A 72,089-nucleotide genomic window follows, 5' to 3' on the forward strand; every position below is an offset into this window, starting at 1 on the left:
TATGGTGCAATTATAGGTGTTCGTCTACTCTGTGCTATCAAGAGACATCTATATACTCTAGAAGTGCAGAGAGGAAAATGACATTCCAGAAGCTCACTATGGAAAGTGTAACCTGTGCTCTATAGTCCACTTTGTCTCCTTGTCAGCTTATTATGAGGCGCAGGATTATCAATTATATTAGAAAAATGTCAGAAGATGTAACAGAGCTCACATCTGGGACAATAAGAAAGTATTGGTAACATAGTAATTATGTCCTTTCTACTTGTGTGTCCCCTGCTAGAAAGAAAACGGTACTTGTTTCCTAGCACGGCCACACCGATTTACATCGGGGTGGTCGTGTCGGAAAAATCGGGTCGATCGCATCGCATGCAATTTGGTCGCATGCGATGCGATCGACGCGACCGACCCGATTTTTGACCCGATTTTTTGATTGAATGAAATGTAAATCGGGTCCCTGGGACCCGATTTTACATTGGATTCAATGTAAAATATTCCCTAGACCCCCAAATTTAACGACGTAAACCCCACCCCACGATAGACGCCAACCCGAAGCGTGGCGAGCACAGCGAGCCCGCGAGGGGCGGCGGTTCGCGTCCTCCGACCTTTTCATGCCCTACTATCCACGTCGGCGTGGAGTTGAGAATAGAATAGTGTGGCGAGCGCAGCGAGCCACCGAGCCCGAAGCGTGGCGAGCGCAGCCGGATACCTTCACAGGTAAACGCGTCCCCTCGCGGGCTTCCCAGGTGTTCATGGCGACGCGGACACCTGGGAAGCCCGCGAAGGGACGCGTTTACCTGTGAAGGTATCCGCGTCCCCTCGCGGGGCTCGCTGCGCTCGCCACGCTTCGGGCTCGGTGGCTCGCTGCGCTCGCCACACTATTCTATTCTCGACTCCACGCCGACGTGGATAGTAGGGGAATTAAAAGGTCGGAGGACGCGCACCGCCGCCCCTCGCGGGCTCGCTGCGCTCGCCACGCTTCGGGTTGGCGTCTATCGTGGAGTGACGACGGGGACATCTATAATGTGAAATGGGTCATATTGGCCCATTTCCCATTTTTCACATTTTTTAAAAGGTGAGATGGACTTAATCAAGTCCGTCTCATCTTGTGCCATTATAATGGCACAAGACCGACGCAATCCTCACGATTTCAATGTTAAAAAATATTTTAACATTGAAGCCTATGGGGAAATCGGGGGCATCGCGTCGGTCGCGTCGGGACCAATGTTAATGGTCCCGACCGACGCGATGCCCCCGATTTTGTACCTTTGCCGGCAAAATGGACCTGATTTCAAAGGAAATCGGGTCCATCGTGTGGATCGTGTACCTTAACTTAAAGGTACACGATCCACAAGATTGTGGCCGTGCTAGGAAACAAGTACCAAGAAAACTAAAAATGTGTCTTTGTCAGTGATTTTTATGTAATCCTGAGCACAAGAATAACTGTGTTAGGGAACTTTACACTGTTAAGGTCCCCATATGTTATGCGATTTGGGCCAGAGGATCCAGCAGATTGTCTCTGACATCCGATCGGATCCGATGCGCAGTCCCGTGCGCATCGGATCAGAGCTCGGACGGGCTGCACATAAAATACATCTTATGTGCAGCAGTCAGCAGGACATCCTGGGTGTGATGAACAGGGTGCGGCAGGTGGCAAGGAGAATTGAAAAATCCTATTCAAAAGACTGGGTGGCCACTATTTGGCTGAGAGATCTCTTTCAGCCAATCAGCAGCCACCTGATCTTTTGAATAGTATTTTTCAATTCATACACCCCCTGCCTGCATCTCTCCGAGATTATGTGTGATAAATCCCATGTAATTCATCTTAAGGCATATCTTAAGGAGTAGAGAAAAAAAGGGAAAAGTAAAAATCGGACAAAACATCGAATCGTACATCGGATCGCACAGAACATCGAACCGTGTGTACACACTCTAAGAAAAGGCCCATCATGTGCCAAATCTTATTGAGCTCTCTCAGGTAGGGTTAGGATTAAGGTCAGGGTTAGTCTGCAGAAGAGGACAGTTAGGGTTAGGCACTAGGGGGCAGTTAGGATTAAGGTCAGGGTCAGGCTGCAGAAGGGGAGAGTTAGGCTTAGACACTGGGGTGGATAGTTAGGGTTAGGCATTAGGGGGTGGAGTAGGGCTAAAATGACTAAAACTTGACAAATTGTCAGTTAAACGTTTCACCCTGTCTATCCTAGACACTGTCTAATTAGTGACCCTGTCAGCCTATTGCATGCTGACATAATGGCTGTCTATATAGACAGAGCCGATCCCTTAATCCACACCCCATGTATGTGTTTGGCACTTATACATTATCTGCTGACCAGCAATGAGTAGCTCATGGAAGTTCTGTTTTATACTTACAGGGAAGTATGGGGGCTCCATCCCAAGGGATTCCATGGCGACCCAGTCAATGTGCTGGAAGAAGGGGTGGTGGCGGATGCTGTCATTAACTCCTGGTTCTTGGCCCAGATGGTTATTGACAAGCTGAAAAAGGTATTTGGATGTAATTATACAGCACAGTTGCTCAATACAATCATTGTACAAACATTTCTGCTGCCGGCACAGAAGAATATAAAGGGATTTCTCCATGGCCACAGTATGTTACTACTGACATTCTATCTGGGATCTGTTGTGTGTCTCACATTACATTCCCCATTCCAAGAACATGTAACCATTCTGCCATTTCCTGTCATATGTGTCCTAAAGGTCCATACACACTGGGCTATTATGCCCAGTGTGTGTGGACAGCGATGATCGCTATCATCGCTGAGGGGGAAAGCTGCTCAGTGCATACACACTGGGCGGCTTTTCCCCCTGCCCGGCGGGGGAGGACGGCTTTGCATAGTGCAGAGCTATGCAAAGCCGTCCTCAAAGCCGCTCATCTGCTTGTAATAGCAGCAGATGAACGGCTTTCCTGGCGATGATGCGGGAGCGTGCAGCATCGATCATCGCCGGGGCACACACACTGGGCGGCTTTGAGCTGAAAGCCGCTCAAACCTGCTTTTTTGAGCGACTTTCAGCTTAAAGTCACCCCGTGTCTATGGGCCTTAATGCTGATGTGTCTGTGTAACAATGGCTGCTCAGGTCTTGCTTGGCAATTGTATAGACATTTGTAAATAAGACTACATGCATTACTTACACGCATTTTATAGATATACACAACATATCACATAGGCATGGGGCACTAAGTGACATCGGCCAGAACTTTCTATACCTGTTATCACTAGAAATATATGTATTGGTGTTTGATAGAAACATATCTGTACATTGTTATATTGTCACTATACAATAGTCTAACGTTACTTATCTGATTATTGTCTGTCTAACAGGAATGACTGCAGAGAAACCAGTGGGATGATGCAGGTGAGGGGCAAACACACGGGCGATTTATGCCCTATTTCTAAGCGATCTGTCTAGAACACTTAGAAATGAAGCTCGGATCGCTCCCTTTGTACACCCTATAGCTATTGTGGTTCGCAGCCCTGCACATCACTATCGCCCACAAATATAGACAGTGCATGCACGTTCTATCCTGCTTACATTACCAGTCCGCATAGGCAAACACTGCTCAGCACAGATTGCTCAGCGCATATAGCAGGTGAGTCCCATGTGTGCTGAGCCATCTGTGCTTAAGCAGCACAGGACTCAAGTCTCCCCGTGTACAGGGCTTTAGTTGAGTATGTACTCCATTGTGATGCTCTTTATATTTATTAATCCTATTTATGAAATGCAGAAAAGTCACCTCCCAATAAAAAAACACCCATGTAGATCTTTTACTTATCTGCCAATAGTTATAGCATAGCTAACAGCTGCGTCAGCCGTCGCCAGAGAAAAGATTCAGCTATTTTCCATAAAGCCACAATCTTTATTCACTGCTGCACAATGCGCGGCATAGCGGGGCATATGGTATGCGTACACTCCCGCTATGCATTCACTTATATAGGAGCTGGCTGGTGTGGGTACATGCACCCCGCTGCTTTATGGGAGCCTGCTGCGATGCGCTCACACTGCAATCCCACTACAGCAAGCTGCTATACGCAGCAAAGCTGTAGCAGGACACATCTGTAGTCAGTAATAGTGGCCGGCTGTCAGAGTGCAGAGTTTACTTGTAGCAGTAATTGGACAGTAGAGTAGATCAGATACTCTGGTTTTCAATAGAGATCAGAGGACTGAACAGATTGATCCTATAACACAGGAGGTTATTCTGGTTGGTGCGTACATTTCCGAAATCTTTCGGAGCGGGCCGCACGCCACGCTGTGCGGACATCGTCCGAAGAAACGCCCACCGGACCTCCGCATATGGACGGACTCACACTGGAAGAACAGGGCGTGTTTACGGACGACATCCAAACCTTGCGTGTGCGGTGGAAACACACATATTCTGCACGGTCTTACAGCGTTTGCACGGTCTTACCGCGTCAGAACGGACGGGAACCTGGCTGTACGCTCCAATGGGGTGTATTTATTTATTATTGAAGCAATGACAAGAGTGTAATTAATGAGTAATGAGTAAAGGAGTGGATTGTATTGTGTTCAGCTGACATTGGTTGAGGTGCGCCCGTACTGATTGGGCGTTCCGATTGCCTAGCGCATGACCGAGTGGTGTCCGCAAAGAAATACTTGCTTATGGACACCGCATATTTCTTGCCTTTTGGTTCGTGTGCATTCGGTGTGCTGTCCGAATGCACGCCTACCAGAATGAGTGCACTCCCTCGTGCACGCCCATGTTTACGCCAAGTTTAGCCCACTTTGAAACCACGCCCCTGTGTAGTTCCAAATGACGCCCATAAGCAATGTTCCCTCTAATTTTACGAAGGCTGTGTGCGGCAAAAGATTTTTGCTGTGCAACTTTGGAAGGAAATTTAAATTTTTGTGCGTCACTTATATATAACTGGAAAATGACGTTCAGCATTTGTGTTAACATCACTTCAAAATGATATTAAACGTTTAAACATTCAAACACAACACACAATGTAGTTAATGGGTGAAACACACATTAATTGAGTCCACAACTGCAACAAGGGACCACTGCTGCTTTGTGCGCTCTGTTGAAATGTGTGTGCGCACGCTCGCCGAGTTGTGTGCGCGTGCACGTGCGCACAGCTTAGAGGGAACACTGCCCATAAGACGCCCATATTTCACGAGTGAATGCGGTGCACATTTCTGTACGGTATTAGTGCGAACAAGTACGGAGACCATGTGTGGCACATGCGCATAGCGTTGCCCACGCATGTGCAAAAAAAAGAATTCGGGAAAGTACGCATCGACCACAATAAGGCCCACAGTGACTAATGCTTACTTACATCCAACATCTTATAAAGTTATATACAACCAATTACATCATTTATATTAATAATTTATAAATGCAATATCATATTTACCATGTTAATGAGGTCCATGGCAGCAGATTCTGTTGCGCAGAATCTTGAGTGAGCAGCATGACCTCCGGTTATCATTTCGTTCAGGATGACTCCAAATGAGAACCAGTCTTCGCCAATCATGTACTCCTTGCCGAAATACAGCTACCAGAAGAAAGCGATTGGTTACCAACATTTTAGCAATCACTTTATTTTTTAATTTTTGCTTTTCTTTTTAATTAACAAAATAGCGGTAAAGATAACCCCTACATGTTATAGTAACAGCAGCAATATTTTATATTGTTTATAAATAATAAGTACTTCGCTGTTTTTAGGTATATTCTGTCCCGAGTTATTGCTCTTTCACTTGTATATGCTAGTTCACGTACTATATATTCTTTACAGCAGCTGTCCTGCCAACACACGGCAACAGTCTCACGTCATCTTCCCCTGGTAAGAGTCGGACCGGAAGTCGCATGTACCCGATCCCATGGAGGACGCTATGGTGGAGGGTAGTCACTTAAGGTAATGCTGGTTACACACCAGAATGATTTTTCTCAGTCCCATCAATGTCGATAAAATTTAGTCCGATTTTATGTAAATTGGGCACGTTTTGGCATGTTTTAGATCCGATTCCGATCTGATGGTTACCCTTTGAGCGCTTATTGTATGTATGCACTATTTCCATCTTTATCACTCTTGGGATTATTACTTTGTGCATGATATGTTTGCAGCACTTTGGGTTCAGCTGCGCACTTTGGTCTGATTTGTATTTTTCAATCATGATCATTCCGGTGTGTACCCAACATAAGAGTCATATTGTTTACTGTTAATTCTGCACCAGACCCAGAAGTCCAATGCCAGAGCTGCATCGCAATTGACAGCTCTTATGGAAAGAGCTGTCCTCTGCATTAATAATCGCATATGTTAGTGCATGTGGGATTAGTAATAATGCGGTACCCGGGGAATGCTGGTGATGTGGTGGTGGTGGGGGGATGTTAGTGCATCTTCCACATGGAGAGAAATTGCCAACACTTGGCAGAATCAGAATTACCCAGAAATGTGCAACGATGCATGTGCGTGCTACAGTGAATGCCCTTTTTACCCAACTTGGCTATATGCCGTCACATACGGGGTTGGAATCAGGCCCCATGTACATAGTTAAATGAGGAAACAGTAGGAAACCCTTTGCATTTACCTCAGGAATAATGACTCCACACCTTCTAGCACAGCCAGTAACACCCTCGTCTCTAGGCGTGATCTCAAGGGCCAGACCGAAGTCGGCGATCTTGAGATGTCCTGTTGGAGTCACCAAGATGTTCTCTGGTTTTAGGTCGCTGTGAAGAAAATAAAATCTTTGTTTTCATACAAACAGGAATTATTTGGTACATAGATTATATTGCACGTTACATGTGTACATTCTAACTAATAGTAGTTTTATATGTTTGGGAGCAAGGACTAATGTAATCATATTTAGGTTAGTGTCCATGTGATTCCACCATGTCATGTACATCTGTATGTGTGCTGCAGAATTCTAGGTTATTTAATAGTGGAACCTTCCTCAGCCCAATAACCCCTGTGATACTAATATGTGTGGTTACAGCAGACTGTAAATAACTAGTGATATTGATGTCATAGGAAGCGGCAAATGGAGGCTGATGCTGGTCGTTCCCAGCTGGGGAAGGGGAGCAGCTTATAAATGGGGTCAGTTTATTCTTATTTGTAACCAGAAAATAAATAATAACAATACACTGACACGTGGGCCAGGCAGCACATTGTGCTTATTGTGCTGTTATTCCCTGAGTGCAGCCGCTGCAATTTATCATTGGGGATTGTAAGCTTTTAGGGGTAATGGGCCTTATTCAGATCTGAGCTCAGTACTAATTTGTTAGGAAAATGGGCAAAACCATGTGCACTGCAGGTGGGGCAGATGATACCTGTGCAGAGAGAGTTACATTTGGGTGGGATGTGCTGAAACTGAAATCTAAATTGCAGTGTAAAAATAATGCAGCCAGTATTTACCCTGCACAGAAACAAAATAACTCACACAAATCTAACTCTCGATACATGTTACATTTGCCCCACCTGCAGTGCACATGGTTTTGCCCATTTTCCAAACATATTTGTACTGAGCTCAGATCTGAATAAGGCCCAATGGGTGAGCTATTTACCTGTGTAGTGAGTGCCAGATACCTTTAGATTCATATAAATAGCAATTGGAGATGGAATTAAAGGAACCATATTAGGTGAAGTTATCCAACATGTGTCCATCCACCTCTTCCGCAATTATTTATTTTAGCTTTCCTTAATTTGTCATCTGTCACTCCTGCTCCTCTTACTTCCCTTACTACACCTCTTATAACCTCCGTCCTCCTCTTTTTTATTTACCTCCCACTCCTTCCAACTTATTACCCCGCACCTCCCACTCCATCCCTCCACCTCCTTTCCCTGCATGTCTACTCCCTCCTTGCTCCTCTGCGCCTCTCACTCCCTCCCTCCACCTGCTTCCCCTGCACCTCTTACTACCTACTTCCTCCTCCTTCCTCAGCACCTCCCCCTCCTTCCCCTGCACTTCTTACTCCATCCTTCCACCTCCTTCGCCTGCACCTCTCACTTCCTCCTCCTTGTTCTGCATCTCTCACTCCCTCTTTCCTCCTCTACACCTCCCACTTCCTTCCTCTACCTCCTTACCCTGCACTTCTTACTCCATCCTTCCACCTTCTTCCCCTGCACCTCTCCCTCCCTTCCTCCACCTCCCTCCCACCTCCTTCCCCTGCACCTCTCACTCCCTACTCAATACTCTCTTCAGCCATAATTGACAATAAAAGCATAAAACAATTGTGCAGAGACAGCCTCTGTGGCTACTGAGAGCTGTAGATAACGATTGTACATTACTATGTAAAGGAGGCATGTACCATGTAAGTGGGAAATATGTGCTAATTGGTAACATGTATAGCGTGTAGGAAGCAGACATGATCAGCATATTACATTCTGCATTATACACTCCATAGTAATATTGCTTTATTATACTATTATCATACTGTAACTATATAATTACCCATGGACTATTCCCTTGGAATGGAGGAATTGAATCCCGCATACTATCTCTGCTGCATAGAATCTGTTGGATAGAAAACAGGTTAATGTGACATTGTAGGATGTATAAATAATAGGTGTGGTATAGGGGTCCGACAGTCGGGGTCCAGACAGTCATTAGCCTGACATTGGGATCCCGACTGGCCGGAATCAGACAGCATGGTGAGCGCAACAAAGCCCCTTGCGGGCTCGCTGTGCTCGCCACGCTGTGGGCACGGAGGCTCGCTACGCTTGCCACCTATTGTATTCTTCTTCTATGGGGGTCGTGGACCCACACGAGGGAGAATAGCCGGTGGCCGTCGGGCACCCGGCTGTCTGTGTTTTGACAGTCGGGATCCCGTCGTCGGGTAAATGACTGTCGGGATCCTGACTGTCGGGACCCCGTCCGGCACCCATAAATAATGGCTGAGTGATTCCCAGATGGCGCTCCCCCATTCTCTGACAAAGGCCTCATTTAGTTTGTTTCACATTCACCAGCTGAGGTTTCCCATATGAGGTTAATATGAGGTTTCCCATATGAGGTTAATATGAGGTTTCCCATATGAGGTTAATATGAGGTTTCCCATATGAGGTTAATATGAGGTTTCCCATATGAGGTTAATATGAGGTTTCTGGTTTTGTGCATTGGTGCAATTCACTTCATATTGGGGGTTATTCTGGTTGATTCACAAAGCTACGAATTTGCAGCCTTGCGAATCCATGTAACCCCGCAGTGCGGATGGTGGTACACCATCCCACCATTCGCAAGGGCGATTCGCTGGCAGGGACTGCGAATGGATGTTACACAGTAGCATCCAATCGCTGCCTTGTGCAATCAGCCCATATAATTCCATGGTCACCGGCCATGGAACTATGGGGAAGGCGTACGCATATAACAGTGACTTATCCTACTAGCCGCTGTCATTCACTGCTACTAATAGGTTACACAGAGGGGATATGGTCATTGGCTCACCAGCATGTTGGTTGACAGTCATTAGGTCGACATGCATTTAGGTCGACAGGTTCATTAATTTGACAGCATCAAAAGGTCAACACGGGTTAGGTCTACAGTCAAAAAGTTTTCACATTTTTTTGTCCCAAATGTTGTACGCATGGTGGTGGGGGGTGGGGCATTTGCTCACCCAGCAGGTGGCGGTACAGGTACTGGTACTGAATTAGGCCCTGAGTCTCAAACCATGGAATAGTAAATGCAACAGTTTTCATCTGAAATTTACATCTGACGTGTGTCATTTCCCAAACCACATACACAGCTGCCCCTTAGTACACGGCCACCTTCATGTTGCTGCACACAGTGATGACAGCAGCTGTATAATCCTGTCACATCTGACGTGTGTCATTTCCCAAACCACATACACAGCTGCCCCTTAGTACACGGCCACCTTCATGTTGCTGCACACAGTGATGACAGCAGCTGTATAATCCTGCCACATCTGACGTGTGTCATTTCCCAAACCACATACACAGCTGCCCCTTAGTACACGGCCACCTTCATGTTGCTGCACATAGTGATGACAGCAGCTGTATAATCCTGTCACATGTGACGTGTGTCATTTCCCAAACCACATACACAGCTGCCCCTTAGTACACGGCCACCTTCATGTTGCTGCACACAGTGATGCCAGCAGCTGTATAATCCTGTCACATCTGACGTGTGTCATTTCCCAAACCACATACACAGCTGCCCCTTAGTACACGGCCACCTTCATGTTGCTGCACACAGTGATGCCAGCAGCTGTATAATCCTGTCACATGTGACGTGTGTCATTTCCCAAACCACATACACAGCTGCCCCTTAGTACACGGCCACCTTCATGTTGCTGCACATAGTGATGACAGCAGCTGTATAATCCTGTCACATCCCATACCTCCCAACTTTGTAGCTGCAGAATTCGCCGCGTGAGCGGCCAACGAGGGGTGGGGCTTATGTAAATGAGGGGCGCAGCTTATGCTAATGAGACACGTCCCCATTTTCGGCCGGGAATAGACGCTGTGCGCTTGCGCACTGCGTCTATTCTGTCAAATTGGGGGGCTGCCCCCCCCCCCCCCCGCAGCGGGACACCTCCGGCTGCGGGTGGGACAGCGGGACAGGACCCGGTAATCGGGACTGTCCCGATGAAATCGTGAGTGTTGGGAGGTATGTAATCCTGTCACAGCTGGAGTTTGTTACTACTAATAGTATTACTTTGCCCAATATAAGGTGACACATATAAGGCATGCTTTTCTATACTGTATTATATATTGATACATCAGAAACCTTCTGACTGAATACAAAATGTAAATGTATAATATATAATCTATCAGTAAGTCCTCCCTCTATCAGCGGCTGTAACAACACATTACTCTATATCCTCACCTTGCACTGGAGATGTCCATGGGCCCATTCCTCATCAGGAGACTACGGAAGTCTCCGCCACTGGCATACTCCATCCCAAAGAACACGTGATTCTGTGTATGGTAGAAACAATTGTGTTATTATAATATAATAACAGCAATAGCAAAGGTTAGCATGGCTTCTGTACCAATTACATAAATAACCGTACGTAACTGCTGCTGCAAATAAAATACAAGAACACTGTCCGTAAAGTAAGGACAAAATCTGTAGTGTAAAGTCGTGGCAGCCGAACTGTTGTGTAGAAGAGATTTTTACGCATGCGCTGTACTGTTTGGGAAAAGTGACATCTGGTGGTCAATGAGTGTAATTGCAGGTTACATTTACAAGATTACATTACATTTATAACGCAATCTATAACGGGACTATAGCGCAAGGAGCAGGCGCGATTCATGCGCGATTTGCATAGCGCACATTATGCGCAACGCAGCCACGATGTACTTGGCCACATCTGTACATGGCAGGACAGGCAGGAGGGACAGAGCTAGGGCGAGGGGAATGTCACCTTTGTCCGAAATAACTAAGTAAGGAGAAATACTATACATTACTCATTCACTTCTCAGGCCATCAATAGTGTAAAACTATGCAATGGGTGTCCATCGATAGTTTTACATATTGATGGTCATCTATTATGTAAAACAAATGGGCGGGGCTTCGCGGGTGTCGGGGGCAGAGCCATCTGGTTCTCCCCCATTGATCACAAAAGTATTCAATATCGGCCATAACCCATTGATGATTTTGAATCATCGATGGTCGATGGCCATCCATAGGACTGTCATGGGGAGGGGACGGGACCAGGGGGGCGGTGCCTAGGTTAACAGTACATAGGTGGACAGTCATTAGGCTAACCACTATAGGTCAATAGTCAATAGATCAACACATTAAATATATCGACCTGCATTAGGTGGACATGATGAAAAGGTTGACACAAGCATTAGGTCGACATGCAAAAGGTCAGAGGCAGTCACAGCCGTACCGTGCTCTGATGGGAGAAGTAGCCATGGATGAGGAATGGGCACCCAGATGCAAGGTCTAGCACTTTTCTTTCCATGAATGCATGTTCTACGCCGATCTCTAGGAGCCATCTCTTGCTCATGACCTTCACAGCCAACAACTGGCTGTGAGCTGAGTGTGAGGCCAGGAGAACCTAGAGGAAATATTACAGTGTTAACCTCATAACCACAGTGTCCTGGTGACGTCATACCTTGTGGGTCCCTAACACTAAGCTGAAAGGCCCCCATACAGTAATTCGATTTGGTCCAATTTCATCCGAATCTGATGGATAGGGCCGAGCCATGTGTATGACATGCCATCGGATTTAGTGCATGGTCCCCTATCATAACGGAGGCTAACGGATGGCATGCGATGTTGCCATCCGAGAAGATCCAAGGCTGCTCCCGGGGGGCGGTAGGGAGGGGGGGGTCGATGGCCATACACTTATGTGATACATCGCAATAGTGTATGGCCAGCTTTACATCTGGGACGCGGAATCCCCCCATGCCGGTAAAGCCCAGCCACCACCGGGCACCACCCTAGAAATATTCTTTTGTGTTACTGTTAATAAGAAAAACATGAGCTATGTGCTAAGGAGTGATACATAAGTGATGGACATAAATTAGACAGTGTTACACTGGTAAACAATAATAAAGTGCTACATCGAATGCTACCATGTGATGCCCCAAGCAGCCAGGCCGTACCCACTCTGGAGTATTATATAATACTTTTACTGCCAGAGATTTTGCACCTTGCAGGTTGCGTTTCAGTGAAGCAGCATCTTCTACACAATGTAAAGACGTTTCACACGTATATAAGTGCCACATGTAATACAGGCAACATTCCCTGATGTTCTAGCTGATGCTGCACTGATAATGTAAGAAAAGGGCCACTCTATAGCGGTAGGAGGTCACACATTACACAGTGCGTCAAATCCTTCCATGCTTCTATCACCCCACATACTGTAACCTTATTACAGTGACTACTAGAAGAGGTCGCCCTACCAGAACCATCGGACACTGTAGTGTTATATTATAGCGGGGGAATGTTACACATCGTGCAGTTATACTGTGTGCAATATCATTACATGGAATGGTGAATCACAACTGACATTGAATGATATTGCACTGCAGCCTTGTTCACCTAATAATATGGAGACATATAGTAATTCCCCTGTGACAAGTGAAACCTCATTGCTTACCTTCCCAAAACCACCTTGGCCTAACTGATGGGATAACGTCAGTCCCTGGATGATACGAGAGACTGCATCTCTGAGGCAGGATGATGGAGCACTGCTGGTTTCTAAGGGAGAGAGAAGCCAGAGGAAAACATTTCAACAGTGCCCATATATGAAAAACATAAATTAAGGTGACATTTATATTACCATGCCCCCCCAACTTTGGCAGATGAGGAAGAAGGACGCTTGTGTGCGCCCAAATTTCTGTGGGCGTGGCCTCATGCTCCATGGGTGTGACCTATGCTCATGGAACTGCTGCGATGCACGCCCCATCTATGCAGCTCTGGGGGCATGTCCAGCACTTATTGAGCTGCTGGCCATGCTCCCAGCCCCTCTGCCTGCCTGAATAGATGCAGTGCGCATGCACACAGCATTAAATTCCCGCTGAGCAGCGGCAGGCAGGGGGGATTCCCTGCTGCCCCACCAGCACTGAATGCTGCTGACCCTGGGTGGGATGCCAGACCGTTGGGAAGAATGTATAAACTCAACATTGGGTATCTTTATGCATACACTTTAACAAAACTCAACCTTTATCAACTTATAGCTTATAACCTTAACACTTAGAATAAGACACGGACACAAGTGCTGGCATTTCAAAAATGAATGTCAAATTTATTGATTGACAACTATGACCTGACTATATATGGTGGCGGCACTAAAGAACAGTCAGGGGAAAGGGGTAACATCACACGCGATTCACACACCGCTGGTGATCAACTCTCCCTTCATAACCCACCTGTGCAGGTGATGTAAGCCATCTCCCGTCCAGGAGCATGGGCTAATGACATATCACTGTCGGGAGAGCGCACCCACTATTTACATATTATTGCATATAAGGACCGTTCTTTACCACCACCGAGAATAGAAAAATAGGGATGGGAGGGAGGGGAAAGCTTCTCAAAGAGGCCGATCACCTGACTCCCTGTCCACTCATAGCCTGCCAACTCCTCCCCTGTACACCCATTGGCTATTCCCTACCTCATCAGATCTCAGCAAGTACAACATGCTACTTATAGTGACAGCATCAAAGAACCCTTCAGTGGTTTATGTCTTCTCAGTGCTTAATCAGCCATCGGTTCTCTTTACAGCAGAGAAACAGGGTAAAGTGACCAGAAAATCAGCCAAGTGACATGAAGATTTCCATTCAGTTATCCTACTGGGGAAAATGTTAGTCCAGTAGCATCAGGAGACTAATAAGCTATTTTGCTTCGAGATTTTCTTTTATGAAAACAGGACAGAGCGATGCACATTGTCATATGCACACGTGTGCGGGACGGGAGAAGTACATATCCAACTCCACCAACTGTATCTTGTCCCCATTGGGTAATGCTATCTTCAGATAGGGGGGAGTGTGCAACAAATAAGGTACTTATGTATTAGCAGGGCGCCCATTGCGTAGTGGTGTAATGAGAATACCAATACACCACTATGCTGGCTACGTAAACTACGTAATTTTCGTAACTGGAGCTGTGCTAATACATAATGGATCATATCCCCACTATCCACGTCATACCCCCATTATCCATGGGGGCGTGGAGTTAATTTTATAAAGTGTGGCGAGTGTAGCGTGCCAGCTGAGCCCGAAGCGTGGCGAGCCCAGCGAGGCGTCCCTTCGCGGGGCTCGCCACGCTTCGCTCGCCCATGTGGATAATGGAGGTATGACTTGGATAGTGGGGATATGATTGTGTTAGTGATTGTGTGTAGTTTGTGTTTGTGTGTAGTGCATCATACTTACCCCTCAACGATGTCCACAGCGCCTCCGGCAGTCGGATCCCCGCACAGGGCCTCAATGTACTCAATTAGCGTATTGCCGCTGGGGGAGCAGGGAAACGATGTGATGCTCCCCCAGTGGCATTTCAGTGAATTACATAAATTTCTCCGGCGGCCGCCATATCCCCCCCCCCCTTCCGGCCGCCCGCCCAAGTTCCGCCGCTGCCCGCCGGGATGTCCCCCTAAGCAGTAAGTCACATACAGTATTAGCCGGGCGCCCGTCAGTGGCTACGCTGACAATCTAGCATAAGCTACGTTGTCAGCGTAGCGTAGCCGGGTGCCCAGCTAATACATAAGTACCACAAATAATTACTGGCTGAGTAAGTTACATGGTCAGAGGAATTATTGTATGGTTGGATGGAGACCACATCTGGTGGACACTTCGTCCCTCCCTTATTGGTTGGGTAAAGGAGACGGATGCCAGCAGCTGTTTATGTTTAATCTGAGGAAGGGGCTGGAGGGGAGGAGCTTATGTACCGCTCTCATTAAGTGCTGACTACCTTTATCTACACCTCTATCTGCTTCTCTCACAGACAGTGATCAGCGCTGGGCCTTACCCACTTACACTACCTATAACGACTATTATAAAACTGACACTTGTTAATATTAAACATGATTTACAGAAATAATTTTTTAAACTGATGGGATAACTAGTCTGTTAAATTAATAAAAATAAACATAGGTCGAAAACAGCAGAAATAGCTCCTTTACTGTCAGCAAGAAAAGCGCTGCTGCTGGCGGAGAGAGGGAGTCACACTGCAGGGGGGGACAGATTATAGGAGAGAGTCACGCTGCAGTGGGGACAGATTATAGGAGGGAGTCACGTTGCTGGGGGATAGGCTGCAGGAGGGAGTCACGCTGCGGGGTGGACAGTCTATAGGAGGGAGTCACGCTGTGGGGGGTGACAGACTGCATGAGGGAGTCACGCTGCAGTGGGGACAGATTATAGGAGGGAGTCATGCTGCGGGGGGATAGACTGCAGGAGGGAGTCACACTGCAGGGGGGGTCAGAACGGTGCATGGGGGAGTCATGCTGAGGGGGGGGGGGCAGAAAGAGTGAGTTGCGGTGGTGAGACCAGTACGTGGAGTTGTCATGCTGGGAGGAGGGGGGGGGGGGGGACAGACTGCGGAAGCAGGTGATCCAGCACAACACAGTTATCTTGGTATACCTGTACTGCTAAATAAAAGTGTTACTGGATTTAACAATAAGGTACAGTAGATATCACTGAATTAGATTTGGATGCAAGTAACTGAGCATGTTGTACATAAATTCATGGAGATGTATTTTCTAATATAAGTAGTAGACACAGAGGCCTCAGCACCTAGCTCCCATACTACAGATACCAAACTACATTCAGTGCCTGTATAACCACCGTGTGTGTGTATGTATCACTTACTTCTTCGGTCTGCATCTGCTTGTGGGTCTTCTCTCTTCTTTCTTACCGCGCTGGTCTCCTCTGAGCAGGGTGATGTCCTCCTGCAGATCTTCTTTCTCCTTGTGGCCGCCTTCCTCCTCGTCGCCGTCCTTTTCTGCATGCCAAAACTCCACTTGGCCTTCCACCGCATGGCCAAACTCCACCTGGTCATCCTCCGCATCGCCATGCTCCACATCGCCGTCTTCGTAGCCGTCCTCTTCATCTCTTCTCTCTGCAAAGCCGTCCTCCTCCACGTAGCAATCTTGCCTGTAGCTCTCCTTCACATCTCTAGCTACCAACTGTCATCTGCCTACCAACTGCCACTTATGCAGCAGAGGGTGGAAAGTAAACAGCTTGGTTGCCATGACAACATTCAAAGCAGCAAGTGCTGTGCTGTGGCATTACCCAGTTATATCTGTGCACTACATACAAGTTGTATATGTTATATCAATTGGGGGGAATGTGTGATATTAGCATTGGATTTAATAGTGATTTCCTAAATTATGGTGGGGGGACATTTTTATAAGCAGACTGATTAGAATACAATTTATATATATTGAGGTACATATTTGGGGGACTTGTGTATTATCCACTAATACCACTAATTAAGGTATGCGATGGACACGATTTCAGACTTTTTCAGGGCTGAGTATTTTAAAATCGGGTCACATCGCATGCCATTACAATGGCGCATAATCAGCACTGACGGCATGGCACTCATACAGGAGGGGGGAGTGGGTTGTGGCGGCTTTGGGCCGTGGGAACGCCCAGCATTTCACGGACGTTCCCGGGGTTTCCGGTAGCAGGTGGCTGACATCACATGATGTTAAGGGTCCCATACATCAGCAATTAATTGTGACAATTTTTTAGATATGGAGATGATTGCCACAATTAATTTTAGATGTGTGGGCTCCCCCTTTTGGCAATCCCAATCAAAATCGCCAATCAATTGCTTAATCAGGTTTTTAAACATGTTTAATAATCTGGTATTATCTGCAGATCTTTTTTATATGTGTGGGCATTCCCAATTCGTCTTCTTTATCTATTTACATTATGAACAGCTGAAATGACAATCGATTGAGCAATTTCCAGATATGAAGATGCAATCTTTAGATGAAAAAATCTGCCGATCACTGAAATAAATCTGTAATGTGTGGGCAAGTCAGATAGATTGTAAAATCCATTAACTGTGATTGCTGATGTATGTGGCCCATTATTAGCCGCTCGCCCTGTCTTCAGCCGGAAGCCCTTAAATATAACTCAGTCTCCACTGACTATATATGTGAGCCCTGCAGAAATCATTCGATGGTCACCAACCATCGAATGATTTCTCCAGCAGCGGGACATGTAAGGGGATGTGTTTTCATACCATGGTTGCGAAAGGGATACGGCGGCGGCAGGTCAGCGATTCGTGGGGGCGGGCAAACTGGCACTCGATAAGCTGCGAGCTTTGCAATTTACTGAGTTAACCAGAATCAGGACCATAGTGTACTGATGTACTGCGGCGTATAGGGGGTATGTATTGTAGTGATGTAGTGTGGAGCATTGGGGATATATAGTGTAGTGATGTACTGCGGAGTATAGGGGGTATGTATTGTAGTGATGGACTGACTGCTGGCTGCACTGATGTCACGCAGCCGCAGCACCTCCGCTGCTAGCTGACCCTGCGCTCCCACAGACCTGGCACCCGCCACCGGCTAAATAATAATAAATGTGTTTGTACGGACCAGGGCCCCCCTGACAGGCACGGGCCCTGGTAAATTGTACCCGCTCCCCCCCCTCTTGGCGGCCGTGGTAGTAGGTAGTATAGGGGTATATAGTGTAGTGATGTACTGCAGAGAATAAGGGTTGTATAGTGTTGTTATGTAGTGGGAAGTATAGGGGGTATATAATATAGTTTAGTGATGTAGTGCGGAGTATGAGGGGTATATAGTGTATTGATGTTTTGAGGAGTATAGGGGTTATATAGAGTAGTGATGTAGTGTGAAGTATAGGGGGTATATAGTGTAGTGATGTAGTGTGAATTATAGGGAGTATATAATGTAGTGCAGAGTATATGGGGTATATAGTGTAGTGATGTAGTACGGAGTATAGGTTTTATATAGTTTAGTGATGTAGTATAGGGGTATATAGTGTAGTGATGTACTGCGGAGTATAAGGGTTGTATAGTGTAGTTATGTAGTGTGAAGTTTAGGGGGTATATATTATAGTTTAGTGATGTAGTGCGGAGTATGAGGGGTATATAGTGTATTGATGTTATGAGGAGTATAGGGGTTATATAGAGTAGTAATGTAGTGTGAAGTATAGGGGCATATAGTGTAGTGATGTACTGCGGAGTATGAGGGGTATATAGTGTATTGATGTTGTGAGTATATGGGTTATATAGAGTAGTGATGTAGTGTGAAGTATAGGGGCATATAGTGTAGTGATGTAGTGCGGATTATGAGGGGTATATAGTGTATTGATAATGTAAGGAGTATAGGGGTTATATAGAGTAGTGATGTAGTGTGAAGTACAGTATAGGGGATATATTGTGTAGTGATGTAGTGCGGAGTATGAGGGGTATATAGTATAGTGAGGTACTGTGGAGTATAGGGGTTATCTAGAGTAGTGATGTAGTGTGAAGTATATGGGGATATATAGTTTAGTGATGTAGTGCTAAGTATAGGGGGTATATAGTTCATTGATGTAGTACGAAGTATAGGGGTTATATAGTGTATTGATGTTATGAGGAGTATAGGGGTTATATAGAGTAGTAATGTAGTGTGAAGTATAGGGGCATATAGTGTAGTGATGTACTGCGGAGTATGAGGGGTATATAGTGTATTGATGTTGTGAGTATATGGGTTATATAGAGTAGTGATGTAGTGTGAAGTATAGGGGCATATAGTGTAGTGATGTAGTGCGGATTATGAGGGGTATATAGTGTATTGATAATGTGAGGAGTATAGGGGTTATATAGAGTAGTGATGTAGTGTGAAGTACAGTATAGGGGATATATTGTGTAGTGATGTAGTGCGGAGTATGAGGGGTATATAGTATAGTGAGGTACTGTGGAGTATAGGGTTATCTAGAGTAGTGATGTAGTGTGAAGTATATGGGGATATATAGTTTAGTGATGTAGTGCTAAGTATAGGGGGTATATAGTTCATTGATGTAGTACGAAGTATAGGGGTTATATAGTGTAGTGATGTAGTGCTAAGTATAGGGGGTATATAGTGTAGGGGTATAGGTCCATAATTGCTGACGCTGCAAATTTGTAGACCAAGCCTGAATCAGGCCCATAGTGTAGTGATTAGGTGCTGTATATATATATGGCGTATATGGGACCTTATTCTGGTCCACTTGCTCCCCCGCCAGCTGTGCGGGTGAATTTGTCGAACGAAGGGGCGGGGGGGGGGGGGTTAATCCACAGGTTATACAGGGCCAGATGGAGCTGCAGCTCCAGGCCTACAAATAAAGTAGGCCCATCATCATGGCACCATGATGATCACCAGCTGGGCACAGTGTGGGCCATAAATCATGTTTGTATTTTGATGTGTTTAGCAAGAAAAGAAACACAGAAGGCTGAATAAGCCTGAAGTGACATAAACCACTAAGGGTTCTCACAGGTTACACTCTGCTGTTGGTCACATGGCTATGGTAATGAGGATGGGCACAAGGCCTATCAGAGCAGGGGGAGGGTCTAAGCAGGGTAGGAATGATCACGAGTTTAGAGTGATCAACCCCTGTCCAAGAAGCCCCACCCACCCTTCCCTGTTTCTTTTCCTCTTCGGCGGCGGTAAAGAACGGTCATTCTTTAAGAACTCTGTATGTGTGTAGGTAGTGGGGTGCACTCTCCCTCGACAACGATTGTCATGGGCCACGCTTCTGCCCGGGGGATGGCCGTCACCACCAGGCCTGGTGGCTGACCAGGGAGAGTGGTCATCCAGCGTTGTATGTATGATTAAGTGATCTTTAACCCCACCTTTCCTATAATGACCGTTCTTTGGCGCCGCCACCATTCATAGTCTTAGTTTAATTGTCAAATAAATTTGACATTCTGTTTTGAAACGCCAGCACTTTGTGTAGTGTCTTTATTTTAGGTTAAGTTTAGATAAGGTTATATATAAGTTGTAGTTATATATAAGTTGTATTTAAGTGTATCAACGGACAAGTGGGGCCAGGGGGATACCCGATGGTGAGTTTAGTGGTTCTTATAGTGTATGGGTTCTACATTGCATTGGCCTCACTTCCTCCACTTCTCATAATAGGCCCTTGTACATTATCAGCAGAGCCGTGAGTAGAGTGGCCAATCCCAGGATCGGCGGGATCCCGGGATTTGGCCCCAATATTGCCCAATTTTTCGCGATTAGACTACTCTAATGCTGGGCAGCGTCTGAGCACTTGCTCAGACGCTGCCCAGCTGCTCCGAGTCCTGTGCCGGCTGTGCAGCTCAGATGCGCAGCGTGATGTGGTCAGAGGTCATGCTGGGCGTCACACGCCCCCGCACCGCCGCCGCTCTCTACAACTGGAGGCTCTTCGCTGAACGGAGGACTTTGGTGTTTATTTGTGTAATCCTGAATTGGATCTGGACTTCTTTTACCGACCGCAGAGAACTTTGGATGACCGATTCTGGACCATCATCCTTTGTATTTCAAGCGCTTTTGAGAACTGATTCAATTCAGATTCTCCATTCCATCCGGTACTTAGCCATTTTCTTTTCTTGTACTATCACATCACATGTTTGTCGTATATCAATAAAAGTGGTATTGCACCATACTGTATGTATCTTTTCTACATTTATTTTGGTGTCTCATCCGGACCGAGATAAATGATCTATGGTTGGGAGGATTGGTGTTCCACTATCCAAATAAGCAGTCGATTTGGGAGAAGAGGAGATGCTATTGGTGCAGGAGGAACGTATGGTTATATATATCTGTATATGCTAGCCAGTATTTGGAGAAGAGGACCGTTCCTATATATCTAGGGACGTATTTTAAATTCACAAGGGCGCCGGTGGAGGGAACATGCCATCTTTTGTCACTTTTTCCACTGTTTCTTGGGGGTCCAGGGTCACCCTTGTTGGATGTACCCACCATAGGCTGCCCAGGCGCACAGAACTTACTCTTTACCTTTCTTTCTTTGCTGAACTCGCCTGCCACTGTGACCAGGTTAGGCATGACTGTGTGCGGCCGGGAGAGGTCGGGCGGCAAGCGAGTTGTGACACCAAAGCTGTAGCGATGCGGCCTGCGCAGCGTGACCTATGGGTCACGCTGCACAGGCCGCAGCACTGAACCCGCTCGCCGTCCGACTTCTCCCGGCTGCACAGTCTAGTGACACACTGTCCTCCCTCCGGCATCACACTCGCAGCCTGCCTCCATTCCGCTGCCACCTGCCCCGCTTAAAGTAAGGCAACATGAGGGAGAGGGAGGTGGTTTTCTTTTAGGTAAACCAATCCCAGGAATCCCGGTATTGAGCATTTTTCAATCCCGATTTCCGGATCTAAAAAATGGCCCAGGATTGGCATCCCTACCCGTGAGGCCCTGAAACTGGCCCTGGTCCTATGAATAGCGGGTGTGAGATCTGTGTGTCACAGAGAGGGTTAATCTCTGCAGCTGTTGCTCCTAGTTACATTGTTGCAGAAGCTGAGCTGGGAGCTGTAACCATGGACCAGCTGCACTCATTTCTCCTGTATATAACACAGCATCAGGGCCAGACTAACAATGGGGAGGATGGAGCTGCAGCTCCAGGCCTCCACAAAAAATAGGCCCACCCTTGTGGCAGCATGATGATCACCAGGCAGAATAGCGCCGCCTCCTCCTACCTCTTGTACTTCCCGGTAAGACTCTAATGGCTATTTCACACTGTCCGGCTACTGCCGGACGGCGAAATCCCGCACGGCCAGGAAGCCGTGCACGGTAGTTGTTAATGGACACTATTGTGTCCATTCATACGGTACGGCCACGGCCCGGCCGTCCGGTTGCAGCCGTATCCCGCCACTGGAAGGGACGGCTGCCGGGCTGTGGCCTTCCCCTCCAGGATAAACTACTGTGTGCTGCACGGCTTTCTGGCCGTGCATGTTTTCGCCGCCGGGCAGGAGCCGGAGTGTGTGAAACCGCCCTAAGACAGTCAGAGGCTCTGCCTCCCAGACGAGGAGGGGCAGTCTCACTGACAGAATGGGGGTCACAGTAGGGGGACTCTGGGGGTGTGTGTCACTGGCCCTGACTACTTAAAAAGGATTCTTGCAGTGTAATTTGTCCCACGGAGAGACACAGGAATGAGAAGCTGCCAATACTGTCACTGTAAGTTATGAAGAACATTCAATGCTATTATGTCTGTGTAATTACACCATGTAGGCATCTGTATATGTGTTAGAGTATAGGTGTCTGTGTAATGGTAACGTGTATCTGTAACTCTGAATATATGTGTCTGTGACTACATGACGATGTAGAGTGGGGGGGTCGGTTCTGGCAGGCACTGTGACACTGTGTAATAGGGCAGGCACTCTCTGTAATAAGGCGGTCACTGTGACACTTTCTGTAATAATGCGGGCACTGCAATACTCTGTAAGAAGGCAGGCACTGCGACATTGTCTGAAAGAAGGCAGGCACTGTGACATTGTCTGAAAGAAGGCAGGCACTCTGACACTTTCTATAATAAGGCGGGCACTGCGTCACTCTCTGTAAGAAGGCGGGCACTGCGACACACTCTGTAAGAAGGCAGGCACTGCTTCACTACATAAAAAGGCAGGCACTGTGAAACTATTTATTTATTCATAAACAGTTTCTTATATAGCGCATACATATTGAGCATCACTTTGGCACTGTGATACTCTGTAATAAGGCAGGCACTGCGACACTCTCGGTAACACTGTGTAATAAGGCGAGCACTGCAAAATTCTCTGTAATAAGGTTGGCACTTTGACACTCTCTGTAATAAGGTGGGCACTGGGACACTCTCTGTAATAAGGTAGGCAATGCACCACTCTCGATGTAATAAGGAGGGCACTGTGACACTATTTAATAAGGAGGGCACTCTGACACTGTCAACACAAAAAGGTGGGCACTGCGACACTTTCTGTAATAATGCAGGCACTCTGACACTGTAATAAGGAGGGCACTGTGACACTCTTTAAGTATGCGGGCACTGAGACTCTTACTGTAATAATGCGGGAACTGCGACACTCTGTAATAATGCGGGCACTGCGACACTCTATGTAATAAGGTGGGCACTTCAACACTCTGTGTAGTAAGGCGGGTACTGCAACACTTTGTGTAATAAGGTGGACACTGCGACATTCTCTGTGTAATAAGGTGGGCACTGCAACACTCTCTGTGTAAGTAGGTGGGCACGGTACCACTCTGTGTAATAAGGAGGGCACTGTGACAATCTGTTTCAATTTGAGCTCTGCTACACTCTCTATGTAATAAGGTGGGCACTGGGACACTCTCTGTAATAAGGTGAGCACTGGGACACTGTCTATTAAGTAAGGCACTGCAACACGGTCAACATAAAAAGGCGGGCACTGCAAAACTTTCTGTAATAATGCGGGCACTGTGACACTCTGTGATAAGAAGGGCACTGTGACACTGTTTAAGTATGCGGGCACTGCGACACTTACTGTAATAATGCGGGCACTGCGACACTAATAAGGAGGGCACTGTGACACTGTTTAAGTATGCAGGCACTGTGACACTGTGTAATAAGGTGGGCACTTCAACACTATCTGTGTAATAAGACGGGTACTGCAACACTCTAATAAGGTGGGCACTGCGACATTCTCTGTGTAATAAGGTGGGCACTTTGACACTCTCTATGTAACAAGGTGGGCACTGTACCACTCTCTGTAGTAGTAGTAGTAGCACGCTTATTTATAAGGCGCCACAAAGTGTCCGCAGTGCCGTACATAGCAAACCAAAAACAAATTATAAGGTAACGTAAAGGGTGCGTTGATAAAATACAGCATAAATAGGGGTATAGCTGGTAGAACTAAAATCAGCATCAGTTCTGAATTAGGTGTCGAAATTGTCGAGAAGATGAAGTAGAGGAAAGGAAGAACCAGGCAGAAGCACAGGTGAGGTAAAGAGGTAGGGTGAGTACGTGAGGAAGGAGGGCCCTACTCATAAGAGTTAACATACTAAAAGGAGGTGGGTGGACGAACGAAAAACAATAGGATAAGTAGGAACGGATGGGAAGGAGGCAGGATTGGAGGATCAAAAGAGGTTAGGAGGAGGGATAGGCTAGTCGAAAAAAAATGGATTTTGAGGGAGCGCTTGAAGAAGGTAAGGGAATCAGAGAGCCTGATGGGTGGCAGGAGGTTGCTCCAGTGCAGGGGGGGGCAGCGCGAGAGAAGTTTTGGACACGGGAGTGGGAGGAGGTGATTAGGTGAGAGGTCAGTCGGCGGTCAGCGATGGAGCGAAGAGGACGGGAGGGAGTGTGCATAGAGATCAGTGAAGAGAGGTAAGGAGCGGTGGAGGAGGAGAGAGCCTTGTAGGTAGTGGTGAGGAGTTTAAAGAGAACTCGGAAAGGAATGGGGAGCCAGTGAAGAGATAGACAGAGGGGGCAGGTGGAGGTAGAGCGGAGGGAGAGGAAGATGAGCCTAGCAGCAGCGTTAAGAATGGATTGGAGAGGTGCAAGGAGAATTTTGGTTGCGCCAGTGGAGAGGAATGGTCTGATGCGCGAGATGTTGCGTAGGTGAAAGCGGCAAGACTGTGAGAGAGCACGAATGTGGGGGGTGAAAGAGCGGGAGGAGTCAATGATGACAACGAGGCAGCGTGTTTGGTCGATGGAGGTGATCTTGGTTTCACCAATGCTGATGGAGATAGTGGGAGAAGAGGGGATGTTCAGGGGATGGAAGATTTGAAGTTCAGTTTTAGCCATGTTTAGTTTCAAGAAGCGTTGGGTCATCCGGGCTGAGATGGCCGTGAGGCATTCGGAGACCTTGGACAGGAGTGATGGGGATAGGTCGGAGGAGGAGAGATAGATTAGGGTATCATCAGCATAAAGGTGGTAATGGAAACCATAAGAGCTAGGAGAGGAGGAGCTCGGAGTGGAGACGGAGAAGGAGCGATCGGAGAGGTATGAGGTGAACCAGGAGAAGACCGTGCCAGTGATGCCAAAGGAGGGGAGGGTGTTAAACAGGAGAGGGTGGTCAACATTGTCAAAGGTAGCCGATAGATCAAGATGGATGAGGATAGAGAAGAGGCCTTTGGATTTAGCCGATAGTAGATCGTTCGTGACTTTGGTCAGGGCAGTTTCAGTGGAATGTAAAGGGCGGAACCCAGATTGGAGGGGGTCTAGAATGGAGTTAGCAGTAAGGTGGCTTAGGAGACCATTATAGGTCAGACATTCTAGGAGCTTGGAGGCAAAAGGTAGGAGGGAGATGGGCCTGTAGTTGGATGGAGAGTTGGGGTCCAGATTATTTTTTTGAGAATTGGGGAGACAAGAACGTGTTTGAAGGAGGAAGGGAAGATCCCAGAGGATAGGGAAAGATTAAGAAAGAGATTAAGAAAGAGGTGAGCCAGGTGAGAGCAGACTGACGGACTGAGACGACGGATAATATTGGAGGGGATAGGATCGAGCGAGCAGGTGGAGGGAGAAGCGGATTGAAGGATAGAGTGGACTTCAGCGGCAGTGGTGGGGTAAAATGAGGACAGGGGATGGAAGGAGGGGAGTGGAGATGTAGGAGGGGAGGAGGGAGAGGGTGAGGTCATGGCAGCAGCGATGGCACTCCTGAGAGAGGAGATTTTGGTTGAAAAGTAGGTAGCAAAATCAGCGGCTACGATGGAGGATGGAAGAGCTGGAGGGGGGGGGGAGAGCAAGGAGTTGAAGGTGGCGAAGAGCCTGCGGGGGTTGGATGATTGGGAAAGGATGAGGGTCTTAAAGTAGGATTCCATGGACAGAGCAAGGGCAGAGCTGAAGGAGGAAAGAATGAATTTGAAATGGAGATAATCCGCGAGGGAGCGTGATTTCTTCCAGAAGCGCTCAGCACTTTTTAAGGAATCGGGTGATAGCCGAGTGCCACAGTTGGGGGTTGGAGCATCGAAGGGGGATAGAGGAGGGAGGGCAGGCAGAGTTCAATGCCGAAGATAGGGTGTCATTATAGAGGGAGGCGGCGAGGTTTGGGCAGGACATGACGGCGATTGGGGCGCGAAGACACAGCGTGTTTGAGAAGGCAGCAAGATCTAGTGTTTTGACGTTATGCCGTGAGACAATGTGGGCACTGCGACACTCTGTGTAATAAGGCGGGTACTGCAACACTCTGTGTGTAATAAGGCATGCACTGCGACATTCTCTGTGTAATAAGGTTGGCACTGCGACAGTCTCTGTGTAACAAGGCGGGCACTGCACCACTCTCTATGTAATAAGGAGGGCACTGCAACACTCTGTGTAATAAGGAGGGCACTACGACAATCTGTTATAATGTGGGCTCTGCGACAATCTCTATATAATAATGTTAGCACTGCGACACTCTCTATGTAAAAAGGTTGGCACTGCGACAGTCTCTGTGAAACAAGGCGGGCACTGCACCACTCTATGTAATAAGGAGGGCACTGCAACACTCTGTGTAATAAGGAGGGCACTACGACAATCTGTTATAATGTGGGCTCTGCAACACTCTATGTAATAATGTGGGCACTGCAACACTCTTTGTAATTATTCATTAACAGTTTCTTACTGTATATAGAACATACATATTCTGCATCGCTTTGGCACGGAGACACTTTGTAATAAGGTGGGCACTGCAACTCTCTCTGTAACACTGTGTAATAAGGCGGGCACTGCAATACTGTGTAATAATGTGGGCACTGCGACACTGTAATAAGGTGGGCATTGCCACACTCTCTGTAACGTGTTATAAGGTGGGCACTGCGACACTGTCATAAGGGGGGCACTGCAACACTCTGTGTAATAAGATGGGCACTGTGACACTCTCTGTGTAATAAGGTGGGCTCTTTGACACTCTGTAATAAGGTGGGCACTGTGACACTCTCTGTGTACTCTGTGTAATAAGGTGGGCTCTTTGACACTCTGTGTAATAAAGTGGGCACTGTGATACTCTGTAATAAGGTTGGCTCTGTGACACTCTCTGTGTAATAATGTGGGCACTTCAACACTCTCTGTGTAATAATGTGGGCACTGCGACACTGTGTAATTATGTGGGTTCTGCAACACTCTGTGTGTAATAAGGCAGGCACTGCGACGCTCTCTGTGTAACAAGGCGGGCACTGCACCACTCTAGGTAATAAGGAGGGCACTTTGACACTCTCTGTGTAACAAGGTGGGCACTGTACCACTCTCTGTGTAATAAGGAGGGCACTGTGACAATCTGATAATTTGGGCTCTGCGACACTATCTATGTAATAAGGTGGGCACTGGGATACTCTCTGTAATAAGGTGGGCACTGCGACAATCTGTGATAATTTGGGCTCTGCGACACTATGTAATAAGGTGGGCACTGGGACACTCTATGTAATAAGGTGGGCACTGGGACACTCTCTGTAATAAGGTGGACACTGGGACACTCTGTAATAAGAAGGGCACTGTGGCACTGTTTAAGTATGCGGGCACTGCAACACTCTGTGTAATAAGACGGGTACTGTAACACTCTGTAATAAGGCAGGCACTGCAACATTCTCTGTGTAATAAGGAGAGCACTGCGACGCTCTGTGTAATAAGGAGGGCACTACGACAATCTGTTATAATGTGGGCTCTGCGACACTCTCTATGTAATAATGTGGGCACTGCAAAACTCTCTATGTAATAAGGTGGGCACTGCGACACTTTATGTAAAAAAGCATGCACTGCAACACTCTTTGTAATTATTTATTCATAAACAGTTTCTTATATAGCGCATACATATTCTGCATCGCTTTGGCACTGAGACACTTTGTAATAAGGTGGGCATTGCAACACTCTCTGTAACACTGGGCCTTATTCTGGTCGGTGCGTACTTTCCCGAATTCTTACGGAGCGGTCCGCACGCCACGCTTTGCGGACATCGTCCGTAGAAACGCCCACCGAGCCTCCGCATTCGGACGGACTCACTGTTTAAGAAGAGGGCGTGTGTACGGACAACATACAAACCTTGCGTGTGCGGTGGAAACGAACAGATTCTGCACGGTCTTACCGCGTCAGAACGTATGGGAACCTTGCCGTACGCACCGATGCGGTGTATTTACGCTCAAATCACCACTATTCTCATAAGACCCAAATCTGTACCATGACCCGCTTATGCAATTAGGCAACCTCATTAAAAAGGGATTGTTTTTAATGGTTATCTATTATTTATCTAATTGATAATTTACCACTTTACTACCACTTTAGATTAACCCTTTCATCATGCTAAGTTCACAACATTCTTTCTTGCCCCTTTACGCCCATGTGTTATGTATGCATATGTATATACCTTTTGCACCTTACATAAATAAACAGCATTATTTATACTTATAGTTATACTTATACTGTAAAATAAAACAATTACACACAGACCACTTCGAACTTTTAACACAAAAATTTATAAACTCCACACAGACATAGGCATTCATCCACACTCACACCACTTATCTAAGAAATAAAGACGCGTACAACTGAATTGGGCTTAAAGGGGACGGCTTATTTATTTTGAGCAGGGGCGGCCTATTTGAATCTAACTAAAATTTATGTCCCTGCTCTAACTAAGGTGGCGGGCAAAGAACGGCATGCAAGATAAATAACATCGCTGGAAAAATAACAAAGTAATAAAAATAATAAACTCCGGATCTAAGGGCCTCCTGCCCTTAATTGCCTAGGACCGGCCACCTGCCAGCGTCCATGACAACGGCACAATTTCGAAGCGGACTTTTCAAAGGGGCCATTTGCCCTTAAGGTCAGGGGGTTGACCTTCTGCCTCTGCCCCTGACCTCGCATATCACTAAGGCAGAGCTCACCACTCTGCCCGAGTCAGAAAAAATTGGGCCACCTGCCCTAACCTACAAATGTCCGCAACAATTTACCTATCCAAAGTAAATGATTGTTAAGGTCCAGATGTGGGCCCACCTGGATCGGTGATGCCCACATCTCGACATCAACCACCAGCTAAATGTAAATACGGCTCTAATTTAAACTACCGTTCTTTCCGCCACAACAGTTCAACCTGAACTGACCCGCCACCAACCTAATGACAAAATCTCCCTCAACTAACCCTCTAATCTTCTCAAGGCGTCTATCAAGTTCTGAAAGAACAAATCCATGCCAACTATAGAGAGATGCACCCCATCCGGCCTATAGAGGGTCTCGTTTCTAAAGGTTATGGCCTCGTGCCTGACGAACACTCCGCCATCCACTACTATAGCCCTGCCGACAACTGAATTGATCCGCCTCCGTACCAAATCAATGGCACCCGGATTGAGTGCATCCCTCCAAACCCTCCTAGGAATAATCTCTGACCAAAAGAAACGGCAAAATCGCCATTCTCTGATCAAATCGAGCATTAAATTCCTAATCTCAAATCGTATATTGAGACCGGAATTATGCGTGAGGTCGTTGCCCCCCAGGTGTATGATGACAAAAAGCGGGTAACCAAACGACCTAACCGACTCCTCCAGAAGACCCCTCAACGCGGACCACCTCATACCTCTACGCCCCAGCCAACGGATAAATTGCGTCTCAGGAAAACGCTCCGTATCCGTGGTTACCTGGGACAAGGACAACCAATAAATAAATGAATGCCCCACCATCCAAATCATATTGGTGTCCAAGCGTTGACCTGTAATTCGAAATGATAGATACTGTTAGAAAGATTGAATATAAGCAGACATTGGGAAAAAATTAACGCGCCCGGGAATTCCCTTAAAGGTGATTTTGGATTTCTATATTAAATTGGTAATAACTAATAGGAATGTGATTTAGGTGATCTATTTAAGACTAGTTGTTTTTTGACCCACTTAAATTATTGATAATCTCTTCTAATTTACCGCTAATCGTTTAGTGGAAAAAGGGGGTTTGGGGGGGGGTCACCCGATTTGACTTGAGGCAAAAAACACAAATCGTCCACCAGTTGGCTAGAGCCTAATTTAAGACTGGTGGTAACACAAAAAATTCCTCAAGGCCCCCCAAACACTAAAGCGCGTTTGGGCGAGCGGCTACTCCTCAAATGGGCTCACTGGACTATATCGGTCTGATGTATCGCCTAAATGCACCAGACCGCCATCTTCCGAGTGCTCGTATGTCGACCTGAGACCAACCCGCCGCAGCGGCTGCCGAAGCGGCGCCGATACGGAAAGAGTGTGTCCCAAAGTCGGCTGGAGAAAGACCCTGATGCAATATACAGCGCCTGAAAACCGACCTAAACTGAAAGTTAGTAAGGGGGGACCCGTCGATGTGCATCAGCCAGGCCCCGGGCAATTGGGGCCGCAACTCCACGTAAGCCAGAGCCGCCGCCACCGGACAGATCCGGCGGTCGCCACTCCGACCCAAATGGACCCACTGACCCCTGCCTGCTACATCGGTCTTTGAGCGCTGTATCTTGCACCATAAACCGTCGTGGTGCACGTCGACATGGCCGAACAGCATAGGCGAGGGAGATGCCCTGGTTGCGGACACCAGTTTGCCTACTCTGAACGCCCCATGGAAAGCCATGACAAAGGCCAGCCTGAAAAGTCGAACCTCGTAATCGGTTGAGCAAATTACTCTTAAAGACCTCGAGATTCGACGCAACAGACCGGCATCAATCGGCCGGCGTCTGTCTGGCAAAACCGGCCTGGTTCTGGCCCATCCCTTTAGCATCCTGGAAAGGATGAAAGACTTGGTGATGTCTCTCCTCCCACCAAGACGCAAAAAGAATGAGATACCTGCCAGAGAGCGTCCCACAAAACTTCGGGACTTACCCTCCAAGTACAGGCTCCATACAAAGGCAATAATAAGATGCTTAGAGCTCTTACCTGTGCCACCCCGTTCAAGAATGAACTCGCTCCAGCGCTCCCATGAGGCCAGATACGCTCTGAAAGTCGCCGGCGCTAACGACCGCAGGGCCAGCTCCTCTACCCCTCCAGAGGCACCTGCCATAAAAAAGATGGACACTGTTCAGCATATTTCTGGGCTAAAGGCACAAGTTGCCTAAATCTTACCCATTCAAAACGAGACAGTGCATCCGCTACTTCGTTAAGCACGCCTGGGACGTGCTTGGCTCGCAACGTAATGTTGTTCGCCAAGCACAGCATCACTATCCGAGCTAAGATACGCAAAACTGGGAGAGAAGTTGACTTTAGGCGGCTAATGGCTTGTACAACCCCTAGGTTATTGCACCAAAAGACAACTTCCCTGTTACCCAATTCCGCGCCCCAAAGCTCTAAGGCGACCATTATTGGAAATATTTCCAATAATAGCATATTTCTAGTCATGCCGTCTCGTGCCCAAGACTCGGGCCAGGCATCCGCGCACCAACGTCCTGCATAGAATGCGCCGAATCCAGAAGATCGTGCCGCATCTGTATATAATTCCAACTCCGCATTCGCAACGGCTGGAGCTTGCCATATGCAAATGCCGTTAAAATTATCCAGAAACATTTCCCACACTTTCAAATCCCTCTTCATTTCTGAAGATAGACGTAGAAAATGGTGGGGTTTGCGAATTCCGACAGTCGCTCGCTGAAGTTTCCTACAAAATATTTTGCCCATGGGTATAACTCTACATGCGAAATTAAACAGGCCCAAAAGGGATTGGGCCTGTCTAAGTGTTAACTTAGCCGCCACCATGGCATAAAGTATTTCGTCATGTAGGCGACGTACCTTATCCAGAGGAAGTTTACACAGGCCCAGCTCGGAATCAATTTCTATTCCAAGGTACACCAGCTTCGTAGTAGGTCCCTCGGTTTTTTCCCCTGCCACGGGAACACCGAAATCCTTAAATAAATCGAGCGCTGTTTCTAATAACTTAAAGCACAAGTCAGAATTCGGAGGACCCACTAGAAGAAAGTCATCCAAATAATGAGTAATGCTGTCAGCTCCCGTCACTTCCTGTAGGCACGACTGTAAAAATGTGCTAAAACGCTTAAAATAAGCACATGAAATAGAGCAACCCATGGGCAAACATTTATCTATGTAAAAACCCCCATTCAATTTAAGTCCCGTGTATTGAAATGCGTTTTTATTCAATGGTAACAGTCTAAAAGCTGATTCAACATCCAACTTGCACATGAGGGCACTAGGACCAAGCTTTCGAATAATTTCTATAGCGTCCTCAAATAAAAAATAATTAACAGTGCATAAATCGTCATCAATGGCGTCATTGACAGACGACCCTCTAGGACATGAAAGATGCTGAATCAGCCTGAACTTCCCTTTAACCTTCTTGGGAACCACCCCAATAGGGGACAAAATTAGTCCCTCAACTGGTGGTGTTGAAAATGGGCCTGCCATGCGACCTAGTTTAACCTCGGCCTCAACTTTTTGCGATATTATGTCAGGATATTCCATGGCAGAATGTAAATTTCCCCTAGCTTCCGTAAGAATTGGAGCGGAAACAGGTAATTGAAAACCCTCTGAAAATCCGGACTGTAAAAATTTTGCTCCATCTCTGTCCGGATACCGTTCCAGCCATGGTAACATCCTGACTAATGATATTGGAGTTGAGGCTCTATCCAACGACAGGTGCTGCTGGACCGCGGCTCTGTTTTGTCGTGGACTGAGCCCCACTTCCCCCTCCAGTTGGTGGTTTTGTGCAATCCTTGATTGCATGTGGACCTCCGCATCTGAGACAAAGGTGCCGAAAACGACACCGGTTTCCCAGGTTGCACTGGCCATTATTAAATGCGTAGCACTTACCATGGCCAGGCTTACTATTACCTCCCTTATTATTGCTATTATAAGGCCTATTCCCATACTGTCTTATCCATCCCTTATTCTCAGCAGCCCTGAGAGGCGTAGCTGATTCGGTAACTTCGACATATAACTCTACGTCTTTCTTACCGAAATCAAACACCTCTCGGCCTTGCTGCTTCCTCCTAAGCTCTTCGTCATAGATCCGCCAGCCGGGACCCACATACGAAATGTAGAGTTTATGAATGCGAAACTGGTATCTCACCAGGTTCACATATTCATCTGGATGTGTTTCTAAATAACAGGCCGCAAAAATAAGTATGCCTCTTACCCAGTTATTATAAGTACGAAAGGCATCCTCATTGAAGGGTCCTTTCTTCCTAGCCGCCAGGAGGGCCCGCCTATCTTTGCTTGTTAAAGCAAAGATATCTACATAGCGCCCTTTTCTGATCCTGTCCCTAGCCCTAGGGCGCAAACCCCGCTTAACAGCGGTGTTTGCACACTGCACTGTGTCGGACTCCACTGATACATTAGAGGAGCCTGAGCTATGGGACCTATACTCTCTACGCCTCTTTCGCTTGCGCCTCCGCACGCCGCCGTCCGAAGATGAATTCCCTTCGGAAGACGTCGATGCCAACGAGGAATCTGAAGTTTCGTGTCTGCGTCGCCTCTTCAGAGACTTGGCAGACCTTTTTCGCTTAGATTTTTCCCCTGAAGATGAGCCCCTTGACCCATCACTGTTAGACCCAGCATTATCCTCGTTTGTCCAATCAGGATCATTTGTGGACTCACCAGTATCAGATGATGCTGGTGAAGGAGTTCTTCCACCTTCACCGCTTCCACGACTTGATGATGTTCCTTCCATAGCTTGCTGTGCTGATCCTTGACCTGTCAATAGAGGTTCAGTAACAACCCCCATAACAGTTGAAACATTAGGCGATGCCCCTTCCGCTGAGGAAACGGCGTTTCCCCCTCGCGCCGCAGTAATAGTCGGAGCTATGGCTTTAGCTATGATGTCAGATACTGACTCCACAGTCGCCGTAGGAGCAGTGTTCCCCTGTCCACCTGGACCGGTGGTTAACAAAGGAGCCACTGACGACACCACTGCAGCGCATATGGATGTAAGCGTTGATGCATCCAATGATACCGTGTTAGTAGCTGTATTACTCCCTCTAACCGCATCAGCATAGGAGAGACCCGGCTGCAGCCTAGACCCTTGTAGAACCCTATGGGCCTCTTTAGCTTTTTCTGCGGCCAGCCTTCTCCGTGCTGTGCGTCTAGATCTAGCGTTAGAATTTCTGAACCCCTCTACCGAATTCAAGTGTAAATCACTTTGTCGGTCCCGATCACTACCCCCATTTTCTTCGTTTGACCCAGCCAAGGGCCCTTGCTCTTGGTTACCGGATCCGCTACTTAAAGAACGCACTTCACCTGACTCACTGCTTGAGGACCCGGATTCAACGGACTCCTCACTATTAGACTGCCACATACCTACAGCCGATTTGAGCATGGCAAATTCGGCCTCAGTGAGCTTATGTCTCATGTCATTAATGAATTGTCCCCTGGGGTTGCTATCAGAGCTAATTCCACCAGATGGCGCTGCCCCCTCATTCCTTTTATTCCCTCTAACTTGGGTCTCCTGCCATTTCCCCTTCTTACAGCAGAGGGTGCTCCAGACAGTGAAGTGCCTGCAACACCCTCTGCATTGTCAGTAGCATCACCCCTGTGGCCACTTTTTCCCCTGGCAGCCGTAATGCTCCCAGTGCTCATAGGCACTGCACCCCCCTTATTGTTTTTTGGGCGCGCTCCGGTCCCCCGACCGTTGCGCTGTGCCCGCACTTTTTTCCCTGTGTTTACAGAGGATGCGGGTCCGGAGTGACTCCCGGCCCCCGCATCCCTCATTACTATTGATCGGGCGGATGCTTCAGGCCTAGCGCCTGAGCTCCGCCGAGTGACGCGTCTGTTATGAGACCCGGCAGGGACAGGCGCCGGCTCTGACGCCCTTGTCCCCGCCGCTCGCCCCCGTGTGCGCGACTGCCGTGTGGGGCTTGCCGGAGGAAGTCCTGAACCTCCGGCAGCCCCGCCACGACGCGCTGATCTGCCGGGCGGATGACTGCTGACCGCCGGAGAGGGCGATCCCGCCCGCGTTCCGGCAGCCCTCCGGCGAGGAGAGGGGGATAGTCCCCGCTCATCGCCCCTACAGGGAGGCCTAGCTCTGGCCCTGACTGTCCCTGCAGCTTCGCCTAGCGCAGCATACAGCCCCGCAGCGCGCTTAGGCCTAGCTGACATATTGAAAAGAAAAGCACTTATAGGAGAATTATAGAAAGCAGGGAAAGATATTAAAGTAATGAAATTATAGCTTAGCAGTAAGAGTAGAAAGAAATAGAGTGAGAAAGGAAAGAGATAGGGAGAGAAGAATATACAGAAAATATTAGATCTCTAAAACAGGCTAATAATTGTCTGTACTCAACAGTCCACGATTCCTGAAGCAAGAGGCAGAATCTTCTGGAAGCAGGATCATCATCCCATCAATCTCCACCTCTAACTTCAAGACAGCCTATCCTGGACCATCATTCAAATCAGCCACCCGTCAATCAAGACAAGCCAAACCCCCGGGCCCAGATCCAGTGTGTGAGCTAAGGATTCCTGCCAATAGCCAGGTGAGTTTATGCTGTTTTCAGCCAGACAAGCTGGCTTCTACAGTCTTTATTAAATACAAAACTATTAACCCCCCAAAAAAAAATCAAAGCAGGAGGTCACAAACGGTCTGCACCTCTGCGGCCATGTCCAGAAGGTGCTGCCGCAGCCTGAGTAGGGCCCCTCTTAACCCCTCGCCTTCTTGCCTCTGGTGATCTGTGGGCATGTTAAAGGGGGATCAACATTAATTATGCTATTCAGGTTTACCTTGTACAGTCAATCCTAAGTACCTACAGCATGAGAATTCATACATACAAACAATTACATAGCCAATACTGTTTGTAATGGAAAAAAATAAAAATGGGCCCACACACACACAGTGGCTTACACTACTGAATATGTGAGTGATAAAATTGGAAATGTATGTATCAAAATCATAACAACACTTGAGCCTCACTCACAATTCTCCTGCCTTAACACTCACCAATCTACTAGAAAGCTACATCCAATACAACATGCCACATTTTGCCATACATATATACCTGCATGTCACTGCTTAATAGCTAAACTGCATGATAGATAGATACATAGATGGATACATAGATACATAGATGGATACATAGATACATGGATGGATGGATACATGGATGGATGGATGGATACCACATTTAAAGGCTAGCCTAGTCCCTCTACCCCTTACTTCCTGAATCAATGTCACATTGCCGGATAGGTGAAACTGCAGCACTAATCCGCTTCCTTACACCAAACAATTTCTAAAGTCAATCCATCCAACAAAATAGCTTTGCTAAATACATGGCAACAACACGGCCAACTGGCTAGAGGGGGGCCCAGGGGAACTGCCCTCTTGTGACTCCATTATAAATCACGCCTGACCATACTCCATTGATGTTTTATATGTGCTTGTATAGAAAGGCCCTCCATAAATAAACACTCCTCACCTACGTGTGCCTCCAGATTCCACGTTTTCAGCTTGGGCCTATAACCCCTAAGTGTGTCTGTTGTAACCCACTTTTGTTTATTAATTAATAATAGAGTAAAACACACTAGATTCACCAGTGATACCTAACAAATAGTAGTACCACCAATTATTAATGATGCCTTATGTTTACCTACCAATTCCTTCTACCTCCACCACCTCACACGCCTCCTCCTCGTCCAAGACCTCCAAGGCCACCTCCTCCTGGGCCACTTCCTCTGCGGCCTCCTCCTCCAGGCCCATCTCCTCTGCGGCCTCCTCCTCCAGGCCCATCTCCTCTGCGGCCTCCTCCTCCAGGCCCATCTCCTCTGCGGCCACCTCCTCCTGGGCCACTTCCTCTGCGGCCTCCTCCTCCAGGCCCATCTCCTCTGCGGCCTCCTCCTCCAGGCCCATCTCCTCTGCGGCCTCCTCCTGCAGGCCCACTTCCTCTGCGGCCTCCTCCTCCAGGCCCATCTCCTCTGCGGCCACCTGCTCCTGGGCCACTTCCTCTGCGGCCTCCTCCTCCTGGGCCACTTCCTCTGTGGGCACCTCCTCCTGGCCCTGCTCACGGGCCTGTCTTGCACGGTCACGTGCTGTAAGAAAAATCAAAATGCAGAGTGTTAAATAAGGCACATGATTTGTTCATTCATCATGCAGCAAAAACAATGACATATTAGACCCACATTACAGCATGTCAAACATGAAGTACCACACAGATAGTGTATGCCATGTTTAACTCATGATCAACCAGGTTACCTTATTGCCAAAAAAAAGGTCATGGAAGCATTAATGTACAATTGGCCATTTAATGTGTTAACACTTACGGCGTGCTATGCTGGCCCTTATTTGCTGGAGCAATTTGGGCTGCCGGCGCCTCAGATCAGTCCATCGCCGCTCCAGCTGGGCGATGGTCCTGCGCACCTGGGTGCGCGCGAATATGCGGCTGCGGGCAGCGGCATACGCATGGCGCTTCTGGCGGTTCGTGATGAACGGCCCAGCCTGGTCTCCATAACGGAGACCAGTGCCCTCAGCTCCGCGGGAGAGAAGGGTTCTGCTCTCCCATAGGCCGCCATCTTAGCAATGGCACAATTCAAGCAATCCTGTTCTGTAACTGGTTGTTCAGAGTGATATTTGGTATTAACTTTATTGTTCATTTTGTCATTAACAGCGTGTATGCGCCACAACAGACGGCTAACCCATTGCATCGCCAAACCACACTTGCTGTACCTTTGCATAGTTGAGCAGACCATGCCATTACTTAGTATCTCCTAAACAGACAGGGTGAAAGAAGTTTGCAACCCATTATATATAATATATTACATTCACCAAACATGGGTGAAAACAACAGGTGAAATAGTGTGCATCACTAGCCAGTTACACCTAACTGTACAAGGTACTAAACTAGACAGCTTTATTATAGTGAAAGCTATACAGCAGAAACATAGCAACTAGTGCAAGACCTTTTCCCAATATTAGGCCATGATGCCATGTGTACACTTACCTTCTACCGGGCCACACTAGAGATGTGGAATGAAATGTACCTAGCATCAAGCCAGTATTTGGAGACCTTTCACGTGATTTGGATGCAAGCACTGATTACTATTGCCTGAGTGGTGGACTGGATTTACATATGGAATGGGTTAGTGTCATTTGTAGTACATACCAAACAAGTGCACAGTACAAATGTACATTCACATATACATTTCATGTCTGGCCACAGTTTGAGGTGTTTATTGGTGTTCAAATCTGCAATTAGCTACTAAATCAGACTTAGTAAGTTTGCCAGTTTTTTTTTATATTTTTTTCGCTGGTATGGGCGTGGCCTATGCGCCGCACGGTCTACGCTGCCGTACGGAAGCTGCCGCACGGAACGCAGGGTGTCGCTGATGTACACCAATTACAGAAATAGGATATAAAGGTGTGCTAGAAAACCAAAATGTTGTTGCAAACATGGCTGGATCACAATCTGAAGGAGACCCGGAGTGCCAGGACCTTTTCCAACGCATGGACTCCAGCACCTCCTATGTGCCCCTCAGCACAGACCAGCCAGGGGCAGATGAGCAGGCTGCTGGGCCATCCACATCAGCCCAAGCAGCAGCTGGCCCATCTTCTGCCTCAGCAGAATCATTGGGAACACAACAGGTGGCTTCCCAACAGAGTAGCCTGGCCAGCACTTCAAGTACAGCGACAGGTAGACGTGGCCCTGGGCGTGGCCGAAATAGGCCAACGGAGGAACCAAGCAGCAGAAACATGGCATTCGAACCGCAGGAGCTTGCCATCCTGGTACCCCACGCACGTGATTGGATCGAGTGTCCACAGGACAGGTTGACACACACAAGGAGATGGAAGATTTGGGAGGACATAACAGCGAAGATTAATGCGGTAGCTCCACAAGTTCGTGAGGCGGAGCACGTTAAGAAGAGGCAAGTTCATGTGTGTTACATTTGACCAGTACAAGACCAGTAGGGTGAAATTCTATGGGATGAGATAATCTGACTTTGGCGAATTTTTTTGCAAAAACGGCCGTTTTCGCACTTTTTCCCGAATTCGCATATTTAATGAGATGCGAAAATCGCACTTTTAGAAGTGCGATTTTTAGAAGTGCGATTTTTAGTTTTCGCCAGAACTCGCATCCAGATGTTTTCACATTGAAAAGTATACAATTCGCATATTTAATGAGATGCGAATTTGAAAAATGTGTGTAAAAATCTAAAAAAAATCAGACCAGGTTCTGATATGCGATTTGGCCAAAACCCTGCACAGATCATAGAGATCTGTACATGGCCCTGTGTTAAAAAATGTGGAAACGTGTTTTTTGACAAAAAAAATTGCGTGGGGTCCCCCCTCCTGAGCATAACCAGCCCCGGGCTCATTGAGCTGGGGCTGGTTCCAAAAATACGGGGGACAAAAAGCATAGGGGTCCCCCCGTATTACTGAAACCAGCCCCGGACTCATGGACCGGTCCTGGTTCCAAAAATACGGGGGACAAAAAATCTGGGGGTCCCCCGTATTTTGAAACCAGCACCGGGCTCCAACAGCCCTCGGTGTCATGCCACAGCCGGGGGACACTTTTTATATAAGGTCCCCCGGCCGAAACATGAGCACCGTGGCTGGTCAGCCTTGGACGGGTTACCTGGAGGAGTGGGGACCCCCCCATAAAGGGGTCCCCCCCCAGGCTTCACCCGTCCAGGGCTGAAGCCCGGGGCTGTCACCGGCGTCCGTGGCCAGTGGACGCCGGCCTGATAGTGTTAAATCTTCCATACTGTACATAACATTGCTTGATACAGAAGAACTACAAGTGCCAGCAGACCTCCCCCGCATGCTGGGACTTGGAGAACCACAAGTCCCAGCATGCGGGGCATTAATGGGCCCGCTGGGACTTGTAGTCCACCTGTAAAAAGAATGTTAAAAAACACACACACACAGAGAAGTAAAACTTTATTACACACACACCTCACTTTTACACCCACATACTCACCGATCCAGGATCCAGCGCTAGTCTCCCTTCTGCTGCAGAACCGGCTACCCCCGCACTGACAGCGGGGACAACCGGCTCTCTCCGATGCCGCTAACAGCCTATGTAGCGCTGTCCCAGCGCTACAGAGGCTGAGAGCGTGATTGGCCGTTGCGTCTCCATGGAGACGCATAGCTCAGCCCTGATTGGCTGAGCTATGCGTCTCCATGGAGACGCATAAGCCAAAGACGCTCTCAGCCTCTGTAGCGCTGGGACAGCGCTACATAGGCTGTTAGCGGCATCGGAGAGAGCCGGTTGTCCCCGCTGTCAGTGCGGGGGTAGCCGGCTCTGCAGCAGAAGGGAGACCAGCGCTGGATCCTGGATCGGTGAGTATGTGGGTGTAAAAGTGAGGTGTGTGTGTGTGTGTAATAAAGTTTTACTTCTCTGTGTGTGTGTGTTTTTTAACATTCTTTTCTACAAGTCCCAGCGGGCCCATTAATGCCCCGCATGCTGGGACTTGTGGTTCTCCAAGTCCCAGCATGCGGGGGAGGTCTGCTGGCACTTGTAGTTCTTCTGTATCAAGCAATGTTATGTATGGAAGATTTAACACTATCAGGCCGGCGTCCACTGGCCACGGACGCCGGTGACAGCCCCGGGCTTCAGCCCTGGACGGGTGAAGCCTGGGGGGGGACCCCTTTATGGGGGGGTCCCCACTCCTCCAGGTACCCCGTCCAAGGCTGACCAGCCACGGTGCTCATGTTTCGGCCGGGGGACCTTATATAAAAAGTGTCCCCCGGCTGTGGCATGACACCGAGGGCTGTTGGAGCCCGGTGCTGGTTTCAAAATACGGGGGACCCCAGATTTTTTGTCCCCCGTATTTTTGGAACCAGGACCGGTCCATGAGTCCGGGGCTGGTTTCAGTAATACGGGGGGACCCCTATGCTTTTTGTCCCCCGTATTTTTGGAACCAGCCCCAGCTCAATGAGCCCGGGGCTGGCTATGCTCAGGAGGGGGGACCCCACGCCAATTTTTTTTTTTTTTTTGATGAACAAAAAATCGCACATTTCCTTAAATTCGCACATTTTCATGCCTAAAATTCACACATTTTCATGCCTAAAATTCGCACATTATCGCACCTAATCGCACTTTTCATTCCAGAATTCGCACCTCATTAAATATGCGAATTCGCGGCAAAAATGCAATATTAAAAAAGTGCGATAATGGGCGATTTTGAAAGTGCGAAAAAATCTCATCCCATAGAATGTCACCCGTAATGTTTAAAATAGATGTTAGATGGAGTTGGTAAATGGCCGGTCACGTTGCTTGGAGCCACAGACATGATTACCATGTAATTTAATCGATAGTTATTGTAGGGTGAGTGTGAATGTATCTTCTAAGGGTTGTTTTTATATTTTCATTGAATGTAAGTTGTGTGTAATAAAGCACATGTTGTAATCTGTTGCAGATTGCAAAGGTTGCTACAGCAAACATCAGGAGTGACATGTAGTAATATGTAAACTTTGATTGCAGGTGGCACGACTTCAAAACCAACCTCAAGAAGAAATTGACCAAGCGGTGGGAACACAGCCACACCTCTGGGGCTGGCCCCATGCCAGGCGGGCTGAAGCTCACCCCCCTGGAGGAGATGGCAGAGTGCTGCATTGCAGTAGAGGAGGTCCGGGGGGTGAGCAACATGGATAGCGAGGCCCCAGCGGAAGTCTTTGCTGCTTTTCTTGAAGGTAATTATTTGCCATGGCATAAGTAGTTGGTCCTAATTTGCTTGGAATGTGTTGTAATTGTAATTTTCTCTTTCACCAGCATCCCCAACGCTTGGTCAAGAATCTCTTGAGGAGGTTGAGGAGTCTGTGCCACCTGCCACCAGTGCCAGGCATGTGCAGCGGCCACCGGCCGATCCCGAATACGACAGGTGGGTGCAGGTGCTTGGCCAGATTCACCAGCAGGGAGACTTAGCATCAGAGCGGATGCGTAGGACAGAGGAGGTCATGCAGGGTTTGGTCAGCACCCAGCAGACTATAGCTGGGAGCCTGCAGGCTATGGCTGAGGCCCAGCAGGCCATGGCTGCCAGCCAGCAGTCTATAGCTGCAAGCCTGCTGGTGCTGGCAGATCAAGCCCTGCGCCAAAATGACCTCCTCCTCCACCATAATGAGCTTATGGTAGAGCTAGTTTCCAGCAATAGGGTCCTATTGTCATCCGTTTCTGGTGCATTACCACCAGCAGCACTCCCTGCTGGCAGAGGGGGAACACCATCCCCCCCCCCTCACCAGCATCTGCTCCACCTGGGCCATCATCTGAACGTGGCCGTGGCCGAAGAGCTGCTGCACGTGGCAAGGAGCCTACCAGGGCCAAACGTGCCCGCAAATGAACTTGTGTCCGCATTAATCTCCACCCTTATGTCTTCCCAAATCTTTCATTGAGCTGTGTGTGTCAGCTTCCTGTGTCCAATCCCGTGCAGAGGGTACCCACATTTGCCCTCGGTTCAAATGTCTTGTTTGGTTCCCCTGTTGGCCTCTTTCGGCTACCATTACTGTCTGCTGTACTTGAAGTGTTGGTGCTATACTTTTGTTGTGAAGCCACCTGATGTGTTCCTAATGATTCTGCTGTGGCTATGTATGTCATAAATATTTTATTTTAACATTTTTTTTTTGTTTCATTCCTGCCATGGTACCTTTTAATTTGTTGCATGTGAGACATAACATGCTTTCCATTTTATTTTTGAATTTATTGTAATAAATGTATTTTTTTATCCCCAAATGTGTGATTTAATTGTTACATGTAGAAGTGACATGTCTATTTCTATTAGTAATAGTAAGTTCTATCCATTGTTTGCAGTGTAAATGTGTGTGAAAACTGCAGCATATATGTGTGTGTTTAGTAATGGTCCATTTAAGCTGCAATGTTTCCAATAGAAGCACTGACAAGCGTGTAATTAATGAGTAATGAGTAAAGGAGTGGATTGTATTGTGTTCAGCTGACATTGGTTGAGGTGCGCCCGTCCTGATTAGGCGTTCCGATTGCCTAGCGCATGAACGAGTTTTGTCCTCAAAGCAATACTTGCTTATGGACACCGCATATTTCTTGCCTTTTTGTTCGCGTGCATTCGGTGTGCTGTCCGAATGCACGCCTACCAGAATAAGTGCACTCCCTCGTGTCCGCCCATGTTTTCGCCCAGTTTAGCCCACTTTGAAACTTCGCCCCTGTGTAGTTCCGAATGACGCCCATAATACGCCCATATTTCCCGAGTGATTACGGTGCACAATTCTGTACGGTATTAGTGAGAACAAGTACGTAGACCATGCGTGGCACATGCGCATAGCGTTCCCCACGCATGCGCAGACGGCTGAAAAACGCCATCCGAAAGTATTCGGAAATTTACGCATCGACCAGAATAAGGCCCACTGTGTAATAAGGCGGGCACTGCAATACTGTGTAATAAGGTGGGCACTGCGACACTAAGGTGGGCACTGCGACAGTCTCTGTAACATTGTGTAATAAGGTGGGCACTGTGACACGGTCATAAGGTGGGCACTGCAACACTCTGAGTAATAAGATGGGCACTTCAACACTCTCTGTGTAATAAGGTGGGCATAGCAACATTCTGTGTAATATGGTGGGCACTGCGACATTCTCTGTGTAATAAGGTGGGCACTGCACCACTCTCTGTGTAATAAGGTGGGCACTACGACACTTTCTGTGTAATAAGGTTAGCTCTGCGACACTCTCTGTGTAATAAAGTGGGCACTCCGGTACTCTCTATGTAATAAAGTGGGCACTGTGATACTCTGTAATAATGTGGGCACTGCGACACTCTGTGTAATAATGTGGGCTCTGCGACACTCTGTTTAAAAAGGAGGGCACTGCGTAATAAAGCGGGCACTGCGACAATCACTGTGTAATAAGGTGGGCACTGCAACACTCTGTGTAATAAGGTGGGCACTGCGACAATGTGTAATAAGGTGGGCACTGTGACACTGTGTAATAATGTGGGTTCTGCGACGCTCTCTGTGTAACAAGGCGGGCACTGCACCACTCTCGATGTAATAAAGAGGGCACTGCGACACTCTCCGTGTAATAAGGTGAGCACTTTGACACTCTTTGTGTAACAAGGTGAGCACTGTACCACTCTGTGTAAAAAGGAGGGCACTTTGACAATCTGTGATAATTTGGGCTCTGCAACACTCTCTATGTAATAAAGTGGACACTGGGACACCCTGTAATAAGGTGGGCACTGGGACCCTCTCTGTAATAAGGTGGACACTGCTCACTCTCTGTGTAATAAAGCTTGCACTGTGACACTATGTCTACTAAGTAAGGCACTGTGACACTGTCAACATAAAAAGGCGGGCACTGCAACACTTACTGTAATAATGCGGGCACTGCGACACTCTAATAAGGAGGGCACTGTGACACTGTTTAAGTATGCGTGCACTGCGACACTGTGTAATAAGGCGGGTAATGCATTACTCTGTGTGTAATAAGGCAGGCACTGCAACATTCTCTGTGTAATAAGGTTGGCACTGTGACATTCTCTGTGTAGTAAGGTGGGCACTGGGACACTCTCTGTAATAAGGTGGGCACTGCGACAATCTGTTATAATGTGGGCTCTGCAGCACTCTCTGTGTAATAAGACACTGCGACACTCTCTATGTAATAAGGTGGGCACTGCAATACTCTGTAATTATTTATTCATAAACAGTTTCTTATATAGCGCATACATATTCTGCATCGCTTTGGCACTGAGACACTTTGTAATAGTAACTTTGGCACTGAGACACTTTGTAACACTCTCTGTAACACTGTGTAATAAGGCGGGCACTGCAATACTGTGTAATAAGGTGGGCACTGCGACACTGTGTAATAAGGTGGGCACTGCAACACTCTCTGTAACATTGTGTAATAAGGTGGGCACTGTGACACTGTCATAAGGTGGTCACTGCAACACTCTCTGCGTAATAAGATGGGCACTTCAACACTCTGTGTAATAAGGTGGGCACTGCAACACTCTGTAATAAGGTGGGCATTGCAACACTGTGTAATAAGGTGGGCACTGCGACATTCTCTGTGTAATAAGGTGGGCACTGCACCACTCTCTGTGTAATAAGGAGGGCACTGCGACAATCTGTGATAATGTGGGCTCTGTGACACTCTCTGTGTAATAAGATGGGCATTTCGACACTCTGTGTAATAAGGTGGGCACTACGACACTTTCTGTGTAATAAGGTGGGCTCTGCGACACTCTGTGTAATAAGGTGGGCACTCCAACACTCTCTATGTAATAAGGTGGGCACTGCGATACTCTGTAATAAGGTGGTCACTGCGACACTCTGTGTAATAAGGTGGGCACTCCAACACTCTCTATGTAATAAGGTGGTCACTGCGACACTCTGTGTAATTATGTGGGCACTGCAACACTCTCTGTAATAATGTGGGCTATGCGACACACTCTGTATAATAAGGTGGGCACTACGACACTCTCTGTGTAAGAAGGTGGGCACTGCACCACCCTCTATGTAATAAGGAGGGCACTGCGACATTCTCTGTGTAGTAAGGTGGGCACTGGGACACTCTCTGTAATAAGGTGGGCACTGCGACAATCTGTTATAATGTGGGCTCTGCAGCACTCTCTGTGTAATAAGACACTGCGACACTCTCTATGTAATAAGGTGGGCACTGCAATACTCTGTAATTATTTATTCATAAACAGTTTCTTATATAGCGCATACATATTCTGCATCGCTTTGGCACTGAGACACTTTGTAATAGTAACTTTGGCACTGAGACACTTTGTAACACTCTCTGTAACACTGTGTAATAAGGCGGGCACTGCAATACTGTGTAATAAGGTGGGCACTGCGACACTGTGTAATAAGGTGGGCACTGCAACACTCTCTGTAACATTGTGTAATAAGGTGGGCACTGTGACACTGTCATAAGGTGGTCACTGCAACACTCTCTGCGTAATAAGATGGGCACTTCAACACTCTGTGTAATAAGGTGGGCACTGCAACACTCTGTAATAAGGTGGGCATTGCAACACTGTGTAATAAGGTGGGCACTGCGACATTCTCTGTGTAATAAGGTGGGCACTGCACCACTCTCTGTGTAATAAGGAGGGCACTGCGACAATCTGTGATAATGTGGGCTCTGTGACACTCTCTGTGTAATAAGATGGGCATTTCGACACTCTGTGTAATAAGGTGGGCACTACGACACTTTCTGTGTAATAAGATGGGCTCTGCGACACTCTGTGTAATAAGGTAGGCACTCCAACACTCTCTATGTAATAAGGTGGGCACTGCGATACTCTGTAATAAGGTGGTCACTGCGACACTCTGTGTAATAAGGTGGGCACTCCAACACTCTCTATGTAATAAGGTGGTCACTGCGACACTCTGTGTAATTATGTGGGCACTGCAACACTCTCTGTAATAATGTGGGCTATGCGACACACTCTGTATAATAAGGTGGGCACTACGACACTCTCTGTGTAAGAAGGTGGGCACTGCACCACCCTCTATGTAATAAGGAGGGCACTGCGACACTCTGTGTAATAAGGAGGGCACTGTGACAATCTGTTATAATGTGGGCTCTGCGACACTCTCTATGTAATAATGTGGGCACTGCGACACTCTCTATGTAATAAGGTGGGCACTGCGATACTTTATGTAAAAAGGCATGCACTGCTACACCCTATGTAATTATTTATTCATAATCTGTGTCGTATATAGCGCATACATATTCTGCATAGCTTTGTCACAGAGACACTTGGTAATAAGGTGGGCACTGCGACACTCTTGTAACACTGTGTATTAAGGTGGGCACTGCAATACTGTGTAATAAGGTGGGCACTGCGACACTGTAATAAGATGGGCACTGCAACACTCTGTAACATTGTGTAATAAGGTGGGCACTGCGACACTGTCATAAGGTGGGCACTGCAACACTCTGAGTAATAAGATGGGCACTGTGACACTCTCTGTGTAATAAAGCGGGAACTGCACCACTCTCTATGTAATAAGGTGGGCACTACGATACTCTGTGTAATAAGGCGGGCACTATGACACTCTCTGTAATTAGTTGGGCATTCCGACACTCTGTGTGATAGGGCCGGCACTGGAAAATAGGCAGTTACCAGGACTGCCTACAGCATGCGTTCTACGGGTCTTAAGCATGTGCAGTCTATCGATAATCGCCCAGTCTGCTACTTCGCAGAGTTTAAACAGAATAATGTCAGGCGCTCACCTGGTGTGAATTTATAGGTGCAGAGGGATATGTAAATGAGGTAGGATGCAATCTGGTGTATGAGAAATCGTTTATTATTAAGATGCAAATAAGTGATTGGTCGGTACAGATAAGTCAATATGCAATGACCCCTGGTAAGAATGAGGGTGTCAGCAGACCCCTTTTAACCATAAACCTCCTGTGGTGTATGTCTCATTGCATGTCATTACCAGATACATGCAATAAGACATAAACCACAGGAGGTTTATGATTAAAAGGGCTCATTGCATATTAACTTATCTGTACCGACCTGTCGACATTTGCAGGTCACTGACTCTATATGTACATTTATGACATTTTCAGTCACTTATTTGCATCTTAATAATAAACGATTTCTCATATACCAGATTGCATCCTTCCTCATTTACATATCCCTCTGCACCTATAAATTCACACCAGGTGAGCGCCTGACACTATTAATGGTCTAATGCCTCTTTATGCTGTATGTCACGTGACCAGTCATTCTTGTCATACTCCACCTCTGCCGATGTTGCTGATATCCATAGTAATTTTTATGACGTGCCCAAGCTAATATTTTGTAAATGGATTATTACATACCAATAATACATATTCATCCACTGTATGTGTAGTTACACTGTATGTGTAGTAAGGCCTACTTCCAAAATGCCTAGACAATGATTCAGATTTGTACGCAACGCCGATGCTCACGCAGCTGAGCACTTATGGGAAGACTGTGCACGTAAGTGCGTGGCACATGCGCATAGCGTTCCCCACGCATGCGCAGAAGGCTGAAAAACGCCATCCGAAAGTATTCGGAAATTTACGCATCGACCAGAATAAGGCCCACTGTGTAATAAGGCGGGCACTGCAATACTGTGTAATAAGGTGGGCACTGCGACACTGTGTAATAAGGTGGGCACTGCGACAGTCTCTGTAACATTGTGTAATAAGGTGGGCACTGTGACACTGTCATAAGGTGGGCACTGCAACACTCTGAGTAATAAGATGGGCACTTCAACACTCTCTGTGTAATAAGGTGGGCATAGCAACATTCTGTGTAATATGGTGGGCACTGCGACATTCTCTGTGTAATAAGGTGGGCACTGCACCACTCTCTGTGTAATAAGGAGGGCACTGCGACACTCTCTGTGTAATAAGGTGGGCACTACGACACTTTCTGTGTAATAAGGTGGGCTCTGCGACACTCTCTGTGTAATAAAGTGGGCACTCCGGTACTCTCTATGTAATAAGGTGGGCACTGTGATACTCTGTAATAATGTGGGCTCTGCGACACTCTGTTTAAAAAGGAGGGCACTGCGTAATAAAGCGGGCACTGCAACAATCACTGTGTAATAAGGTGGGCACTGCAACACTCTGTGTAATAAGGTGGGCACTGCGACAATGTGTAATAAGGTGGGCACTGCGACACTGTGTAATAATGTGGGTTCTGCGACGCTCTCTGTGTAACAAGGCGGGCACTGCACCACTCTCGATGTAATAAAGAGGGCACTGCGACACTCTCCGTGTAATAAGGTGAGCACTTTGACACTCTTTGTGTAACAAGGTGAGCACTGTACCACTCTGTGTAAAAAGGAGGGCACTTTGACAATCTGTGATAATTTGGGCTCTGCAACACTCTCTATGTAATAAAGTGGACACTGGGACACCCTGTAATAAGGTGGGCACTGGGACCCTCTCTGTAATAAGGTGGACACTGCTCACTCTCTGTGTAATAAAGCTTGCACTGTGACACTATGTCTACTAAGTAAGGCACTGTGACACTGTCAACATAAAAAGGCGGGCACTGCAACACTTACTGTAATAATGCGGGCACTGCGACACTCTAATAAGGAGGGCACTGTGACACTGTTTAAGTATGCGTGCACTGCGACACTGTGTAATAAGGCGGGTAATGCATTACTCTGTGTGTAATAAGGCAGGCACTGCAACATTCTCTGTGTAATAAGGTTGGCACTGTGACATTCTCTGTGTAGTAAGGTGGGCACTGGGACACTCTCTGTAATAAGGTGGGCACTGCGACAATCTGTTATAATGTGGGCTCTGCAGCACTCTCTGTGTAATAAGACACTGCGACACTCTCTATGTAATAAGGTGGGCACTGCAATACTCTGTAATTATTTATTCATAAACAGTTTCTTATATAGCGCATACATATTCTGCATCGCTTTGGCACTGAGACACTTTGTAATAGTAACTTTGGCACTGAGACACTTTGTAACACTCTCTGTAACACTGTGTAATAAGGCGGGCACTGCAATACTGTGTAATAAGGTGGGCACTGCGACACTGTGTAATAAGGTGGGCACTGCAACACTCTCTGTAACATTGTGTAATAAGGTGGGCACTGTGACACTGTCATAAGGTGGTCACTGCAACACTCTCTGCGTAATAAGATGGGCACTTCAACACTCTGTGTAATAAGGTGGGCACTGCAACACTCTGTAATAAGGTGGGCATTGCAACACTGTGTAATAAGGTGGGCACTGCGACATTCTCTGTGTAATAAGGTGGGCACTGCACCACTCTCTGTGTAATAAGGAGGGCACTGCGACAATCTGTGATAATGTGGGCTCTGTGACACTCTCTGTGTAATAAGATGGGCATTTCGACACTCTGTGTAATAAGGTGGGCACTACGACACTTTCTGTGTAATAAGGTGGGCTCTGCGACACTCTGTGTAATAAGGTGGGCACTCCAACACTCTCTATGTAATAAGGTGGTCACTGCGATACTCTGTAATAAGGTGGTCACTGCGACACTCTGTGTAATAAGGTGGGCACTGCGATACTCTGTAATAAGGTGGTCACTGCGACACTCTGTGTAATAAGGTGGGCACTCCAACACTCTCTATGTAATAAGGTGGGCACTGCGATACTCTGTAATAAGGTGGTCACTGCGACACTCTGTGTAATTATGTGGGCACTGCAACACTCTCTGTAATAATGTGGGCTATGCGACACACTCTGTATAATAAGGTGGGCACTACGACACTCTCTGTGTAAGAAGGTGGGCACTGCACCACCCTCTATGTAATAAGGAGGGCACTGCGACACTCTGTGTAATAAGGAGGGCACTGTGACAATCTGTTATAATGTGGGCTCTGCGACACTCTCTATGTAATAATGTGGGCACTGCGACACTCTCTATGTAATAATGTGGGCACTGCGACACTCTCTATGTAATAAGGTGGGCACTGCGATACTTTATGTAAAAAGGCATGCACTGCTACACCCTATGTAATTATTTATTCATAATCTGTGTCGTATATAGCGCATACATATTCTGCATAGCTTTGGCACAGAGACACTTGGTAATAAGGTGGGCACTGCGACACTCTTGTAACACTGTGTATTAAGGCGGGCACTGCAATACTGTGTAATAAGGTGGGCACTGCAACACTCTGTAACATTGTGTAATAAGGTGGGCACTGCGACACTGTCATAAGGTGGGCACTGCAACACTCTGAGTAATAAGATGGGCACTGTGACACTCTCTGTGTAATAAAGCGGGAACTGCACCACTCTCTATGTAATAAGGTGGGCACTACGATACTCTGTGTAATAAGGCGGGCACTATGACACTCTCTGTAATTAGTTGGGCATTCCGACACTCTGTGTGATAGGGCCGGCACTGGAAAATAGCCAGTTACCAGGACTGCCTACAGCATGCGTACTACGGGTCTTAAGCATGTGCAGTCTATCGATAATCGTCCAGTCTGCTACTTCGCAGAGTTTAAACAGAATAATGTCAGGCGCTCACCTGGTGTGAATTTATAGGTGCAGAGGGATATGTAAATGAGGTAGGATGCAATCTGGTGTATGAGAAATCGTTTATTATTAAGATGCAAATAAGTGATTGGTCGGTACAGATAAGTCAATATGCAATGACCCCTGGTAAGAATGAGGGTGTCAGCAGACCCCTTTTAACCATAAACCTCCTGTGGTGTATGTCTCATTGCATGTCATTACCAGATACATGCAATAAGACATAAACCACAGGAGGTTTATGATTAAAAGGGCTCATTGCATATTAACTTATCTGTACCGACCTGTCGACATTTGCAGGTCACTGACTCTATATGTACATTTATGACATTTTCAGTCACTTATTTGCATCTTAATAATAAACGATTTCTCATATACCAGATTGCATCCTTCCTCATTTACATATCCCTCTGCACCTATAAATTCACACCAGGTGAGCGCCTGACACTATTAATGGTCTAATGCCTCTTTATGCTGTATGTCACGTGACCAGTCATTCTTGTCATACTCCACCTCTGCCGATGTTGCTGATATCCATAGTAATTTTTATGACGTGCCCAAGCTAATATTTTGTAAATGGATTATTACATACCAATAATACATATTCATCCACTGTATGTGTAGTTACACTGTATGTGTAGTAAGGCCTACTTCCAAAATGCCTAGACAATGATTCAGATTTGTACGCAACGCCGATGCTCACGCAGCTGAGCACTTATGGGAAGACTGTGCACGTAAGTGCGTGGCACATGCGCATAGCGTTCCCCACGCATGCGCAGAAGGCTGAAAAACGCCATCCGAAAGTATTCGGAAATTTACGCATCGACCAGAATAAGGCCCACTGTGTAATAAGGCGGGCACTGCAATACTGTGTAATAAGGTGGGCACTGCGACACTGTGTAATAAGGTGGGCACTGCGACAGTCTCTGTAACATTGTGTAATAAGGTGGGCACTGCAACACTCTGAGTAATAAGATGGGCACTTCAACACTCTCTGTGTAATAAGGTGGGCATAGCAACATTCTGTGTAATATGGTGGGCACTGCGACATTCTCTGTGTAATAAGGTGGGCACTGCACCACTCTCTGTGTAATAAGGAGGGCACTGCGACACTCTCTGTGTAATAAGGTGGGCACTACGACACTTTCTGTGTAATAAGGTGGGCTCTGCGACACTCTCTGTGTAATAAAGTGGGCACTCCGGTACTCTCTATGTAATAAGGTGGGCACTGTGATACTCTGTAATAATGTGGGCTCTGCGACACTCTGTTTAAAAAGGAGGGCACTGCGTAATAAAGCGGGCACTGCGACAATCACTGTGTAATAAGGTGGGCACTGCAACACTCTGTGTAATAAGGTGGGCACTGCGACAATGTGTAATAAGGTGGGCACTGCGACACTGTGTAATAATGTGGGTTCTGCGACGCTCTCTGTGTAACAAGGCGGGCACTGCACCACTCTCGATGTAATAAAGAGGGCACTGCGACACTCTCCGTGTAATAAGGTGAGCACTTTGACACTCTTTGTGTAACAAGGTGAGCACTGTACCACTCTGTGTAAAAAGGAGGGCACTTTGACAATCTGTGATAATTTGGGCTCTGCAACACTCTCTATGTAATAAAGTGGACACTGGGACACCCTGTAATAAGGTGGGCACTGGGACCCTCTCTGTAATAAGGTGGACACTGCTCACTCTCTGTGTAATAAAGCTTGCACTGTGACACTATGTCTACTAAGTAAGGCACTGTGACACTGTCAACATAAAAAGGCGGGCACTGCAACACTTACTGTAATAATGCGGGCACTGCGACACTCTAATAAGGAGGGCACTGTGACACTGTTTAAGTATGCGTGCACTGCGACACTGTGTAATAAGGCGGGTAATGCATTACTCTGTGTGTAATAAGGCAGGCACTGCAACAGTCTCTGTGTAATAAGGTTGGCACTGTGACATTCTCTGTGTAGTAAGGTGGGCACTGGGACACTCTCTGTAATAAGGTGGGCACTGCGACAATCTGTTATAATGTGGGCTCTGCAGCACTCTCTGTGTAATAAGACACTGCGACACTCTCTATGTAATAAGGTGGGCACTGCAATACTCTGTAATTATTTATTCATAAACAGTTTCTTATATAGCGCATACATATTCTGCATCGCTTTGGCACTGAGACACTTTGTAATAGTAACTTTGGCACTGAGACACTTTGTAACACTCTCTGTAACACTGTGTAATAAGGCGGGCACTGCAATACTGTGTAATAAGGTGGGCACTGCGACACTGTGTAATAAGGTGGGCACTGCAACACTCTCTGTAACATTGTGTAATAAGGTGGGCACTGTGACACTGTCATAAGGTGGTCACTGCAACACTCTCTGCGTAATAAGATGGGCACTTCAACACTCTGTGTAATAAGGTGGGCACTGCAACACTCTGTAATAAGGTGGGCATTGCAACACTGTGTAATAAGGTGGGCACTGCGACATTCTCTGTGTAATAAGGTGGGCACTGCACCACTCTCTGTGTAATAAGGAGGGCACTGCGACAATCTGTGATAATGTGGGCTCTGTGACACTCTCTGTGTAATAAGATGGGCATTTCGACACTCTGTGTAATAAGGTGGGCACTACGACACTTTCTGTGTAATAAGGTGGGCTCTGCGACACTCTGTGTAATAAGGTGGGCACTCCAACACTCTCTATGTAATAAGGTGGGCACTGCGATACTCTGTAATAAGGTGGTCACTGCGACACTCTGTGTAATAAGGTGGGCACTGCGATACTCTGTAATAAGGTGGTCACTGCATCACTCTGTGTAATAAGGTGGGCACTCCAACACTCTCTATGTAATAAGGTGGGCACTGCGATACTCTGTAATAAGGTGGTCACTGCGACACTCTGTGTAATTATGTGGGCACTGCAACACTCTCTGTAATAATGTGGGCTATGCGACACACTCTGTATAATAAGGTGGGCACTACGACACTCTCTGTGTAAGAAGGTGGGCACTGCACCACCCTCTATGTAATAAGGAGGGCACTGCGACACTCTGTGTAATAAGGAGGGCACTGTGACAATCTGTTATAATGTGGGCTCTGCGACACTCTCTATGTAATAATGTGGGCACTGCGACACTCTCTATGTAATAATGTGGGCACTGCGACACTCTATGTAATAAGGTGGGCACTGCGATACTTTATGTAAAAAGGCATGCACTGCTACACCCTATGTAATTATTTATTCATAATCTGTGTCGTATATAGCGCATACATATTCTGCATAGCTTTGGCACAGAGACACTTGGTAATAAGGTGGGCACTGCGACACTCTTGTAACACTGTGTATTAAGGCGGGCACTGCAATACTGTGTAATAAGGTGGGCACTGCAACACTCTGTAACATTGTGTAATAAGGTGGGCACTGCGACACTGTCATAAGGTGGGCACTGCAACACTCTGAGTAATAAGATGGGCACTGTGACACTCTCTGTGTAATAAAGCGGGAACTGCACCACTCTCTATGTAATAAGGTGGGCACTACGATACTCTGTGTAATAAGGCGGGCACTATGACACTCTCTGTAATTAGTTGGGCATTCCGACACTCTGTGTGATAGGGCCGGCACTGGAAAATAGCCAGTTACCAGGACTGCCTACAGCATGCGTACTACGGGTCTTAAGCATGTGCAGTCTATCGATAATCGTCCAGTCTGCTACTTCGCAGAGTTTAAACAGAATAATGTCAGGCGCTCACCTGGTGTGAATTTATAGGTGCAGAGGGATATGTAAATGAGGTAGGATGCAATCTGGTGTATGAGAAATCGTTTATTATTAAGATGCAAATAAGTGATTGGTCGGTACAGATAAGTCAATATGCAATGACCCCTGGTAAGAATGAGGGTATCAGCAGACCCCTTTTAACCATAAACCTCCTGTGGTGTATGTCTCATTGCATGTCATTACCAGATACATGCAATAAGACATAAACCACAGGAGGTTTATGATTAAAAGGGCTCATTGCATATTAACTTATCTGTACCGACCTGTCGACATTTGCAGGTCACTGACTCTATATGTACATTTATGACATTTTCAGTCACTTATTTGCATCTTAATAATAAACGATTTCTCATATACCAGATTGCATCCTTCCTCATTTACATATCCCTCTGCACCTATAAATTCACACCAGGTGAGCGCCTGACACTATAAATGGTCTAATGCCTCTTTATGCTGTATGTCACGTGACCAGTCATTCTTGTCATACTCCACCTCTGCCGATGTTGCTGATATCCATAGTAATTTTTATGACGTGCCCAAGCTAATACTTTGTAAATGGATTATTACATACCAATAATACATATTCATCCACTGTATGTGTAGTTACACTGTATGTGTAGTTAGGCCTACTTCCAAAATGCCTAGACAATGATTCAGATTTGTACGCAACGCCGATGCTCACGCAGCTGAGCCTTTATGGGAAGACTCTGCACGTGACAAGGTTCTCTTCCGATGCCGCCTGCAGTCAGCAGCAAATATATAGCGCTATTTGAGGAAGGTGGGCCCCAAATCGGTCTTGCTTAGGACCCCATGAGGTCTATATCCGCCTCTGGTATGGTAAAGCTCACAGACAATAGGCCTAATGATGCGTACACTTGGGTTGGCGGCTGCCAGTATCAATTGACTTTCAATCGGATGGCAGGGGGGTGGAGGCGGGTTATGCACGTTCCTGCACAGTCTTTTTTTGTTTTTATCTCGGGCCACACATTGTGATCAAATCAGGATCGGGCACGGGAAAACACTGTGCGATTTGCAGGGTCCAGCAATCAGGTACAGCCAGCCAGAGTGAAATCCTGCCCTGTGCAAGCCTGCAAATTGCTTAGCACTGCATGTGACACTATCACAGGCCTGGATTATTACATAGCAATAAGACGGATGTTACAATGAGTAAAATAGTCAGAGCAGAGGCAGATTTACACCTCATGGGGCCTGATGGAAAATACCTGTTTGGGACCCTCCTCCCTCCAACTTTCCATAGCACTATATTTTGCTGCTGATTGGCATCAGTAGAGCAGCTTGGCACGTACGCAATCTACTGATAAATGCTCAACTGCGCGACCATCAGTATTGAAAGCCGGCCTAATACCTGTGTCACATTCACACAGTAATCTGACTGCAAAAGAGAAGGAAGAGGCGCTTGTTTGATGAAACTGATCAATTAGAAAATGAATACATACAATCACATAGAAATAAAAATAAAAAATATTGATAAAAAGCACTGAACATCCTAAGGTAAGAAAGGTGCATATGACAAAATAACGGATGGATCTGGATCAGACTTGGTAAGGGAAATGGGTGAGGGTGAATGTCCTGTCTCAGCTGTAGTTAAGCGTGGCTTGGTGCTGGATTATAGTAATGTCAGAGACGCCCAAATGGGGCTGATAATTACCCAAAGCCACTAGAGGATTTACATCTCTTAGGATCGCATTGCAGAAAATGTCCTCATAGGTGTACGGCTGTATGACCAGTGGGTAGATTTGTAATCCAAGTGGTATTGCTGGTGGCTAGTTGTATTGCTTGTGCTCCCGATGTTTGGAGACAACCAAATGTATAGATGAACCAGCAGCTGAAGAGAGTCCCAGTTCGCTTAAAGAAGATTGAAGTGTAAAGTCTGGTCCATATAGGGGGGAAGGGTTTGTTTCCTACATGGGACTGACAACTCCATTATTAAGTGGCAGCTATTAACAAGGCACCCCTGGTAGCGCCTGCTAGTGCACCCTAGGGAGCACATCCCCCTTCCTACAGTAATCTGACTGCCTGTTATACTTTACATACTTTTTTATCCTATCAAAGAACATCAAAGGGACTTTGGGAGTGTGAGCAGGTCGTTGTGATGTCATTACATCATGCGGTAGTCCCACAATACTCCTCTATGAATGGTTTGGATGGCCAGGATATCTTTATGGGGCCCCCCTGGGACCTGCTGGGCCCTAGGCAGGTGCCTACATTGCCTTGTGGAAAATCCGCCTCTGAACCAGAGGGCTTCTGTTGGGTAATATCTAGCTTCCTTTAATCCAGGAATATCTGGGAGGCTCCTGCAATTGGTTCTTACTGACTGTGTACAGGTAGCAGAGAGAGATGTTGGCGTGATTCATGTGGCCCACACATACACCCACAACACATTAGCCATCATAGAAGGGTGCACGTATGCCTGTATTATTACAGTGTCATTAAGTAACTACAATGTAACAGTACTCCTTACAGAAGTGTAGGTGTAGCAGTATAGGAGATGTAAGACTACAGAGGGGATGGAGGTGTTAGGCACTAAAGGGGGTAACGGTTTGGCTTTGATGGGGAGGCGGGGGTTTAGGCTGCAGGCAGGGCCGGCGCTCACCTGCTCCAGGGGGGCTGATGCGGCTGCCGCCGCTATGCTCCGTTGGAGGGATGATGCGGCCGCAGCATCTCACTCCACGGGGGGAGTTAGAGATGCGGCTCCGAATGGGCTCGAGAGATGTGGCTGCGGCCCCTATCTATGAGTGGGCTCCAGGGGTGGCGGTGTGGCTCACTCACCTGCTCCCAGGTGCTTTCCTCCTGCTCTCCTGGGCGTCGGCGGGACATTTCCTGCTGCTGCTCCTCCTGCAGCTCATTACCGCCCTCCAGTGGCCGGCTCCCTAGGCAAATGCCTTAAGCTGCCTAGTGGTGGCGCCGGCCCTGGCTGCAGGTAGGGCAGGTTGTGGGGGTGAGAATATGTACCACCCAGTTGTCAGGACTCTGCACATCAGGATGCCACTGTCGGTCCTCTGACTGCCAACATACCAAGCGCTGGGATGCTTATACCATCCCAAATGAAGACACGATGGAGCCATGGATATAGGATTGGCCAAGCCAAGTTTGGGGCTCATCCACAGATGCCACTGAAGGGTTTGTGTACGTGGGTATATGTAACACCCCGCCCTAAATATTTTGTTCAGGACTGACGGGGAGTTCAAGGGAAATCTTAAGATCACAGATCTTTGTAGGTCGTGGGCAACTTTACTTGCAGCATCCAGGTGAAGGTATTGTGTAACAAGTACCAGCCTGTCCTCTAGATGCCGGTGCCCGCACGATTGCCTCCCCCCCCCCCCTTCCCCCCGGCAATTTCACCTCTCTGGTGTCTTAGGTCTGCGGGTCCCTGTACGTGAAGCTATGGGGCAGCTGACATCTGCTGACCAACCACAGCCTGTCTATAACTTTCTAGGATGCAATAGAGAAAAGAGCGACTGAATCTGATTGGTTGCTATGGGCAACATCACCTCTTTTTATTTTTAGAAAGTCTAGTATATTTACCCCATAGGGGCCTGAGTCAGACATTCCATCAAGGGCCTGATTCTGGTTCACTTGCAAAAGCAAATTCTCTCTCTAATGGACAAAACCATGTGCACTGCTGTTGGGGCAGATGTAACATGTGCAGAGTTAGATTTGGGTGTTATATTGTTTCTGTGCAGGGTAACTACTGGCTGCTTTATTTTTACACTGTGATATAGTCAGCATGGACACTGTATCAGTGTACCGCGTCCCCTTGCTATGCTCGCCATGCTTCGGGCGTGGTGATTTGCTGCACTTGGCACACTATAGTATTCTCCCTCCATGCCCTGGTGTATAGTAGGGTATGGTATACCACCTGGTTTGTACAAAAAAGGTGAAAAACTCATGTTGACCTGTTGACCTTCCCATTGTCGTCCTAATGCTTGTGTTGACCTGTTGACCTTCCTATTGTCGTCCTAATGCTTGTGTCGACCTGTTGACCTTCCCATTGTCGTCCTAATGCTTGTGTTGACCTGTTGACCTTCCCATTGTCGTCCTAATGCTTGTGTTGACCTGTTGACCTTCCCATTGTCGTCCTGATGCTTGTGTTGACCCTGTCGGACCTGATTTACCTTGAACTCCCCTGGCAGCTCCCGGGAGGGCTCCATCTAACTTGGCACTTAATGGCGGGTGCTGCTGGGGGAGTTCAAGCGAAATCGGATGCTAAAAGCCCCCACGATGTTGCGCTGATGAGATTTATCTTATGCGCTTCATATAAGATCTCTGGGGTCTGATCCGCTGCATACGGGATTGCGGATTGTTGCAATCCCGGCCACAGATCGACAATCCACGGGCGTTTTCGCGGCCATGCCCCCTTTGCGCCGATCGGCAGGTGGGACATTTTTCAGCTGTCGGGCTGACCGCAAACGGGCCAGGATCACGGCTGTCGGCAGGGATCGACAGCCGTGATCCTAGATTGAATACCCCCCTAAGTCTGGTTGTTGGCCAGTCCTTGGCAGTTGTCAGCCACGATTACTTGATATTTTAAATAAAATTGATACGTGCAATGTCTTACTATATAACATGTTTCTGTATAGAGGCCACAATAGTGTTATAATATGTATGTTATTCACAGGTGTCATTTGTTCCTTTTTCTGCAGGGTTCTGGCTTATCCCCATGTAATACTCCTGGTGCCCATCAATGCTGTGGAGTACAGAAGAGTGATGGGTGGAACGCAGATCCTGGCTACGTGGCCCGTGAACCCTGAAGTGTGGCTGTTGGACTTTCAGGGGTGGGTGTCTGGTGAGAAAACGGGATAGCAGACACTGAGGGGTACTTATGCGGGTAAGTGTCTCTGATTCTCTGTTGGTCTGATATCTGCAGTTGCCATGAGAATGGGGCTACATCCCCAAAAGCACTAGGCTATGCTGCTTGTTTGAATACATCTGTTGTACTAGTACCTGACGGAGACGCAGCGGGCACCTGCAGCTGTTTGTGCGCACACACATTCAATATTTTACTAATTGATATGAATATATTTAGTTCCTAATCATTTATTTTAATGTCGATTTATGGAAATACCCCCATGAAAATCCTGCATTTGACCCTTGTGGAGTGTAGGGGGCATATAGTGTACTGATGTAGTGTGGAGTATAGGGAGCATATAATGTACTGATGTAGTGCGGAGTACAGGGGGTATATAGTGTACTGATGTAGTGTGGAGTGTAGGGGGCATATAGTGTACTGATGTAGTGTGGAGTATAGGGGGCATATAGTGTACTGATGTAGTGTGGAGTGTAGGGGGCATATAGTGTACTGATGTAGTTCGGAGTACAGGGGGTATATAGTGTACTGATGTAGTGTGGAGTATAGGGGGCATATAGTGTACTGATGTAGTGCGGAGTATAGGGGGCATATAGTGTACTGATGTAGTGTGAAGTACAGGGGGTATATAGTGTACTGATGTAGTGTGGAGTACAGGGGGCATATAGTGTACTGATGTAGTGTGGAGTATAGGGGGCATATAGTGTACTGATGTAGTGTGGAGTATAGGGGGCATATAGTGTACTGATGTAGTGTGGAGTATAGGGGGCATATAGTGTACTGATGTAGTGTGGAGTGTAGGGGGCATATAGTGTACTGATGTAGTGTGGAGTGTAGGGGGCATATAGTGTACTGATGTAGTGTGGAGTATAGGGGGCATATAGTTTACTGATGTAGTGTGGAGTATAGGGGGCATATAGTGTACTGATGTAGTGCGGAGTACAGGGGGCATATAGTTTACTGATGTAGTGTGGAGTATAGGGGGCATATAGTGTACTGATGTAGTGCGGAGTACAGGGGGTATATAGTGTACTGATGTAGTGCGGAGTATAGGGGGCATATAGTGTACTGATGTAGTGTGGAGTATAGGGAGCATATAGTGTACTGATGTAGTGCGGAGTACAGGGGGCATATAGTGTACTGATGTAGTGTGGAGTGTAGGGGGCATATAGTGTACTAATGTAGTGTGGAGTATAGGGGGCATATAGTGTACTGATGTAGTGTGGAGTATAGGGGGCATATAGTGTACTGATGTAGTGTGGAGTATAGGGGGCATATAGTGTACTGATGTAGTGTGGAGTATAGGGGGCATATAGTGTACTGATGTAGTGTGGAGTGTAGGGGGCATATAGTGTACTGATGTAGTGTGGAGTGGGCATATAGTGTACTGATGTAGTGTGGAGTGGGCATATAGTGTACTGATGTAGTGTGGAGTGTAGGGGGCATATAGTGTACTGATGTAGTGTGGAGTATAGGGGGCATATAGTTTACTGATGTAGTGTGGAGTATAGGGGGCATATAGTGTACTGATGTAGTGCGGAGTACAGGGGGTATATAGTGTACTGATGTAGTGCGGAGTATAGGGGGCATATAGTGTACTGATGTAGTGTGGCGTATAGGGAGCATATAGTGTACTGATGTAGTGCGGAGTACAGGGGGCATATAGTGTACTGATGTAGTGTGGCGTGTAGGGGGCATATAGTGTACTGATGTAGTGTGGAGTATAGGGGGCATATAGTGTACTGATGTAGTGTGGAGTATAGGGGGCATATAGTGTACTGATGTAGTGTGGAGTATAGGGGGCATATAGTGTACTGATGTAGTGTGGAGTATAGGGGGCATATAGTGTACTGATGTAGTGTGGAGTATAGGGGGCATATAGTGTACTGATGTAGTGTGGAGTATAGGGGGCATATAGTGTACTGATGTAGTGTGGAGTATAGGGGGCATATAGTGTACTGATGTAGTGTGGAGTATAGGGGGCATATAGTGTACTGATGTAGTGCGGAGTACAGGGGGCATATAGTGTACTGATGTAGTGTGGAGTATAGGGGGCATATAGTGTAGTGATGTAGTGCGGAGTACAGGGGGCATATAGTGTACTGATGTAGTGCGGAGTACAGGGGGCATATAGTGTACTGATGTAGTGTGGAGTACAGGGGGCATATAGTGTACTGATGTAGTGTGGAGTACAGGGGGCATATAGTGTACTGATGTAGTGTGGAGTATAGGGGGCATATAGTGTACTGATGTAGTGTGGAGTACAGGGGGCATATAGTGTACTGATGTAGTGCGGAGTACAGGGGGCATATAGTGTACTGATGTAGTGTGGAGTGTAGGGGGCATATAGTGTACTGATGTAGTGTGGAGTATAGGGGGCATATAGTGTACTGATGTAGTGTGGAGTATAGGGGGCATATAGTGTACTGATGTAGTGTGGAGTATAGGGGGCATATAGTGTACTGATGTAGTGTGGAGTATAGGGGGCATATAGTGTACTGATGTAGTGTGGAGTATAGGGGGCATATAGTGTACTGATGTAGTGTGGAGTATAGAGGGCATATAGTGTACTGATGTAGTGTGGAGTATAGGGGGCATATAGTGTACTGATGTAGTGTGGAGTATAGGGGGCATATAGTGTACTGATGTAGTGCGGAGTACAGGGGGCATATAGTGTACTGATGTAGTGTGGAGTATAGGGGGCATATAGTGTAGTGATGTAGTGCGGAGTACAGGGGGCATATAGTGTACTGATGTAGTGCGGAGTACAGGGGGCATACACTGTACTGATGTAGTGTGGAGTACAGGGGGCATATAGTGTACTGATGTAGTGTGGAGTACAGGGGGCATATAGTGTACTGATGTAGTGTGGAGTATAGGGGGCATATAGTGTACTGATGTAGTGTGGAGTACAGGGGGCATATAGTGTACTGATGTAGTGTGGAGTGTAGGGGGCATATAGTGTACTGATGTAGTGTGGAGTATAGGGGGCATATAGTGTACTGATGTAGTGCAGAGTATTGGGGGCATATAGTGTACTGATGTAGTGCGGAGTACAGGGGGCATATAGTGTACTGATGTAGTGTGGAGTATAGGGGGCATATAGTGTACTGATGTAGTGTGGAGTATAGGGGGCATATAGTGTACTGATGTAGTGCGGAGTACAGGGGGTATATAGGACCTTATTCATATCCATTTGGTCCTCTGTGCATTCACATTTTCTGCGCATGCTTAGAGACACCGTATCGCTGACCATCGAATGATTTCCCCCTGCCTGCAAATGGATGAGTATGTAAATCATCCATTCGCAGCCATGCACGGGGGGGGGGGGGGCTCACTGTGGACAGCACTCTGATTTCACAGCCTTGAGAGTCAATGAGAACAATGTACATAGGGGGTTATTCTGTTTGGTACGGTGGGACCGTATACGGGCGGATCAGGCTTTTTTTTTCATCTGCGCATGCGTATCTTTCGCAATGGGCATGTGCGGCGACCTCACACTGCTTACGGACGGGTCTCTCCGTGCGAAAAAACCTGTCCGCAGGAGCACGGTCATTGTGGGCGGCATGTGGGCGTTTTTATGGGAGCGGCCGGAATAATGAGGAAAACTGGGCATAATAAACATGGGCGTACACGGGGGTGTGCACACAAAATGCACGGTGCCACAACCTCCTCGATCGGCGAACGCACCGTGCATTTTGGCCCAAAAACAGGCGGACACCAAAGATTGCTCCAGACCACCCCTAGAGATACCGCATGAGATCAGACGCCTGGGTCTGCTAATTAACGCTGATTACTAGTCAAACACATACACCTGAATGTAATAAGCAATGCTGCAGGCTATTAAGTGAAAACCATTATTTCACTACCTGCAAGCCACACACAGCCCTCAAACACATTGGAAGCATATCTTTCTACACTTCAACATGTAAAGGTTGGTTTAATCTTAGCTAATATTCATTCTAATACCTGGTTATATATGTCCAGGTAGTTATTTTATAACCATCTACACCCATTCAGAAAGTGTTTTTCTCTTTCAATGGTCCTGGTGACACAGCTCAACTTTGGGATGTAGGAGGGTCCGTAGGAGCCAGGCACCTATCCTAAAGCTTTTGGAGGGTAGGCTCCTCCCCTTCTGCATCCCAGACTCCTCAGTTCGTGTTAGGTGCCCACTGGAGTGGGTGCTATTCTAAAGGGCTGCTGGAGCAGCCAAAGGATTAGAGTTAGTTAGGAGTTTTTTTATTTTATTAACTTTTACACTAGCTAGGTAGGCACAGTGTGAGGATTCTCAGCAGGAGCTGGCAGAAGCGCTTCCTGTGAGCTCACTGCGCACAGGGGAGACACTGTCTAGTCTCCCTGTGCAGCGCTTACAGCTTCTATTAAGAAGCTGCCTGGGCTCCGGAGCGCTCTGAAACCGGCTTCACGCTAGGTGGGGATCATGGGGGACAGGCGCTCTGTGATGGCTGCGGCCATTTTCTGCGGAGCTTACACACTTAACTCCTGTATGAGAGGACAGCAGTGTGTTACAGGCATGTTCCAAGTGGTCCCCAGCAGAGGGGGAGACACTGGAACTTGGAGATCCTGCAGTGGCTGTCTGGGGGTGGTTGGCGCCAAAAGCCACGGACCCCGCAACAGCAGGGACTTGGTATCTTCCCTCACTCTGTTTTGGCGCCATTCAGAATGCTTGCAGCGGAGCTGAGCTGGCTGACAGATCCTAGCAGTGATTGGATTTCCTGGGCATCGTTTTCCCCACTTCTGAAAGCTTCAGACAGATAAGTGACTGTGGTACATTGGCTCTGTATAAAACGCCTGTACTTTGAGCACTGTGACTGTGTTACTTTTTGCATCATGTCTGAGCAACAGTCTGTGGCTTTGGGGGAGGGAGCCCTTAATGCATTGTGCGCTTGTAGTGTTTGTACACTAAAATTTGTCCATGAGCAGATGGCCGAGGGGGGCATGTGTTTTACTTGCGCTGGTGTGAGACCCATGGGCAGTGAACCCCAGAGGGTAGAGCAGGGGTAGCCAACTCCAGTCCTCGAGAGCTACCAACAGTTCATGTTTTCCAGCTCACCTCACAGGTACACAGGTGCACGCATGACTGACTAACACATTTCAAAGATCCACAGGTGGAGCTAATTACTTCACTTGTGATTCTGTGAGGAGACATGGAAAACATGCACTGTTGGTAGCTCTTGAGGACTGGAGTTGGCTACCCCTGGGGTAGAGCAATCGGAGCCTGCGTGGGCCAGTGCCCTGGGCAGGTCTGTAAATGCCTTAGTGCAATTGCTGGACAGGCAGAGTGATGTGTTGGTAGCTTCCCCTAGACCTATGTCATCATCTCAGCAGTCCTCTGGCTCCTTGCCTTTGACCCAAGCAGATCCTGGTTTCTTACAGGTCATGCAAGATACTGCTAAGGGGATCAGCAGGTTTAATGATTTGTTAGACAAATTTGATGGTGATACTGTAGGGACCCCAAAAAGGTCTTATTCAGTGCCATTGCTTGTTGCTGAAGAGGAGGGAGAGTACACAGACATCCCCTGGGATCAGGGTGATGACTCTGAGGATTCCTCTGCCCCAGGGGTGGAGGATTTGATTACTGCTGTTAAACAGGCTTTGGATTTGTCTGTGGAGGATAAAAGTCCTGCAAAAGGTGTACTTAAGTGGCAGCGTAAGGAAACTGTTACCTTCCCTGCGGATGATGGTTTACACGATTTATTGGAAGGGGCTTGGAAAACGGCCGATAAAAGGCTTCAGATGCCTAAGAGATTTTTCAGTCTATACCCCATGCCTGAGGCTCATGAAGACCTCTGGGAAAAAGTTGCGGTGGTAGACGCTTCTGTGGCACGGCTTTGTAAAGCCACGGTGCTACCTGTCCAGGGGGGCAGCCTTTAAGGACCCCGTAGACAAGAAGCTTGAAGGTAACCTCAAGGCAATATTTGAAGGGGTGGGTTTTACTTTACGCCTTCTTATAGCATCAGCCTGGGTCTCTAAGGCCATGATTGTGTGGGCCAAAGACTTATGTACAATTTTGCATGCTGATCCAGGTGTGTAACTGCTTGCTGAGAAGCTAAAAGCAGCTGCGGAGTATGTGCTTGAGGCTGAGGAGGAAGCTCTCAAAATGGCTTCCAGAGTATCCACGGTGTCCGTCAATGCCAGGAGAGTGCTTTGGCTTAAAGCCTGGGAGGCGGATAATGAATCAAAAAAGGCCTTAGAGGCATTAGCTTTTAAAGGAAAGCTGTTGTTTGGTTCAGAGCTGGAAGAGATTATTAAGCAGGCCACGGGAGGCAAAAGTACCTTCCTGCCGGCTCCTGCAGCTAAACAGGCCTCAAAGTTTTCTGCTTTTAGGCCGTCCTTTCGGCCATCCCCTAGAGGGGGTGCGTCCTTTTGAGGACAGTCCTTTAGGGGAAAGTTTCAGTCCTCCAGGGGCAAGGCCCCAAAGTCAAAGTTTGGTTCCTTTCATAAGAAACCGAGCACCAAAGGTGAGGACAAGCCCTCAGCATGAATACCTGGGAAATATCCCAGCGGTAGTCAAGGTGGGGGGGGGCATCTGAGATGGTTCAGGGACGCTTGGGCATTGTTGGGCCGGGATCCTTGGGTGTTGGACATTGTATCTCATGGTTACAGGATTCCCTTCAAGGATCTTCCTCCGAGAAGATTCATTCCTACACCACTGCCAAAGGAGTCTCGGCTCCGTGCTGCTCTTCTGAGAGCGGCTCAATCTCTCTTAGAGAAAAGTGTGGTGATCCCGGTCCCTCGAGCGGAGTGGAAGAAAGGCTTTTATTTCACTCTGTTTTTGGTGCCCAAGCCAGACGGGTCCTTCAGACCAATCTTAAATTTAAAGTCTTTGAATCTCCATCTGTGGGTAGACCATTTCAAGATGGAATCTCTACGGTCTGTGCTGCTGAGCCTGGACCAGGGAGAATTTTTGGCGTCCATGGATGTCCAGGACGCATATCTGCATGTTCCTATCCACCCGGAACATAAGGCTCTCTTGAGGTTTGCGATAGGAGACCTGCATTTGCAATTCCAGGCGTTGCCCTTTGGTCTGGCCACAGCACCAAGGGTATTCACCAAAATTATGTCAGTAATGGCGGCTGCTCTCCGACTGAGGGGAATCACTGTGATTCCATATTTGGACGACGTGCTGTTCAAAGCAGAGTCGGCGGAAAGATTGCAGAGTCACTTGGCAGCAGCCATCAGTTTTTTGCAAGCTCACGGTTGGCTTTTAAACTTACAAAAGTCTCAGCTTGTGCCGTCACAGAGAATCCAGTTCCTAGGGGTTGTCCTGGATACCCATCTACAAAAGAGATCGGTATTTCTACCAGAGACAAAGGCCAGAGACATAGCCAACTTGGTTCAGGAGATCCTGGAGTCCATCGGTTTGGAGGTGTCTCAAACTGCTGGGGAAAATGGTGGCGACTTTCGAGACGCTACAGTTTGCCAGGTTCCACTCTCGAGTGTTCCAGTGGGACATCCTGACATCTTGGTCGGGGAATACTCAGACCATGAAATCAGAGCACATAGTGTTGTCTCCAGAAACACGGTCTTCGCTGCAATGGTGGATGGAGGTGGATTTCCTTCAGTGGGGTCGGTCTCTGCTGTCCTGGGACTGGCTGGTAGTCACTACCGACTCCAGTCTCAGGGGCTGGGGGGCAGTGGTTCTGGACCTACGCCTTCAGGGCTTATGGACCTCGGAGGAGTCTGCCTCAATATCTTGGAACTGCGGGCTGTGTGGAAAGTGATATCTCTGGCAGGAGAAAGATTGCAGGGTCTTCCTTTGAGGTTTCAGACCGTCAACGCCACGGCTGTGGCGTACCTGAATCATCACGGAGGCACACACAGCAAGCTGGCCATGTGGGAGGTTTCCTGGATCTTCTTGTGGGCGGAATAGAATGTTCCAGCATCATCAGCGATATTAATCCCAGGGGTGGAGAATGCCGAGGCCGATTTCCTGAGCAGGGAGGAACTGCAAGAGGGGAAATGGAGCCTGAACCCACAGGTATTTCATCAGATTACAGTGAAGTGGGGAACTCCGGATGTGGACCTGATGGCATCAAGGTTAAATAATCAGGTGCCCAGGTGCCAGGACAAGAGATCCACTGGCCGAAGCAGTGGATGCAATGACTATCCCCTGGGAGGGGAATCTACTTTATGCCTTCCCGCCGTTTCCAATGCAGGCGAGAGTGTTGAAAAGAATCCAGTCCCAAAGAATTCCGGTGATTCTTGTAGCTCCAGATTGGCCAAGGAGGTCCTGGTTCTCGAGGCTTCAGAGACTCGTGGCGTCTACCTCTGAGGTCAGATCTGTTAAGCCAAGGGCCGTTCTTACACCTGGATTCAGCTCGGCTAGATTTGACGGCTTGGCTATTGAGACCACCATCTTGAAGAACAAGGGTTTCTCGGAGGCTGTGGTTAACACCATGGTGAAAGCTAGGATGTCAGTGTCTTCAGCTAACTATTATAGGGTCTGGAAGACCAATATTAGGTGGTGTGAAAGGCAGTAGTCGCATACATCGCGATTTCGACTGTCTAAATTGCTGGAGTTTTTGCAGGATGGTTTCTTGTCTGGGTTAAGCCTTCAGTCACTCAAGGTACAGATATCGGCCTTGTCGATTTACTTCCAGAAAAGGATAGCATTGCTACCGGAGGTGCAAACTTTCCTGCAAGGGGTTTCACGATTGAAACCTCCCTACAAGCAACCAGTGGCTCCATGGGATTTATCGCTGGTACTGGAGTGTCTTCAAAAGGCGCCTTTTGAGCCGTTGAGGTCGGCTGACCTTAAGTTCCTTACATGGAAGCTTGTATTTTTGTTGGCAGTTGCGTCAGCAAAGAGAGTATCAGAGTTGGGAGCATTGTCCTGCAAGTCTCCTTTTCTTATATTTCATGATGACAGGGCTGTTCTTCGAACAGTACCCCAATTTTTGACAAAAGTAGTCTCTGCTTTTCATTTGAATCAGGAGATAGTTCTGCCTGTGTTCCAGCCCCCAGAGGGTTCAAGGAAAAGGAACAAATTGAGGAATTTGGACGTTGTGCGCGCCTTATGCATTTATGTGGACAGGGTGAAGGGTGTCAGAAAGACTGACACTCTGCTAGTCTTGTATGATGTGCACAAGATTGGTTGGCCTGCCTCTAAGCAGACCATTGCTAGGTGGTTGCGTTCCGTCATTGCCTTGGCATATACTAAGGTTGGTAGGCCTGTTCCGGCCAGGATAAATGCGCATACCAACAGGTCGGTCGCCACCTCTTGGGTGGTTCGACATGGGGCAACAGCTGAGCAAGTTTGCAGGGCCGCCACTTGGTCATCTGTTCACACTTTTGCCAAATTCTATAGGTTTCATGAGTTCGCATCATTGAGGCGAGCAGTGATGAGAGCTGCAGACCTGAGCGTACTCTCCCAAAGGACCGGCTCTGGAACGTCCCAATGTTGAGCTGTGTCACCAGGACCATTGAACGAGAAAAAGGGATTTTTGTAAGAACTTACCGTTGGAATCCCTTTCTCTGATATGGTCCTGGTGACACAGCGATCCCTCCCTTACGCTTAGTAAGTATGCCAGTGTTCATGATGTTTCATGTTATATATGGTTGAAAAGTTATTTTTAAAATTGTGCATATAATATGTGCAGGTGTTTGTACTGAGTTAATGTATTCCAGTGGCTTTGCAAGATTGAACTGAGGAGTCTGGGATGCAGAAGGGGAGGAGCCTACCCTCCAAAAATTTTAGGATAGGTGCCTGGCTCCTGCGCACGCGCGTCTCAATCTCCGTCGGCGGGGCAACGGGAACCCTGTCCGTCTCCGCCTCAGGGAGACAGACAGGGTTGGGGGGGGGGGGGGGGGGGGGCGGGCAGGCGTCGGGGACCCCGGGTTACCGCCGACAAGCCGGCGGGGACCCGGGGGAGCAGCTGGAAGAGCCGTCGGAAGGGGGGACGCGCGTCCCCTTCTCGCAATCGATATGGCGCTGGCGGGGGATGGCGGCTGGCATCGCCGTGGCCTTCCCCTGCCAAGATGGGACCTGCCCCATCTGTACATTATGCACTTTCATATCTGCTATGAACTTTATGTAGCACACTCTGTATGTAAGATGCCACCAAGCACATTATTGCAATCACATATCTCTAACAAAGGATCCCAACATCTGCCTATCACACTCTAAGGTCTTATTTTGAACAATAGTAGAACATGTTTGCATGTGGCGTATGCTCAGATATACGGAAGGTGTCGGTGGGAAAACAGACGATATCCGTCCGTGCACTGTGGCGTACGCTCTGATGTACGACAGGTATCGGTTGCTAAGAGGGAGATCTGTCCGTGCACGGTGGCGTACGCTCAAGTGAACGTGTGCGGCTGTTCTGTGGGCGGCCATACGCTCACTGTGAGCGTACGGAAAACGCACGGTGTGATGGACCGTACGCACATTTCACCGGACCAAACAGAATAACCCCCATAGTGTAGTGATGTTGTGCGGAGTATGAGGGATATATATATAGTGTAGTGATGTAGTGCGGAGTACAGAGGTATATAGTGTAGTAATGTGGTGTGGAGTATATGGGTATATAGTGTAGTGATCTAGTGCAGAGTATAGGTGTATATAGTGTAGTGATGTAGTGTGCAGTATAGGGGTATATAGGCCCTTATTTTGGTTCACTTGCAGCTCCTTCTTAAATGGACAAAAACCATGTGCACAGCAGGGGTGGCAGATATAACGTGCAGATAGAATTCAATTGGGGAGGGATTTTACTTTAAAAGTGAGACCTACAGTATATTGCAGTGTAAAAATAAAGCAGTCAGTACTTTCCGTGCACAGAAACAAAATAACTTCAACAAATCTAATTCTCTCTGCACATGTTACATCTGCCCCACCTGCAGTGCTCATGGTTTTTTCCATTTGGGAAGGAATTTGCCTTTGCGAGTGAACCAGAATAAGGGCCATAGTGTAGTGATGTAGTGCAGAGTATAGGGGGTATATAGTGTAGTGATGTAGTGTGGGGTATACTGTATAGTGTAGTGATGTAGTGTGGAGTATAGGGGCTATATAGTGTAGTGATGTAGTGCGGAGTATAGCGAGTATATAGTATACCGATGTAGTGCGGAGTATAGGGGTATATAGTGTAATAATGTAGTAAGGAGTATAGGGGTATATAATTTAGTGATGTAGTACGGAGTACAGTGGGTATATACAGTAGTGATGTAGTGTGGAGTATAGGGGGTATATAGTGTAGTGATGTAGCGTGGAGTATAGTGGTATATATAGTGTACTGATGTAGTGTGGAGTGTAGGGGGAATATATTGTAGTGATGTGTAGAGTATAGTAGGTATATAGGATCTCATTCTGATTGGTTCGCTGTTGCAAATTTCCAACGAAGCGTGCTCGGAGACTTGCGTAGTCTTAATTCTTCATGCCGCTTACAGCGAGGGGGGGGCTTTCAGTATAGGAGGTATATAGTGTAGTGATTTAATCCACAGTATAGGGTATATAGTGTAGTGATGTACTGCAGAGTTTAGGGGTATATAGTGTAGTGTAATGATGTACTGCAGAGTATAGGGGTATATAGTGTAGGGATGTTCTGAGGAATATGGGGGTATATAGTGTGGAGTATAGGGCTATTTAGTGTAGTGATGCAGTATGGAGTATAGGGGCTATATAGTGTAGTGATGTAGTGCGGAGTATAGGGTATATATAGCGTAGTGTGGAGTATAGCGGTATATAGCGAATTGTTGTATTGCAGAGTATAGGGGGTATATAGTGTAGGGATGCAGTGCATAGTATAGGGGTATATAGTGTAGTGATGTAGTGTGGAGTATAGGGCTATTTAGTGTAGTGATGCAGTATGGAGTATAGGGGCTATATAGTGTAGTGATGTAGTGCGGAGTATAGGGTATATATAGCATAGTGTGGAGTATAGCGGTATATAGAGAATTGTTGTAGTGCGGAGTATAGGGGCTATATAGTGTAGTGCGGAGTATAGGGTATATATAGCGTAGTGTGGAGTATAGCGGTATATAGAGAATTGTTGTAGTGCGGAGTATAGGGGGTATATAGTGTAGGGATGCAGTGCATAGTATTGGGGTATATAGTGTAGTGAAGATTATATGGTCTGCTGTATCAGTCAGCGGGTGCCCAGTCTGCTCTGCTGTATCAGTCAGGGGGTAGCTATTCCTTTATAAATGTTCAGGGTCCAGCCTGATAGCCGAGGTCCTTAATGAGAAGCAGCAGAACCCGATCCTCTTTTCTCATAATAGCCCTTTCACACTAATTATTGTACATGGTTACAAGCCCTGTCTCAGCAACTGATTCGCTGTTCACACTGCCGGCTGGACCCGCAATATTACCAGGTAGAACCCTT

The sequence above is a fragment of the Crinia signifera genome, chromosome 8, assembly GCF_055691185.1.
Source record: "Crinia signifera chromosome 8, ASM5569118v1, whole genome shotgun sequence".
Lineage (NCBI taxonomy): Eukaryota > Metazoa > Chordata > Amphibia > Anura > Myobatrachidae > Crinia > Crinia signifera.